Genomic DNA, 72,089 nt, shown 5'->3' with positions numbered 1-72,089 from the left:
CACTGTGCCAGGAGCTAAGAATAAAGTGGTGAATAAAAACAGATATAGTCCCTCCCCTGGTGATGCTTACATACAGTGGGGGAGAGCACCACCAATCCAATAATCATAAAACAAATGGAAAACATTAAGTATGAAAAATGTTGCAAGGTGAGGTACATGATGCTGTAAGAAGGCCAATTTGCCAAAAATCAATTTGCAGAAAGCCAATTTGCCAAAAGTCAATTTTCCAAATGACTGATTCACTGAATTCCCTAACAGACAAATCACTGAAAGCTAGTTCACCAAAAACCAATTTCTAGAAAATCAATTTGATGAAAAGTAGTCTGCCAAATTATCATTTCATCAAATGACTAATTTACTGAATTATTAAGGATTTTTCAAAGACTTCATTTCACAGATGTTGCAATGCAGTCCTTTCATGATGGCTCTTTAAATCCAAATTTGACTGTCTGTCTGGGCTGTATATCAGTTTCACATTTTAGATGCCAAGTCCTTCTCTAAAGCCCAATGATCCAGTACTCCAATGTAAGCAAATGGTGGGCTTCTCCTTAAATGCAGTTTACTGTCTTTAGACTTAAGCCTCTTCCAGAAAGATTGCTGCAGAGAACTACCTTAGACCACGGTGATGAACTGGTCTCCTGTAAGTTGGCATTTGCCAACTTTGTTTTTAGCAAATCTGTAATTCATGGAACTGGCTCTAAGTTTACTGTTTTTCAGTGAAATTACCTAAAGTCCATGCTTTAGAACTGGGGAGTTTGGCCTTGTCAAACAGGTGAGAGAAGACTTCACCGAGGAAAACAATAACTGAACTAAGGTCAGCAGGACAAATTTTAAGAACCACTAAGCAAAAGGGGGAGGAAACAAAGGGAAAAGCATATGCAAAAACTATTTGAAAGGATGAAGCACTGAAATTAGAAGAGTTTGCAAAATGGCCACTGTGGGTGGAATACAAAGAACATGGGGAAGCATAGTGTGAACAGAGGCTAGAAATATGGTTGAGAACTAGACTGTTGTGCCCCATAGACCATAATAAAAACTTCTGTTCTTATTTTAAGAATGGGGAGCTTTAATACATTTAAGTAGAGAAATGACATAATCAGGTTTGCATTTTCAAAGATTAGTTTGCAAGTGGTGTGGAGACAATATTTTAAGAGTGTGTTGGTATAGGCTAGTTTCTTACCTGGAAATTTATTATTGTGGTAGTTCAGAAGACAGAAGATAGTACTTAGACTATGGGAGGCAGAAAAAGTGGAGCAAAGTAAATTATTTATAGACTTATTTAGGAGGTCAAAACAACAGAATTTGTTATGGGGTATTGGATATGAAGGTGAAGAAGAGGAAAGGAGGAAAGTGTCTTGGACAACTCCTATATTTCTGGTTTGCATAGATAGATGGTGGTGCCATTCCTGAGAAAGGGAAAACTAGAAGACCAGGTCAATCATTTTATACCCATCAGTGTATATATGTAAATCCCAATCTCCCAATTCATCACACCACCACACACACACCCCCACCACAGCTTTCCCCCTTTGGTATCCATACGTTTGTTCTCTACATCTGTGTCTCTATTTCTGCCCTGCAAACTGGTTCATCTGTACCATTTTCTAAGTTCCACATATATGCGTTAATATGCGATATTTTTCTCTTTCTGACTTACTTCACTCTGTATGACAGTCTCTAGATCCTTCCACGTCTCCACAAATGACCCAATTTCGTTCCTTTTTATGGCTGAGTAATATTCCATTGTATATATGTACCACATCTTCTTCATCCATTTGTCTGTCGATGGGCATTTAGGCTGCTTCCATGACCTGGCTATTGTAAATAGTGCTGCAAGGAATATTGGAGTGCATGTGTCTTTTTGAATTATGGTTTTCTCTGGGTATATGCCCAGGAGTGGGATTGCTGGGTCATATGGTAATTCTGTTTTGAGTTTCTTAAGGAACCTCCATACTGTTCTCCATACTGGCTGTATCAATTTACATTCCCACCAACAGTGCAAGAGGGTTCCCTTTTCTCCACACCCTCTCTAGCATTTGTTGTTTGTAGATTTTCTGATGATGCCCATTCTAACTGGTGTGAGGTGATATCTCATTGTAATTTTGATTTGCATTTCTCTTATAGTTAGTGATGTTGAGCAGCTTTTCATGTGCTTCTTGGCCATCTGTATGTCTTCTTTGGAGAAATGTTTTGTTTGTTCTTCTTTCTCTAGTTCCTTTAGGTGTAAGGTTAGATTGTTTATTTGAGATGTTTGTTGTTTCTTGAGGTAGGATTGTATTGCTATAAACTTCCCTCGTAGAACTGCTTTTGCTGAATCCCATAGGTTTTGGATTGTCGTGTCTTCATTGTCATTTATCTCTAGGTATTTTTTGATTTCCTCTGATTTCTTCAGTGACTTCTTGGTTATATAGTAATGTATTGTTTAGCCTCCAAGTGTTTGTGTTTTTTAACGTTTTCTACCCTGTAATTGATTTCTATTCTCATAGCGTTGTGGTCATAAAATATGTTTGATATGATTTCAGTTTTCTTAAATTTATTGAGGCTTGATTTGTGACCCAAGATGTGATCCATCCTGGAGAATGTTCCATGCGCACTTGAGAAGAAAGTGTAATCTGCTGTTTTGGGATGGAATGTCCTATAAATATCAAGTAAATCTATCTGGTCTATTGTGTCATTTAAAGCTTGTGTTTCCTTATTAATTTTCTGTTTGGATGATCTGTCCATTGCTGTGAGGTGTTAAAGTCCCCTACTATTATTGTGTTACTGTCGATTTCCTCTTTTATAGCTGTTAGCAGTTGCCTTATGTATTGAGGTGCTCCTCTGTTGGGGGCATATATATTTATAATTGTTATATCTTCTTCTTGGATTGATCCCTTGATCATTATGTAGTGTCCTTCCTTGTCTCTTGTAACATTCTTTATTTTAGAGTCTATTTTATCTGATATGAGTATTGCTACTCCAGCTTTCTTTTGATTTCCATTTTCATGGAATATTTTTTTCCATTCCCTCATTTTCAGTCTGTATGTGTCCCTAGGTCTGAAGGGGGTCTCTTGTAGACAGCATATATATGGGTCTTGTTTTTTTTCAGCAAGCTTGTGTCTTTTGGTTGGAGCATTTAATCCATTCACGTTTAGGGTGATTATCGATATGTATGTTCCTATGACCATTTTCTTAATTGTTTTGGGTTTGTTTTTGTAGGTCCTTTTCTTCTCTTGTGTTTCCCACTTAAAGAAGTTCCTTTAGCATTTGTTATAGAGCTGGTTTGGTGGTGCTGAATTCTCTTAGCTTTTGATTGTCTATAAAGCTTTTGATTTCTGCATCGAATCTGAATGAGATCCTTGCTGGGTAGAGTAATCTTGGTTGTAGGTTCTTCCCTTTCATCACTTTAAGTATATCATGCCACTCCCTTCTGGTTTGTAGAGTTTCTGCTGAGAAATCAGCTGTTAACCTTATGGGAGTTCCCTTGTATGTTATTTGTCATTTTTCCCTTGCTGCTTTCAATAATTTTTCTTTGTCTTTAATTTTTGCCACTTTGATTACTATGTGTCTCAACGTATTTCTCCTTGGGTTTATCCTGTATGGAACTCTCTGCACTTCCTGGACTTTGGTAGCTATTTCTTTTCCCATGTTAGGGAAGTTTTCGACTATAATCTCTTCAAATATTTTCTCAGGTTCTTTCTCTCTCTCTTCTCCTTCTGGGACCCCTATAATGCAAATGTTGTTACGTTTAATGTTGTCCCAGAGGTCTCTTAGGCTGTCTTCATTACTTTTCATTCTTTTTTCTTTATTCTGTTCCACAGCAGTGAATTCCACCCTTCTGTCTTCCAGGTCACTTATCCGTTCTTCTGCCTCAGTTATTCTGCTATTGATTCCATCTAGTGTATTTTTCATTTCAGTTATTGTATTGTTCATCTTTGTTTCTTCTTTAATTCTTCTAGGTCTTTGTTAAACATTTCTTGCATCTTCTCGATCTTTGCCTCCATTTTTTTTCCGAGGTCCTGGATCATGTTCACTCTCATTATTCTGAATTCTTTTTCTGGAAGGTTGCCTATCTCCACTTCATTTGGTTGTTTTTCTGGGGTTTTATCTTGTTCCTTCATCTGGTACGTAGCCCTCTGCCTTTTCATCTTGTCTATCTTTCTGTGAATGTGGTTTTTGTTCCACAGGCTGCAGGATTGTAGTTCTTCTTGCTTCTGCTGTCTGCCCTCTAGTGGATGAGGCTATCTAAGAGGCTTGAGCAAGTTTCCTGATGCGAGGGACTGGTGGTGGGTACAGCTGGCTGTTGCTTTGGTGGGCAGAGCTCAGTAAAACTTTAATCCATTTGTCTGCTGATGGGTGGGGCTGTGTTCCCTCCCTGTTGGTTGTTTGGCCTGAGGCCACCCAAAACTGGAGCCTACCCAGGCTCTTAGGTGGGGCTAATGGTGGACTCTGGGAGGGCTCACGCCAAGGAGTACTTCCCAGAATTACTGCTGCCAGTGTCCTTCTCCTCACGATGAAACACAGCCACCCCCCGCGTCTGCAGGAGACCCTCCAACACTAGCAGGTAGGTCTGGTTCAGTCTCCCCTGGGGTCACTGCTCCTTCCTGTGTCCCGATGTGCACACTACTTTGTGTGTGCCCTCCAAAAGTGGAGTCTCTGTTTCCCCCAGTCCTGTTGAAGTCCTGCAATCAAATCCCACTAGCCTTCAAAGTCTGATTTTCTAGGAATTCCTCCTCCCATTGCCGGACCCCCAGGTTGGGAAGCCTGACGTGGGGCTCAGGACCTTCACTCCAGTGGGTGGACTTCTGTGGTATAAGTGTTCTCCAGCTTGTGAGTCACCCACCCAGCAGTTATGGGATTTGATTTTATTGTGATTGTACCTCTCCTACCGTCTCATTGTAGCTTCTCCTTTGTGTTTGGATGTGGGGTATCTTTTTTGTCGAGTTCCAGTGTCTTCCTGTCAATGATTGTTCAGCAGTTAGTTGTGATTCCAATGTTCTCGGAAGAGGGAGTGAGAGCATGTCCTTCTATTCTGCCATCTTGAACCCAATCTCTCATTTCTTTTTAATTTTAGCCCTTTGTGATCAGAGAAGATACTTGTATGATATCTGTTTTAAACTATTGAGACTTAATGTGTTGTGTAACATACAGTCTATCCTGGAAAATGTCGCATGTGACCTTGAGTAAAATGTGTGTGCTATTATTGGGTACAGTGTTATGTATGTGTGTGTGTATGTATATATATATATATATATATATATATATATTTGATCCAGTTAGTGTACTGTGTTAAGTCTCCTATTCCCTTACCTCTGTCTGTTTTATCCATTATTTTATTTATTCATTTATTTATTTATTTATTTATTTATTTATGGCTGCATTGGGTCTTCGTTGCTACGTGTGGGCTTTCTCTAGTTTCGGAGAGTCAGGGTACTCTTCGTTGTGGTATGAGGGGTTCCCATTATGGCAGCTTCTCTTGTTGCAGAGCACGGGCTCTAGGTGTGAAGGCTTCAGTAGTTGTGCCAAACGGGCTCAGTAGTTGTGGCTCACAGGCTCTAGAGCACAGGCTCAGTAGTTGTGGTGCATGGGCTTAGTTGCTCTGTGTCATGTGGGACCTTCCTGGACCAGGGCTTGAACCCATGTCCCCTGCATTGGCAGGTGGATTCTTTACCACTGTGCCACAAGGGAAGTCCTGTTCTATCCCTTATTGAGACTGTATTGAGGTCTTTCAATGATTATTATAGAACTGTTTCTCCCTTTTTTTTTCTGGTTTTATAATTGACATACAACATTGTATTAGTTTAAGGTGTACAACATAATGACATATGTATTGCTATATGATTATGACAGTATGTGTAGTTAATATCCATCACTTCATACAGTTACAATTTTTTCCTTATGATGAAAACTTAGCAACTTTCAAATATACAATATGGTATTGCTAATTGTATTCACCATGCTGTACATTACATCTCTAGAACTTGCCTTATACTGGAAGTTTGTACCTCTAAACTCCCTTCACCCATTTTCTCTACCCCTCATCCCGTCTCTGGCAACTACCAATCTGTTCTCTGTTTCTATGAGTCTGTTTTTTAGATTCCACATATAAATGAAACCATACAGCTTTTTCTTTCTCTTATTCCACTTAGCATTATGTATAGCTCACTTTAGTTCTGTCTGTTTTTGCTTCATATATTTTGATGATGTCATTAGGTGCATAAATGTTTGTTAGATCTCCTTGATGTATTTAAACTTTTATAAATGTTCTTCTTTGTCTCTTGTAATTTTTTTTTTTGGATTTAATGTCTATTTTGTCTGATAGAAGTATAACAACCCTTGCTCTCTTTTGGTTACTATTTTCATGGAATATCTATCCCCATTCCTTCACTTTCAATCTATTTGCACCTTTGGATCTAAAGTGAACCTCTTATAGTTGGATATGTTTTTAATCCATTCCTCTAACCTGTCTCACTTGTCATTCACATATAAGTACTAATAAGGAGGGACTTCTGTCACTTTTTTCCAGCTTTACTGAAATATAATTGACATAACATTGTGTAGGTTTAAAGTGTACAATGTGATTGTTTGATACACATATATATATTGTGAAATAACTGAAATAAGATTAAAACATTCCTCATCTCACATAATTAACTTTGTTGCTGTTGTTGCTGTTGTTGTTAGCATGAGAATGTTAAAACTCTACTCTCATAGCAACTTCCTAGTGTACAATACAATAATGTTAACTAGAGTCACCATGCAGCACCTTAGATCCCCAGAATTTGTTTATCTTCTAACTGAAAGCTTGTACTGTTTGACCAACATCTCCCCATTTTCCCCATCCCTCAGCCCCTGGCAACCACCATACTACTTTTTGTTTCTATGACTTTGATATTTTTAGATCCTACATGTGAGTTCATAAAGCATTTGTCTTTCTCTCTCTGGTTTATTTCATTTAGCAAAATGCCTTCAAGGTCCATCCATGTTGCCACAAATGGCAAGATTTCCTTCTTTTATATGGATAAATAATATTCCATTCTATAAATATACTTCATTTTCTTTATTCATTCATCTGTCAATGGACACTTAGGTTATTTCCATGTCTTGACTGTTGTGAAGAATGCTATAGTAAACATGGAGGTGCAGATATATCTTTGAGATAGTGATTTCATTTCCTTTCAATACACACCCATCAGTAGGATTGCTGAATCATATTATAGTTGTATTTTTAATTTTTTGAGAACTGTCTATACTTTTCCAATAGTGGTGATACAAATATACATTCCCACCAACAGTGCACCAGATTTCCTTTTCTACACATCCTTTTCAGCATTGTTTGTCTTTTTGAGAATACTCATGCTAACAGATGTGAAATAGTATCTCGTTGCGGTTTTGATTTGCATTTCCCTGATGATCAGTGATATAGAGCTCCTTTTCATGTACTTGTTGGCCATTTGTATTTCTTCTTTGGAAAAAATGTCTATTCACGTCTTTTGCCCATTTTAAATTGAATTGTTTGGGTATTTGCTGTTGAGTTCTGTATGTATTTTGGGTATTAACCCCTTATCAGATATAAGGTTTGCAAATATTTTTACCCATTCCATTCATTGCCTTATCATTTCACTGGTTGTTTCTTCTGCTGTGCAGAAGATTTTTAGTTTAATGTAGTAATGCTTGTTGATTTTTGCTTTTGTTGCTTGTGTTTTAGGGTTCATATCCAAAAAAATCATTGCCAACACCTATGTCAATGAGCTATTTCTCTATATATTTTTCTAAAAGTTTTGTAAGTTCAGGACTCATGTTGAAGTCCTTAATTCATTCTGAGTTACATTTTGTGAGTGATGTAAGATTCATTTTGCAAATGAATATCCAGTTCTCCCAACATCATTTACTGAAGAAACTATCATTTCCCCATTGGGTATTCTTGGCTCCCTAGTTGGTGGTATGCAAGAGTTTATTTCTGGGCTCTCAGTCCTGCTCCATTGGTCTATGTGTCTGTTTTATACGAGTACCATACTGTGTTTATTACTATAAATTTCTGATATAATTTGAAATCTGGAAGTGTGATGCCTCCAGCTTTCTAAGACTGCTTTGGCTATTTGAGGTCTTTGTGATTCCATATGAAATCTGGGAGAGTTCCTACTATTTCTCTGAAAAATGCCATCGGAATTTTGATAGAGATTGCACTGGATCTATAGATGGTTTAGGTACTGTAGTCATTTTGATAATATTAACTGTTTAGATCCATGAGCACAGGCTATCTTTCCGTTTACTTAAGTCTTCTTCCATTTCTTCTTTTTTTTTTTTTACATCTTTAATGGAGTATAATTACTTTACAATGGTGTGTTAGTTTCTGCTTTATAACAAAGTGGATCAGCTATACAAATACATATATCCCCATATCTCCTCCCTCTTGCATATCTCTCCCACCCTCCCTATCCAACCCCTCTAGGTGGTCACAAAGCATCAAGCTGATCTCCCTGTACTATGCGGCTGCTTCCCACTAGTTATCTATTTTACATTTGGTAGTGTATATATGCACATGCCACTCTCTCACTTTGTCCCAGCTGATCCTTCCCACACCCCAAGTCCTCAAGTCCATTTTCTACGTCTGTGTCTTTATTCCTGTCCTGCACCTAGGTTCTTCAGAACATTTTCTTTTTTTTGTAGATTCCATATATATGTGTTAGCATACAGTACTTGTGTTTCTCTTTCTGACTTACTTTACTCTGTTGTTGTTGTTGTTGTTGTTTTTTGGTACGCGGGCCTCTCACTGTTGTGACCTCTCCCATTGCGGAGCACAGGCTCCAGATGCGCAGGCTTCATGGCCACGGCTCACGGGCCTAGCCGCTCCGCAGCATGTGGGACCTTCCCAGACCGGGGCATGAACCCGTGTCACCTGCATCGGCAGGCGGACTCTCAACCACTGCGCCACCAGGGAAGCCCAGCTTTTAGTTTTATTGATCTTTGCTATAGTTTTCTTCATTTCTTTTTCATTTATTTCTGATCTGATCTTTATGATTTTTTTCCTTCTGCTAAATTTGGGGGGTTTTTTGTTCTTCTTTCTCTAATTGCTTTAGGTGTAAGGTTAGGTTGTTTATTTGGGACGTTTCTTGTTTCTTAAGGTAGGATTGTATTGCTATAAACTTCCCTCTTAGAACTGCTTTGTCTGCATCCCATAGGCTTTGGGTTCTCGTGTTTTCATTGTCATTTGTTTCTAAGTATTTTTTGATTTCCTCTTTGATTTCTTCAGTGATCTCTTGGTTATTTAGTAGTGCATTGTTTACCTTCCATGTGTTTGTATTTTTTACAGACTTTTTTCCTGTAATTCATATCTAGTCTCACAGCATTGTGGTTGGAAAAGATACTTGATAGGATTTCAATTTTCTTAAATTTACCAAGGCTTCATTTGTGACCCAAGATATGATCCATCCTGGAGAATGTTCTATGAGCACTTGAGAAGAAAGTGTATTCTGTTGTTTTTGGATGGAATGTCCTATAAATATCAATTAAGTCCATCTTGTTTAATGTATCATTTAAAGCTTGTGTTTCCTTATTTATTTTCATTTCTGTCCATTGGTGAAAGTGGGGTGTTAAAGTCCCCTACTATGGAAGTGGGGAGGGAAAGCTGTGACAAAGTGAGAAAGTGGCATGGATATATATACACTACCAAACATAAAATAGATAGCTAGTGGGAAGCAGCTGCATAGCACAGGGAGATCAGCTCGGTGGTTTGTGACCACCTAGAGGGGTGGGATAGGGAGGGTGGGAGGGAGGGAGATGCAAGAGGGAAGAGATATGGGAACAGATGTATATGTATAACAGATTCACTTTGTTATAAAGCAGAAACTAACACACCATTGTAAAGCAATTATACTCCAATAAAGCTGTTAAAAAAAAAAAAGTTTAAGTAAAGTCCCCTACTATGACTGTGTTACTGTCAACTTACCCTTTTATGGTTGTTAGCATTTGCCTTATGTATTGAGGTGTTCCTTTGTTGGGTGCATAAATATTTACAATTTTTATATCTTTTTTGTGGAGTGATCCCTTGATCATTATGTATGTCCTTCTTTGTCTCTTGTAATAGTCTTTATTTTAAAGTCTTCTGATATGAGAATTGCTATTCCAGCTCTCTTTTGAATTCCATTTGCATGGAATATCTTTTTCCACCCCTTCAGTTTCAGTCTGTATGTCCCTAGGCCTGAAGTGGGTCTCTTGTAGACAGCATATATATGGGTCTTGTTTTTGTATCCATTCCACCAGTCTATGTCTTTTGGTTGGAGCATTTAATACGTTTACATTTAAGGTAGTTATTGATATGTATGTTCTCGTTACCATTTTCTTAATTGTTTTGGGCTATTGTAGGTCTTTTCCTTCCCTTGTGTTTCCTGCCTAGAGAAGTTCCTTTAGCATTTGTTGTAAAGCTGGTTTGGTGGTACTGAATTCTCTTAGCTTTTGTTTGTCTATAAAGGTTTTAACTTCTCCATCAAATCTGAATGAGATCCTTGCTGGGTAGAGTAATCTTGGTTGTAGGTTTTTCCCTTTCATCACTTTAATTTTATTTATTTTTATTTATGGCTGTGTTGGCTCTTCGTTTCTGTGTGAGGGCTTTCTTTAGTTGCGGCAAGTGGGGGCCACTCCTCATCGCAGTGTGCGGGCCTCTCACTATCGCGGCCTCTCATTGCAGAGCACAGGCTCCAGACGCGCAGGCTCAGTAATTGTGGCTCACAGGGCTAGTCGCTCCGCGGCATGTGGGATCTTCCCAGACCAGGGCTCGAACCCGTGTCCCCTGCATCGGCGGCAGACTCTCAACCACTGCGCCACCAGGGAAGCCCCCTTTCATCACTTTAAATATATCCTGCCACTCCCTTCTGGTTTGCAGAGTTTCTCTGAAAGATCAGCTGTTAACCTTATGGGAATTCCTTTGTATGTTATTTGTTGCTTTTCCCTTGCTGCTTTTAATATTTTTTCTTTTTATTTAATTTTTTATAGTTTGAGTAATATGTGTTTTGGCATGTTTCTCCTTGGCTTTATCCTGTATGGGACTCTCTGTGCTTCCTGGACATGATTGACTATTTCCTTTCTATATTAGGGAAGTTTTCAACTACAATCTCTTCAAATATTTTCTCTGTCCCTTTCTCATCCTCTTCTTCTTTGGGACCCCTATAATTTGAATGTTCATGCATTTAATGTTGTCTCAGAGGTCTCTGAGACTGTCTTCAATTCTTTTCATTCTTTTCTTCTTTATTCTGCTCTGCAGTAGTTATTTCCACTATTTTATATTCCAGGTCAATTATCCGTTCTTCTGTCTCAGTTATTTTGCTATTGATTCCTTCTAGAGAATTTTCAATTTCATTTATTGTGTTGTTCATCATTGTTTGTTTGCTCTTTAGTTCTTCTTTTCCTTGTTAAACGTTTCTTGTATTTTCTCCATTGTTTCCAAGGCTTTGGATCATCTTTACTATCATTACTCTGAATTCTTTTTCAGGTAGACTATTTCCTCTTCATTTGTTTGGTCTGGTGGGTTTTTTACCTTGCTCCTTCATCTCTGTGTATTTCTCTGTCTTATCATTTTGCTTAACTTACTGTGTTGGGGTCTCTTTTTCACAGGCTGCAGGTTCGTAGTTTCTGTTGTTTTTGGTGTCTGCCCTCAGTGGCTAAGGTTGGTTCAGTGGGTTGCATAGGCTTCCTTGTGGAAGGGACTGGTGCCTGTGTTTTGGTGAATGAAGCTGGATCTTGTCTTTCTGGTGGGCAGGACTGCGTCCGGTGGTGTGTTTTGGGGTGTCTGTGATCTTATTATGATTTTAGGCAGCCTCTCTGCTATGGCTGGGGTTATTTTCCTGTCTTGCTAGTTGTTTGGCATAGGGTGTCCAGCACTGTAGCTTGCTGGTCATGCACGGAGCTGGCTGTTAGCATTGAGATGGAGATCTCTGAGAGCGCTTTTGCCATTTGATATTACGTGGAGCTGGGGGTCGCTGGTGGACCAATGTCCGGAACTCGGCTCTCCCACCTAAGAGGTACAGGCCTGACACCCGCCCAGAGCACCAAGACCCTGTCAGCCACACAGCTCAGAAAAAGGGAGAAAAAAATAAAGAAAGAAAAAATAATAAAATAAAGTTATTAAAATAAAAATACTTAAAAATTATTAATAATAAAAAAATTTAAAAGTTATTTTTAAAAAAAGTAAGAAAGAAAGAAGAGAGCAACCAAACCAAAAAAAAAAAATCCACCAATGATAACAAGCACCAAATACTATCCAAGAAAAAAAAAGACAGACAGAACCCTAGGCAAATGGTAAAAGCTACACAGACAAAATCACACAAAGAACCATACACATACACACTCACAAAAAGAGAAAAAGGAAACATATATATATGTATTAAAAGAAAAAGGAAGAGAGCAACCAAATCAATAAACAAATCTACCAATAATAATAAACTCTAAATACTAAAGTAAGATAAACATAAAACCAGAAATTAGATGCAGAAAGCAAACCCCAAGTCTACAGTTGCTCCCAAAGCCCACCACCTTGATTTTGGGATGATTCGCTGTCTATTCAGGTATTCCACAGATGCAGGGTACATCAAGTTGATTGTGGAGCTTTAATCCACTGCTCCTGAGGCTGCTGGGAGAGATTTCCCTTTCTCTTCTTTGTTCGCACAGCTCCTGGGGTTCAGCTTTGGATTTGGCCCCGCCTCTGCGTGTACGTCACCTGAGGGCATCTGTTCTTTGCTCAGACAGGATGCAGTTAAAGTAGCAGCTGATTAGCAGGCTCTGGCTTCACTCAGGTGGGGGGGGGGAGGTACGGATGCGGAATGCGGGGTGAGCCTGTGGCAGTAGAGGCTGGTGTGACATTGCACCAGCCTGAGGCACACCGTGCATTCTCCCGGGGAAGTTATCCCTGGACCATGGGACCCTGGCAATTGTGGGCTGCACAGGCTCCCAGGAGGGGAGGTTTGGATAGTGACCTGTGCTTGCACACAGGCTTCTTGGTGGCTGCAGCAGCAGCCTTAGCATTTCATGCCTGTCTCTGGTGTCTGTGCTGATAGCCACACCTCATGCCTGTCTCTGGAGTTCGTTTAGGTGGTGCTCTGAAGCCCCTCTCCTCACGCACCCTGAAACAATGGCCTTAGGCAGCTCCAGACTTTTCCCCGGACTCCCTCCTGGCTACCTGTGGTGCACTAGCCCCCTTCAGGCTGTCTTCATACAGCCAACCCCAGTCCTCTCCCTGGGGTCTGACCTCCGAAGCCGGAGCCTCAGCTCCCAGCCCCCACTCGCCCCGGCGGGTGAGCAGACAAACCTCTTGGGCTGGTGAATGCTGGTCAGCAATGATCCTCTGTGCGGGAATCTCTCCACTTTGCCCTCTGCACCCCTGTTGCTGCACTCTCCTCCGTGGCTCTGAAGTTTCCCCTCTCCCCAGCCCCGCCAGTGTAGGGCCTTCCTAGTGTGTGGAAACTTTTCCTCCTTCACAGCTCCCTCCCAGAGGTGCAGGTCCTGTCCCTATTCTTTTGTCTCTGTTTTTTCTTTTTTCTTTTGCCCTACCCAGGTACGTGGGGAGTTTCTTGCCTTTTGGGAGGTCTGAGGTCTTCTGCCAGCGTTCAGTAGGTGTTCTGTAGGAGTTGTTCCACATGTAGATGTATTTCTGATGTATTTGTGGGGAGAAAGGTGATCTCCACATCTTACTCCTCCACTATCTTGAAGGTCTCCCTGTGTCTTCTTCAATTTCTTTGATCAATGTCTTATAGTTTTTGGTGTATAGATCTTTCACTTCCCTGATTAAATTTATTCCTAAGTATGTTATTGTTTTTGATGCTGTTATAAATGGGATTGTTTTCTTTTTCAGATATTGCATTGTTAGAGTATAGAAGCACAACTAAGTTTTGTATTTTGATTTTGTATTCTGCAACTTTACTGAATTCATTTATTAGTTCTAAAAGTTTTTCAGTGGAGTCTTTAGGATTTTCTATATACAAGATGATGTCACCAGCAAACAGAGACAATTTTATTTCTTCCTTCCCAATATGAATACCTTTTAGTTCTTTTTTTGCCTAATTGCTCTGGCTAGTATTTCCAGTACTATATTGAATAGGAATGGTGACAGTGGTCATCCTTGTTCTGTTCCTCATCTTATAGGGAAATTTTTTTTATCTCTTACCATTGATTATGATGTTAGCTGTGGTTTGTCATGTACAGCCTGTACTGATATATGTTCCTTCTTTTTTTTTTTTTTTTTTTTTTTTTGACTGAGCTGCATGGCTTGTGGGATCTTAGCTCCCCAATGAGGGATTGAACCTGGGCCCTCAGCAGTGAAAGCACAGAGTCCTAATCACTGGACTACCAGGGAATTCCCCAGATACGTTCCTTCTATACTGTTTTTTTAGAGTTTTTATCATGAAAAAAATGAATTTTGTCAAATGCTCTTTCTGCATCTAATGAGGTGATCATATGACTTTTGTCTTTCATTCTATTAATGTGGTGTATTACATTTATTAATTTGTGCATATTGAGCCATACTTCCATCCCAGGGATAAAAACCACTTGATCACTGTGCATAATCCCTTTATGGTGCTGTTACACTTGATTTGTTCTGATTTTGTTGAGAATTTTTGCACCCACAGTCATCAGAGATATTGTCCTCTAGTTTTCTTCTCTTGGCTTTGGCATCAGGGTAATGATGGCCTCATAAAATGAATTTTGGGAGTGTTCACTCCTCTTAAATTTTTTGGAAGAGTTTGAGAAGGATTTGCATTAGTTCTTTTTTAAATGGTAGATTCCACCACTGAAGCCATCTTGTCCTGGGCTTTGACTGGGAAGTATTTGATTACTAATTCAATCTCCTTACTTGTCTGTTCAAATTTTCTACGTCTTCATATTTCAGACTTGGTAGGTTGTACTTCTGTCATATTGTTCCATTTTCTAGGTCTTACAGCTTTTTTGTCCTGCATTTCCTTTATTACTGTCTTCTTTTGTGATTTTTTTTTTGTAGTGAAGTGCTTAAATTCCTTTCTAATTTCCTTTTGTGTATATTCTCTACCTATTTTGTGGTTATCATAGGAATTACATTTAACATCCTAAAGTTACAACATTCTAATTTGATTTTGTATCAGCTTAACTTCAATAACATATAAAACTGTCCTCCTTTACACCTCCATCCTCGCCCCTTTTGGTTGTCACACAATTACTTCTTCATATATCATGTGCCCCAAAACATAAATTAATAATTCTTTTAAATACATTAGTCTTTGAAATTATGTAGAAAATATGTGGAATTACAAACCAAAGTTACAATACTCGTTCTTTTAATATATTAGTCTCTTAAATCATGTAGAAAACAACAAAAAAGGATTTACAAACTGTTGTTTCAATAATACTAAATTTTCTAATTGCCCATGTATTTACCTTTATTGCAATCACTATTTCTTCATATGGTTTTCAGTTACTGTCTTGCAACCTTTATTTGACCCTGCAGGACTCACTTGAGAATTTCTTGCAGGTAGGTCTGGTGGTGATGAACTCTCTCAGTGTTTCTTTTACTTATCTGAGAAAGTCTTAAATTATCCTCACTTTTGAGGAAGTTTTGCCAGATATAGGCTTCGTGGTTGAAAGGTTTTTTGTTTTTTTTTTCTTTTAGCACTCTGGATATATCAGCCCACTGCCTTCTGGTCCCCCAAGTTTCTGATGAAAAATAATCTTATTGTGGATCCTTGTGACATGTTGTTTCTCTCTCGTTGCTTTCAAGGTTCTCTCATTGTCTTTGGCTTTTGAAAGTTTGATTATAATGTGTCTCAGCATAGGTCTCTTGAGTTCATCTTAAGTTCATGAATTCAAGTAAGTTCATCTTACTTGGAGTTCACTGAGCTTCTTAGATGTTAATATTCATGGCTTTCATCAAATTTGGGAAGTTTTCAGCCATTATTTCTTCAAATGTTCTCTCTGTCCCTTTCTTCTCCATCTGGATTCCCACAATGCATATGTTGATCCACTTGATCATGTCACACATGTTCCTTAGGTTCTGCTCACTTTTAATGTTTTTCCTTCTATTCCTCAGTCTCAATAATTTCCATTGTCCTATCTTCAGGTTTGCTGATTCTTCTTCCTGCTCAAATCTGCCTTTGAATCCCTCTATTGAATTTTCATTTCAATAACTGCACTCTTCAGGTCCAAAATTTTTCTTTGGGTTTTCTATATTTTCATTGATTTTTCCATTTTGTTCGTATGTCATTTTCTTGAGTTAAGCATCTTTAGGGCAGTTTTTTGTTTGTTTGTTTTTGCTATCAGGTGTTTTTCAGGGACAGTTTCTGTTCATTTTTTTCCCCCATTGAATGGGCCATATTCTCCTGTTTCCTTGTATGCCTTGTGATTTTTTTTTTGTTATTGTTGAAAACTAAATATTTTAATCTAATAATGGGGCAATTCTAAAAATCCAATTCTCCCCATTCCCCAGGGTTTGCTGTTTTGTTTTTGTGATTTTTGTTTATTGTTTTTGTTTTCTTGATTGTTGTAGGTTGTCTCTATGCCAAGAATGAGTCTGAGGTGTAAACTTAAGGTCTTCCCAGGTCTTTTCTGAGCCTGCCCCTGAGCATGCATAGTCATTTTCTAACTTTCCCCGTATATACAGTTGTTTTTGAATGTCCTAGTTTTTAATGTCTGGCTTCCAAAAGGGTAAAAAGAGAGAAATGGATGGGAGAGAAAAGGGTCAGTCCTTTAAATCTTCTGGAAGTCACTTGAGGGGGAGGGGCTTACAACAATGGGAGGTGTAACAACAATGACCACCCACCTCTTTTTCTGCATTTCTGCAATCAGATCTCAACATTTGGAGAACAGAGTCTTTTTGTTAACCCACTTTGGCTCCTGCAAGCTGTGTGCAAGGTTCTCCAGGAGCATGTGCACATCTGCCTGCCATGTGGCTGGGGGTGGGGAATAGGTATTTGCTCCTGTGCTAAGAGCTGAAATTGACCAAATTAACTGCATTTACCATCCAATATTTCCCCTGGAAATTGCAAGACTTCAATAGACTCCAGAGTTCCAAAATAGTTACATCAGACAGATTCTGCCAGTGTAATTGTTGTCCAGATGGAGAGACAGGTTCCTGGCACTTCCTATTCCATCTTCCCAGAATTCTCTATAATGTGTTTTCAACATTTAGTAACTTTATAGATTTTTTTCCCACAAAATGCCTCAAACAATAATATAAATTGTATTACAAATCTAACATTCATGTTAGATTTCATGTACATCATTTGAATTTTATTACTGTGTATCTTTTGTACATTTATTTCTCTAACTCTTGAAAGTACACATTTAGGTACAAATATATTTACTATCTGGTTCTATATAATGATGCTGTTCCTATACATCAACAAATGGCCTTTGGTAATAATGCTTTGCTGATTGTATTAGTGATGTATTTTAATCATAACAGTTCTATTAAACAAACATAATCTCATGAGACAGATACTTCTGCCATGTAATGAAAAGATAGTTATTTGGCTATTTCATTATGACACCATGGTATTTAAAAGCGATGTGAGCAATTTGAGGGTTTTTAAAAAAACTGTTTTTCAAAAGGTTATATTGCTTTTCTTTCTAGATTTGGTAGGGTAGGGCTGGCCTTTATTAGTTCCTGGGATAGCAAAGTATTTCAGTAGATGTATAACTGAAAAATAGTCACTGAAATAATGAGAGTGATTTTTCAGGGTAGAATATTATAAACCCATAAAGATACAAAAGTACCCAAGAGGAGGTAGCTCTTCCAGCAAGAATAATGATATCCAATTTTTCCTGAACAATATCATCTTTGTACAATCTGATTAAAATGTGAATATAGGAAAATAATTTTGATTTCAATTACTAAAATTAGATCATACTTTTAATCATATAAGTAATCAATAAAACCTTTTTATGACAATTTAAAAGCATATATGCCAAAGTGAACCACATAGTTAAGGCTAGCTTAGCTAGTAATTCTCACTGACGCTAACTAAGGCAGGACTCCTGAGTTACGAGAGTCAAATGAACATTCTTTTACATACAGTTTAAATAGTGTAAGGCATCTATTTTATGAAGTGTTATTAAAATATTGTGAGTTACTAAAGGGCAAATAGATAAAATGATAAGACTGAGGAAAGGAACATGTCTGTCTTTTGAGGTAAAGCAATTGATTGATAATATAAGGATGTAATATATGAAGCAAAATATCACAAAAGGCGAGAAAGGATGAAACGTATGAGCATCAAAATTAAAAAGGAGGGCTTCTCTGGTGGCGCAGTGGTTGAGAGTCCACCTGCCGATGCAGGGGACGCGGGTTCGTGCCCCGGTCCGGGAAGATCCCACATGCCGCGGAGCGGCTGGGCCCGTGAGCCATGGCTGCTGGGCCTGCGCGTCCAGAGCCTGTGCTCTGCAAAGGAAGAGGCCACAACAGTGAGAGGCCCACGTACCACAAAAAAAAAAAAAAATTAAAAAGGAGAAGGACATTTTCTTCTCTGAGATTAGAAGGAAGATGGGAAATGTGTGTTAATATACAAAAACTTTTTTTTTTTCCAGTGAAGAGAGAATTAAGAGAGTTGATGTGATAGTCCTCAATCTTCCTAGTGGAGTTAGAATGAACAATGTTACCAAGGAGAGGCAGGGATAGGATGCTTGGGTTCTGGGAGGATATGAAATATTTAGAGATGAATATGAAACTCATTTAACAACAGTAATGGCACCACTGAGGGTGGATAACATGAATTAGCAGTAAAATCAATTAGTCTGGTTTCCTGACTTACTCTTAATAATATTTCAGCAACTGGGGAACTGGAGTAAGAGAATTGAATTATAGGGTTAACCCAGCACTAGAATCCAACTATAAAAATTTAATTGAATTAGGTAATGCCTGTGGCCTATGACTACTGATTAGTTGAAACTCTTTCCTTTCTGTAAGGAAGATCTTTTATTAATCTTACAAAAATCTACAGAGTTCAAGGTACTGTGGTATATATCATTGGTAAGGATCAAGAAACCTTAGGGTAGAACAAATGAATCATTTAAATAACTAGAATTTGCATATGCCATAAACTAAACTAGATAGATTGGTAATTTATCTTGGTCATCCATCACTCCCAGATGATTTGACCAGAATCATAATATGGGACCTAATTATGAGATACATTAAGACAGAAAAATTTGGAGTTAGACAAATACAGAAGCACTGACTTTACTCTATAAATGCCATTAAAAGGGAACAGGATTTCTTTAGCTTTGGGACAATAGACTTGTGGATTACGTTCAGTTACCATTAAAAGCTTAGAAAAAAATACCTCGTTATCCTTTCATTTCAAACAAGCCAATAAACAGCCAAAAAACAATTTCTAGCTTTCCTACCAATACCACACTTCTCTTTTCATGGGCCCCTTTGTAATACAGAAACTCTGTAAATAGTACTTACATCTATATTATGAAGTCAAGAATAATAAATATATTTAATAATCCTTCACCTGCTTTCTTCAATGCTTTTATTAGACATTTTCTTCCCAATAAACTTACACAACTCCCCAGTTTTCTGAGTTTTCTAACCCAATCCAAGATCCAGACATGGAGAGTTGAGAAAGTATATACCCTCCATTCTCCTCATCCCCTAAAGAACTTTATCATAATTACAAATGACAATCCAAACTACAACTTTTCCTTTTCTATTGAAAATAAATAAATAAATAAAGGAAAGAAGAAAAACAGGAAGGGAAGGAAGGAGGGGGCTGGTTTGAAGTGTCAGAGGATATGTTAAAAGATAAAAGTTTTTAGGCTGTTTTTTCTCCGCCTAAAAACTGTTAAAAAACAAAAATTCAACCAAATAAATTTGAAGATCTAATTGGCTTTATTAGGTAAGTCATGAATCAGGTAGCATCCCATCTAGCAACTAGAAGGGCCCTTCAAGGGGATGTATAAAATGGAAGGTTTTTACAGGAAGAAGGGTGGGGCAAAGGAGCTATTAGCAAAAGAAAGGAGGGGAGTATTTTAGGCTGGAGGACATCTTTTGGGGGAAAGGGAACTACAAGGGTTTTATCATGCAGATTGCCTCTCTTCCTCTGGGGGATGGAGAAAGCCCACAGTGCCAGGTCAGGTTGGTGCTGACCAGAAAACTCCAGACTGGTTGATTAACATTAAGGGCAAAACTGTAATGAGGTTAGATATTAAATCTAGGTTTGGTATCATAAGTGTTAGCACAAGTGACACCATTTTGGGCCTGTGATTTTTCTCTTTAACACCACCAATGAGGGGAAAGAAGTATTTACTGTGTGCCATTATTTGCGAGACATCTGATATACACTAGATTATTTAATCCATAGAACATCCCTGGCAATAAGGTGATATTCTCATTTTGCAGATGGGAAAGCTGAGGTCCAAGTATGTATCTCACCCAAGGCCACAACATAAAAGAGGGAGGTACAGTCAACCTACTTAGGTCTGTTTTGAAAAACAGTTAATATTTCTTCTTCACTAATCTGCAACTGAAAATAAAAAGCATACAACATATTAAAAACCAGAAAGATTATTTGGCCTGCTTTGTTACCAATTCTCTGGTTCTTTGTTTGCTACCACAACAGTCTACTTTTTAGAGCTACAAGGGCCACTTCAAATAAACATTCTAGATTGCTCTTCATGTGAAAATGCTTTATAACTAAAGCTGACTTAAGTACTATCTTCCTAAAATGCAAATAATTTCTTCTACATTGAAGCCTATCAAAGACTCACATCTTGTTTCATCTAAGAAATAAAATTCCCTGGTGATACATTTGAGAAAGAGTATGTACAAAGCCTCAGAAGTAAGGCAATAAAACATTACTTGAAACATTTAATAACCTACATGTTGGCAATGTCCACATCATCTTAAGAAAACTCTTCAACATATATAATAATATATATAACATTTTATATATATTTTTTCCAGTTACAGTAGAGGAAGCTAACATGCATAATCCCTAAAGATTTATGATACCACTAAAGAACTTATTTCCTGTCAAATTTCTCTTTAAAAATATTGATATATGCCAAATGAGCATATCCCCAAAAGTATTTTTACTAAAACCAAGATTCACTAATAATTATTAATAATTTATTAATAATTATTGAGTGCTGAGTACTGGGAGACACTGTGCTGGGTGCTGGGCAAGGAACAGGAAGAAAGATAAACATGATGCCTAGCCTCAAAGAACTTAATTCCTCAGGTAGAAGACAGACATTCAAAAATTACAGAAAAAATAATTATAATTGTGATAGGTGTTAGAGAGTAATACAGGATACTCTGAGGATATTTTATAGAATAGTTGATCTATTTTGTGAAGTTAGGTAAAACTTCACCTGAAGATAGGACATTTAAATTGAGATCTGAAAGAATGAGTTAGTGATACTTGAGGAAAGGGACCACAGCAGGGAAGATCTACTATGATTAAACACATACACACATACATATGTGTACAGCTAGCACAAGGTTAAAGAGCTTATCAAAATAACTACAGAGGTTTTTTGCAACCAGAAGTTGTTATTTTATTTCTGTAAAACATTCCAAAATGAATGAGATAATTTCCAGAAAACTTTTAAGAAAGGAGATGCAACTTAAGCCAAGCACTGGGCTCTGTACCTTGCATATTTCATTTAATTTACTCTTTCAACAAAATTATGAGGTAGCTATTTGTAGGCCCTGGTTTTATTCCTTCTACAATTTGCCAAGCCAAAGTGTGCCTTGCACACTGATTGTCACAGCAGAAACTTTAAAAAGAACCTAAAGAGTAAATGATAAAGTTCTCTGTCCTGCCTTTCATCTAAATCTTAAACCTGTACACAAACACTGCATAATTATCCATTCCAGCCCTCTCCCCTTCTTAGCAAACTTGAGTTTTCAGACTCTGTAAACACCCCAATCACATAACAAGTAAAACTGCAGCTATGCCATAGCCATCTACTTTCTTGCTCTCCACCTCATTCCTACTTACATCACCCTGTGATTACATGGCCCTCTCTGAGCCAGTCAAAGCCTTGGTTGTCCCTGACCAGAAAATTTTTCACCTCTCAACGTTCAAAAGTAGCGATGATAGTTGTGAGTTCTTGTTATAAATAAGTGAAGAAGAGACACACAGATCTAGGCTTAGGGAGAAGATAAGTGAGTTGACCAAAATAAGAATTAGATAAAAATTAATAATCCCACCCAGTGTTTTTTCCTGTAGCACATGTTGATTATTTTAGGCAGAATAGGAAAAACTGCTACAGTTTTTAATGTGCCTAGAAATATTTATGTCCATTTTCTAGGTTTGGAATCTTCCCACCATTTCTTTATTTTGAATTCATGTTCAGCCAGTGTATGCCTGTTTTGATCTTTTGGGATTTTTAAAACATCAAATTTCAAGTTTCAAATTTTGTTTGAATGTAACAACGGGTAAAATGTCTATAAATCAACAAGATGATACTGATATTCCAACTCCCCTCAGGCAAGAGGGCAGAAACTTACTGCCTAGATTTTGAGAAAGATCCTCTTATGATGACGAAAGTCTTTGAGATAGCAGCAATAATTGCTGTATGATGTAAACTGAAGGTAATGAATAGTAAACCTGATTATCTCCAAGGTCTTCAGATTCCTTCATAACCCCAAAAACCACCCTGCACCCTTTACAAGGCAGACATTTGGCCAACAGGCATTTCACTCATGACTAATCCAAGCCCAAGATTGTCCTTGAATAGGCACTGAGGTTGCACATTTGTTTAATTATAGTTTCCATTCTGAACTTAAAGCTTTTTTCAAAGACTTTCATCAAGATGAATCTCACTATGCACCTCATGCCTGTTGATTTTAGTTGCCACAAAAAGCCAAAGTTAACTCTCATCTTCAGGACTCTAATTCCTATAAGACTCTGAACGTCTCCTTTTCTGACCCATTTCTTATCCCTGTCGGACACCTGAAAACTTTCCACTGGGCCCTCTGAGACTCAGTCATCAGCAAAATCGCATTCTCTAAACATGTCCTTCACGTTTTGCTTTAAAACCTGATCAACCCTCTCCTCTGCAGCCCAAACTCCCAAACACCACCACTTCGAAGCCTGGAGGTGGAGAGGATGACATTCCTGCTCCCTGTAGTTCCTTCCAGACCACTCTTCTTCCCTCCTCCACAAAGCCACCCATTTAAATTTTATGACATCAAACGACAGCACTAACTCCCTTTCCCTGCTGCGGTTCTCAAACAATCCCCAGGCTGGTCTCCCTCCACCCCATTCCTTGGAGATTTTAGTTCTTAACTCCCTGACACTGTCTTAAACCGCATTCCTGCCATAATTCTCAGTGGACTTCAGTGTCCACATAGATGATCTACCCAATACAGTGCCACTCAGGGCCTTGACCTCCTCTCCTCCACTGATTTTTATTCTCCACCTTACCTCAGCTACTTACTCGCATGGCCATACCTCAATCCTCATCCTTCCCAATAACTACCATCAGCCCTCCATATCTGTGGGTTCCACATCCTCTAATTCAACCAATCGTGGGTTAAAAATATTCAGGAAAAAAAAATCCAGAAAGTTTCAAAAGGCAAAACTTGAATTTGCTGCACGCTGGCAACTATTTACACAGCATTTACATTGTATTTATATAGCATTTATGGTTGACCCTTGAACAACATGGACAGTGCAGGTCCTTACACGTGGATTTTTTTCACTAAATACGACAGTACCGCATGATCCACGGTTGGTTGAATCTGTGAATGTGGAACCGAGGCTACAGAGGGCCGACTGTAAAGTTAAACATGGATGTTTCCACTGCACAGAGGGTCAGCGCCCCTAACTCCCACACTGCTCAAGGGTCAGCTGTACATTGTATTAGATATTATAAGCAATCTAGAGATGACTTAAAGTATATGGGAGGATGTGCATAGGATAGATGCAAATCCAATGCCATTTTATATAAGGGATTGAGCATCCACAGATCTTGGTATCCATGAGGGCACCGGGAAGCAACCTCCTCAGATACCAAAGGATGACTGTATTGCCTCTTGATCATCTCAGTTTGAGGTTATCTCACTTTGACTATCATCTCCTATTTTTCCAGCTCACCACCTCTACTTGGAATCTGGAAAATTCCAACAATCCTCTGACCCCACCAGAACCTACAGTTCATTGATTCTAACGTCTTTTTCTCGTCTCCCACCCCTCATATCTTAACTTCTGTCCTTGTCCAGCTTAAATGGCACAGTCAATCATAATCTCTCCTTTGCATACACTCTTCACTCTCCTGCCCTTTTCTTGTCTCCCTGTACATGGCTAAACCACAACCCTGGTAATGTCCAACTCTCTGCCTATTCCATGGTTGCACTTGTGCATGTACACATGGCTGGAGGAAACAAATAAACAAACTGACTGGTTTCACTTATATTTATGACCTCTAACTTCAATGGGCCCTTAATGCTGCCTGGAATCATACTGTATTTCCATTCTCCTCAACACTAAACAACTATTACATGGCTTCACCCCTCTCCTAAAATCTCCAACTCTTCTTTCAGTCTCACTCTCAACTGATGACCTTGCTTTCTATTTTACTGATAAAATAGAAACAATCAGATGAGAATTTCTGCAGACTCCCACAACCACATTCACCCACCTACCTGCAGCTGCTATCTCTCCCGTTACCGAGTGAACTCGTTCATGCTCCTAGCAAAGGGAAACCCTTCCATTTGTGCACTAGATCCTTTCCCATCTACTCAAAGTCATTGTCTCAGTGATTCTTCCTTCTCTCTCCAGTATCAATAATTTCCTCTCCTTTCCTATATTTTTTTGACATTAATGAACAAACATGCTTTTTCTCTTTTCTTAAAATTTTGCTTTACCCTGCTCTGTGTTATAGCTACCACCCCATTTTTTCCCTTCTTGTTAGCAAACCTCCTTGAAAGAGTTGTTTATTCTTGCTGTCATCAATTTCTTTCCCATTTCCTCTTCAGTCTCCTACAGGCTTTAACACTCACCACACCAGTCCATCCAACTGCTTATCTTTACATTGTTAATTCCAGTAGCAATCCTCATCTTACTATAATACTTAGCAATATATAGTGTAGCTAATTGTTTTCTTCATGCAGGATACCAGGATACTTGGTTTTCTTTCCACCACGCTAGTAGCTTCTTCATAGCCCCTTCTGTTGTTTCTTCATAGTCTTCCAAATATCTTAATATTATAGAGCCCAACTTAGAGCTACTTCTCTTCTCCCACCTACACTAATTCCCTTAGTGATCTCAATCATCCACCAGTGGGCAACTTAGAAATGCTAGACCTGCCTTGGTTTAATATGGAGGAAGGGATTCAAAGGCTTAAGGAGATTGGAATGTTAGAGTGGATTTGTCATTTAAGACCTATGTATTCATATTGGAAGGGTACAGAAAACATATCTTTCACCACTACTGTGAGAAATAAACTTGTGAGAGGAGCCCCAACATCTCTGAAGAACTCTGTTATTGCTCTTCTTTATAGGCCAGGCCTTATAGCAGGGACTGCAGTCACTGAATTGGAAAACCTAAATGCAATGGGAGTGATTGAATCTCAGAGAGCAGGGATCAAGTGGCAGCCCTTAACTGCCAAAGGCAAGGTGCTCTGGTTACCATAATGGACAGCAGAGATGTAGCAATCAGAAAAGTGTGACTTGCATAGACCTAAGGCATTGGCTAGTGGATCATGGTGTTCCTAGAAATGAAATAGATAGGAAGCCTACTAAATTCTTACTTGATCTGTATAAGCAGGAAAGTTCTAGGCCAAATGAAGACAAGTCTAACCTGAATCATGAAAAGAAAGAGTCATGGTCCTTCAATTAGTTCCCAGACTTGAGCCAGTTTGTAGACCCAGAACCCCTTGGATGAACTGCCAAAAATTTATACTGTTAATCTTTCTCCCAGCCTTCCCCAAAGTAACCTACAGCTTTTTGCCAGGGTAGCTGTGATTGGGCAAAAGGAAATACTCAGAGATTTGGGGGACTACTGGACTCTGACTCAGAACTGACACTAATTCCAGGAGATCAAAAACATCATTATGATCTACCAGTTAGAGTAGGAACGTGTGGAGGTCAAGTGATCAATGGAATTTTAGCTCAAGTCTGTCTCACAGTGAGTGAGCCCAGTGGGTCCCCTAACCCATTCTGTGGTTATTTCCCCAATACCAGAATTAATTATTGGAAAAGATATACTCAGCAACTAGCAGAATCCCCACAAAGGTTCTTTGACCTGTGTAGTGAGGGCTATTCAAGTGGAAAAGGCCAAGTGGAATCCATTAGAACTGCCTCTACCTAGGAAAATAGTAAACCAAAAGCACTACCATATTCCTGGAAAGACTGCAGAGATTAGTGTCACAATCAAGGACTTGAAAGATGCAGGAGTGGTGATTCTCACCACGTCCCCATTCAACTCACCTGTTTAACCTGTTCAGAAGACAGATGGATCTTGGAGAATGACCGTGGACTATCATAAGCTTAACCAGGTGGAGACTCCAACTACAGTTACTCTACCAGAGGTGGTTTCATTGCTTGAGCAAATTAACACATTCCCTGGTACCTGGTATGCAGCTACTGATCTGACAAATGTTTTTTCTCTATACCTATTGGTAGGACAACCAGAAGCAGTTTGTTTCCAGCTAGCAAGGCCAGCAGCAATACACCTTCCCTTTCCTGTCTCAGGGGACTAAACTCTCCAGTCCTAACTTAGGGGATCATAATGTAATTCACAAGTATCTTGATTGCCTTTCTCTTCCACAAGACATCACACTGCTCCATTACATTGATGACAGTATACGGATTGGACCTGGTGAGCAAAAGATGGACCTGGAATAGGAACTACTCTAGACTTAATGGTAAGACATTTGCATGCCACAGTGAGAAATAAATCTGCATCTGTGGCCTCATGGGGAGTTCCCTAAATCAGTTGACAGAGGAAGAGAAGACTCTGGCCTGGTTTACAGATGATTTTGGACAATATGCAAGCATCACCCAAAAGTGGATGGCTATAGCACTACAGTCCCTTGTTCTGGAACATCCCTGAAGGACAGTAGTGAAGGAACTCCTCCCAGCGGGTGAATTTCAGTCAGTGAACCTGGTTATTCACTTTAACTGGAAGGAGAAATGGCCAGACATATGATTACATACTGAATCACTTTTTCCCCAGCCACCCCTGTATTCACCCAATGTTCTCATGGACAAAGTGGTCATGGTGACAGGGATGGAGGTTATGCATGGGCTCAGCAACACGGACTTCCACTTACCAAGGCCTGGCTATGGCCACTGCTGAGTGCCCAACCTGTCAACAGCAGAGACCAACACCATGGCACCAGTTCCTTGGGTGGTAGCCAGCTACCTGGCAGCAGGTTGATTACACTGGACTCCTTCCATCATGGAAGGGGGAATATTTTGTTCTTACTGGAATAAACATTTACTCTGGATATAAATTTGTCTCCCCTGCACACAATGCTTTCGCCAAAACTACCATCCACGAACTTACAGAATACTTTATCCACCATCATAGTATTCTATACAGCATTGCTTCTGATCAAGGAACTCACTTCACAGCAAATGAAGTGAGGTAATGGACCCATGCTCATGAAATTCACTGATCTTCCCATGTATCCCACTATCCTGAAGCAGATGCCTTGACAGAATGGTGGAATAGCCTTTTGAAGACTCAGTTACGGTGCCACTAGGTGACTAGAACTTGCAGGACTGTAGCAAAGTTCTCCAGAATGTTGTATATGCTCTGAATCAGCATCCAATACATGGTGCTATTTCTCTCATAGCCAGGATTCGCAGGTCCAGAAATCAAGGGATAGAAATGGGAGGGGTACCATTCACTATTTCTCCTAGTGACCTTTTTTGCAAAATATTTGCTCCCTGTTCCTGTGATCTTATGCTCTGCTGCTTTAGAAGTCTTAGTTTCAAAGAGAAGAATGCTTCCACCAGGAAACGTAACAATGATTCCATCCCACTCATTAAAAAAAAAAAAAAAAAGAGACGGCAAAAAAATGTCACAGATGAAGGAGCAAGGTAAAAACCTACAAGACCAAATAAATGAAGAGGAAATAGGCAATCTACCTGAAAAGGAATTCAGATAATGACAGTAAAGATGATCCAGAATCTTGGAAATAGAAAGGAGGTATGGATTAAGAAAATACAAGAAATGTTTAACAAAGATCCAGAAGAACTAAAGAACAAACAGAGATGAACAACACAAGAACTGAAATGAAACATACACTAGAAGGAATCAATAACAGGATAACTGAGGCAGAAGGACAGATAAGTGAGCTGGAAGACAAAATGGTGGAAATAACTGCTGAGGAGCAGAATAAAGAAAAAGGAATGAAAAGAATTGAAGACCACCTCAGAGTCCTCTGGGACAACACTAAACGCACCAACAATCAAACTATAGGGGTTCCAGAAGAAGAAGAGAAAAAGAAAGGGTCTGAGAAAATATCTGAAGAGATTATAGTTGAAAACTTCCCTAACATGGGAAAGGAAATAGTCACCCAAGTCCAGGAAGCACAGAGTCCCAAACAGGATAAACCCTAGGAAAAACACACCAAGACACATATTAATCAAACTAAAAAAACTAAATTCAAAGAAAAAATATTAAAAGCAGCAAGGGAAAAACAAAAAGTAACATACAAAGAAATCTCCATAAGGTTATCAGCTGATTTTTCAACGGAAACTCTGAAGGCCAGAAGGGAGTGGCAGGATACACTTAAAGTGATAAAAGAGAAAAACCTACAACCAAGATTACTCTACCCAGCAAGGATCTCATTCAGATTCAGTGGAGAAGTTAAAAGCTTTTCAGACAAGCAAAAGCTAAGAGAATTCAGCACCACCAAACCAGCTTCACAACAAATGCTAAAGAAACTTCTCTAAGCAGGAAACACAAGAGAAGAAAAAGATCCACAAAAACAAACCAAAAACAATTAAGAAAACGGTAATAAGAACATACATATTGAATTTAATAACCTTGAATGTAAATGGATTAAATGCCCAAACCAAAAGACACAGACTGGCTGAATGGATACAAAAACAAGATCCATATATATGCTGTTTACAAGAAACCCACTTCAGACCTAGGGACACATAAGGACTGAAAGTGAAGGGATGGAAAAGATATGCCATGCAAATGGAAATCAAAAGAAAGCTGGAGTAGCAATACTCATATCACATAAAATAGACTTTAAAATAAAGACTGTTATAAGAGATAAGGCGGGACATTACATAGTGATCAAAGGATCAATCCAAGAAGAAGATATAACAATTATAAATGTTTATGCACCCAACACAGGAGCACCTCAATACATATGGCAAATGCTAACAACCATGAAAGGAGAAATTGACAGTAACACAATAATAGTAGGGGACTTTAACACCCCACTTACACCAATGGACAGATCATCCAAACAGAAAATTAATAAGGAAACACTAGCTTTAAATGACACAATAGACCAGGTAGACCAGGTAGATCTAATTGATATTTATAAAACTTCCACCCAAAAGTGGCAGAATACACTTTCTTCTCAAGTGCACATGGAACATTCTCCAGGACAGATCACATCTTGGGTCACAAATCAAGCCTAAATAAATTTAAGAAAATTGAAATCATATCAAGCATCTTTCCTGACCACAATGTTATGTGATTGGAAATCAATTACAGGAAAAATACTGTAAAAATCACAAATACATGGAGGCTGAACAGGGCACTACTAAATAACCAAGAGATTACTGAAGAAATCAAAGAAGAAACAAAAAATACACTGAAACAAATGACAACAAAAACAGGACAACCCAAAACCTATGGGACACAGCAAAAGCAATTCTAAGATGGAAGTTCATAGCAATTCAATCTCATCTCAAGAAACAAGAAAAATCTCAAATAAACAATCTAACCCTACACTTAAAACAACTAGAGAAAGAAGAAAAATGAAAACCCAAAGTCAGTAGAAGAAAAGAAAGCCTAAAGATCAGAGCAGAAATAAATAAAATAGAAATGAAGAAAACAATAGCAAACATCAATAAAACTAAAAGCTGGTTCTTTGAAAAGATAAACAAAATTGATAAACCCTGAGCCAGACTCATCAAGAAAAAAAAGGAGAGGACACAAATCAATAAAATTAGAAATGAAAAAGGGAAAATCACAACTGACACTGCAGAAATACAAAGGATTATAAGAGATTACTACAAACAACTATATGCCAATAAAATGGACAGCCATGAAGAAATGGACAAATTCTTGGAAAGGTACAACTTTCCAAGACTGAACCAGGAAGAATTAGAAAATATAAACAGAATTATCACAAGTAATGAAATTGAAACTGTGATTAAAAATCTTCCAACAAACAAAACTCCAGGACCAGATGGCTTCACTGGTGAATTCTATCAAACATTTAGAGAAGAGCTAACACTGATCCTTCTCAAATTCTTCCAGGAAATTGCAGAAGGAGAAACACTCTCAAATTCATTCTACAAAGCCACCATCACCCTGATAACAAAAACAGAAAAAGATATCACAAAAAAAGAAAATTATAGGCCAATATCACTACGAACATAGATACAAAAATCCTGAAGAAAATGGTAGTAAACAGAATCCAACAGCACATTAAAAGGATCATACACCATGATCAAGTGGGATTTATCCCAGGGATGCAAGGGGTTTTCAATATACACAAATCAATAGATATGATACATCACATTAACAAATTAAGGAATAAAAACCATATGATCCTCTCAGTAGACACAGAAAAAGCTTTTGACAAAATTCAACACTGATTTATGATAAAAACTCTCCAGATAATGGGCATAGAGGGAACCTACCTCAACATAATAAAGGCCATATATGACAAACCCACAGCAAGCATCATACTCAATGGTGAAAAACTGAAAGCATTTCCACAAATATCAGGAACTAAACAAGGATATCCACTCTCACCACTCTTATTCAACATAGTTTTGGAAGTCCTAGCCACAGCAATCAGAGAAGAAAAGGAAATTAAAGGAATAAATATTGGAAAAGAAGAAGTAAAATTGTCACCTTCTGCCAACTACCTGATAATATACATAGAAAATCCTAAAGATGCCACCAGAAAACTACTAGAACTAATCATTGAATTTGGTAAGGTTGCAGGATACAAAATTAACGCACAGAAATCTCTGGCATTCATATACACCAACAACAAAAAATCAGAAGAGAAATTAAGGAAATACTCTCATTTACCATTGCAACAAAAAGAATAAAATACCTAGGAATAAACCTGCCTAAGGAGGTGAAAGACCTGTACTCAGAAAACTATAAAATACTGATGAAAGCAATCAACGATGACCTAAACAGATAGAGAAATATATCATGTTCTTGGATTGGAAGAATCTATATTGTGAAAATGACTATATTACCCAAAGCAATCTACAGATTCAATGCAATCCCTATCAAACTACCAATGGCATTCTTCATAGAATTAGAACAAAAAATTTTACAATTTGTATGGAAACACAGAAGACCCCAAATAGCCACAGCAATCTTCAAAAAGAAAAACAGAGTTGGAGGAATCAGGCTTCCTGACTTCAAACTATACCACAAAGCTACAATAATCAAGACAATATGGTACTGGCACAAAACCAGAAATATAGATCAATGGTACAAGATAGAATGCCCAGAGATAAACCCACACACATATGGGCACTTAATTTACAACAAAGAAGGCAAGAACATACAATGGAGAAAAGACAGCCTCTTCAATAAGTGGTGCTGGGAAAACTGGACAGCTACATGTAACAGAATGAAATTAGGACACTACCTAACACCATACACAAAAATAAATTCCAAATCATTAAAGACTTAAATGTAAGACCAGACACTATTAAACTCTTAGAGGAAAACATAGGACAAACACTCTTTGACACAAATCACAGCAAGATCTTTTTTGACCCACCTCCTAGAGTAATGGAAATAGAAATAAAACTAAACAAATGGGACCTAATGAAACTTAAAACCTTTGCACAACAAAGGAAACCATAAATAAGACAAAAAGACAACCCTCAGAATGGGAGAAAATATTTGAAAATGAAACAACAGACAAAGGATTAATCTCCAAAATATACAAACAGCTCATGGAGCTCAATATCAAAAAAACAAACAATCCAGTTAAAAAATGGGTGGAAGACCTAAATAGACATTTCACCAAGGAAGACATACAGATGGTCAAGAGGCACATGAAAACATGCTCAATATCACTAATCATTAGAGAAATGCAAATCAAAACTACAATGAGGTATCACCTCACTCCCGTCAGAATGGCTATCATCAAAAAATCTACAAACAATAAATGCTGGAGAGGGTGTGAAGAAAAAGGAACCCTCCTGCACTGTTGGTGGGAATGTAAATTGATACAGCCACTATGGAGAACAGTATGGAGGTTCCTTAAAAAACTAAAAATAGAACTACCATATGACCCAGCAATCCCACTACTGGGCATATACCCTGAGAAAACCATAATTCAAAAAGAGACATGTACCACAGTGTTCATTGCTGCACTATTTACAATAGCCAGGAGATGGAACCAACCTAAATGTCCATCAACAGATGAATGGATAAAGAAGATGTGGCACATATATACAATGGAATATTACTCAACCATAAAAAGAAATGAAATTGAGTTATTTGTAGTGAGTTGAATGGACCTAGAGTCTATCATACAGAGTGAAGTAAGTCAAAAAGAGAAAAACAAATACCGTATGCTAATGCATATATATATGGAATCTAAAAAAAAAAACAACAACAACGGTACTGATGAACCTAGTTGCAGGGCAGGAATAAAGAGGTAGACATAGAAAATGAACTTGAGGACATGGGGTGGGAGGGTGAAGCTGGGGCAAGTGAGAGTAGCATCAACATACATACACTACAGAATGGGAGGCAGCAGCATAGCACAGGGAAATCGGCTGGGTGCTTTGCGATGACTTAGAGGGGTGGGATAGGGAGGATGGGAGGGAGGCTCAAGAGGGAGGGGATATGGGGACATGTGTGTGCATATGGCTGATTCGCTTTGTTGTGCAACAGAAACTAACACAGTATTGTGAAGCAATTATACTCCAATAAAGATCTATTTTTAAAAAAAAACATGCAAAGAAGGGAATTAGTGTGCTGGCTGGGGTGATTAATCCTCACTATCAAGAGGAAATTGGACAGCAACTCTACTATTAATACAATGGAGATAAGGAATGCATTGTCTGGAATACAAGAGATCCCTTAGGGCATCTCTTAGTATTACCATGTTCTGTGATTAAAATCAATGGAAATCTACAACAATCCAATCCAGGTAGGACTAGTAGTAATGGCCCAGATTCTTCAGGAATGAAGGTTTGGGTCACTCCACCAAGCAAAGAACTACAACCAGCTGAGGTACTTGCTGAAGGCAAAGGAAATACAAAATAGTAGTGGGAAAAGGCTGTTATAAATATCAACTAAAACCACATGACCATTTACAGACTTGTCATAAGTATTTCCTCCTTTTTTCGTTATGAATCTGTAATATATTTGCTTAGTATATATAACAAAAATATTTGCTTAGACTATTATTAATATATATAACAAATGTAACAAACATTGTTTTCTTTCCTCTGTTATTCCCTTGTCACATAACATAGGATGTAACAGATAGTCATTAAGTATTGTTAATTTTACATCTCAGCATTTAAGTTACAGGATATCAGCAAATCCACAATCCTACCACTCAGTCATCTTAATGCTTTACTTTCTACCTTATTTTTGTCTTCCAGTGTGGCACCATTCCCAGTAAAGTTGAACTTTTCTCTATAGTTTTACTTCCATCTATTGGAAAAGGAAAAGTTCCAAAGCTATTCCTGTGTTCTAGCATGACTGTCTTAGATCCATCAATTACTTCATTTCTCTTTTATCTTCAATCTCTTCCTGCAAACTAACTCGGTCTCAAGTTTCCTCTACCCAGCTCCTATCTTGTCTAATCTGCCATTCTTTTCAAGATTATCCTTACTGATGTGTTAAATATATTGGTGTAACCATTTTGTAAATTGGTAAAAACCAAAACACTATTAAGCAAAGTAAACAACTTACAATTTTGTTCCTTTTTCTACTGGACATTTCAACTGAACCGTTTTAAAGTTTCGTCTGTATTACAGGCCGTTAACGTCTGATTTCACAATCATATTAGTCAAGTCTTAACGGAGCTATAATTAGGCAATATTTTCCAATTTAAAGGCCTCCAATTAAAGCCTAAATTCTTATGGTGAATCTTTGAAATTTAACTTGAAAGAGTACAAGCATGATGACTCCATCTATTTTTCTTTATTGTAAACCATCTTCAGTGTCAGCCTACACGTAAATACTGTGAAAATTTCACCTTTTTTTCCCCAAAGTGCTCTTTCATTCTTTCTCACCTGTCATTTTCCTTACTCTCCTCCCATTTTTCGGACAACATAAATTTTCGACATGCCACAAAAGCTCATCAAAAAGATATTTGTGGGCTTCCCTGGTGGCGCAATGGTTGGGAGTCCGCCTGCCAATGCAGGGGACACGGGTTCGTGCCCCGGTCCGGGAGGATCCCGCATGCCGCGGAGCGGCTGGGCCCGCGAGCCATGGCCGCTGAGCCTGCGCGTCCGGAGCCTGTGCTCCGCAGCGGGAGAGGCCACAATAGTGAGAGGCCCGCGTACCACAAAAAAAAAAAAAAAAAAAAAAAGATATTTGCTAAAGATAACGGATCGTCTCTAAATGCATACGACCCCCCAGTACAGCCCTTACTTTAATAACCACACGCAAGAGAAAGGCAATCTCATTTAGGAACCCTAGCTCATTTCTTGATGAATAAGCCACGACCTCAAACGATTTCCCTTCAATCCGGATTTTGAGTTATTTTCCTTACTTTTTCCCCAAATGCTTTTCTACTCGTGTTTCCAAAACTTTCCCATTCACAAGATTTTACCTAAATAAAACTTTCTCGGCCTGTCACAAGTAACCTGACTGGGACAGAACGGATAGAGATAGGAAGGTGGAACTCGTTAGAGTCGTAGTCACCTCCAACGCGTCCGCTCCCGGCCGCTTCTCCCGGGAAGCCTCCTGTGACTTACACACGATCCCCATTGACGCTACGGTAGGCGCCCCACGCAGCCAGAGGCAGCCGCGCCTGCGCATCAGCTAAGCTGCGGATCAGCGAAGGGGTTCCAGCGCGGCCCGGGAGGGAGGGAGGAGGCGATTGTGGGCGGAGGACGCTGAGAGGGGAGGGAGGAAAGGAGTGGGGCGGGGCGAAGGGGCGGAGGGGCGGGCCTTTCCGGAGGTTCCGACGTCCTCCACTTCCTGTTTGCCGGATCTTCTGAATCCGGGTCAAGGGTGTCAACTTCATCTTCTCCCCGGCTGATCCGGCAACGTCCGTGACAGCGGCTCCTGATTCAACCCGGGGCGGTTTTCATCCCATGACCTGCCGGAGCCCGGACGCCCACAACTGCCGCAGAACGCGGAGGCGCGCTTCCTCACCCACCGGCTCGCAGCCCCGGCCCCTGAGCACCCGTAGCCGCCGGGGGACCCCGCTGGCCCCTCAGAGCTGATGCTGAGGCCCCGCGAGCCCGGGGCGGCGGCGGAGTGCGGGCCTCTGGCTTCTTAGGCCCATCGCGGGCGGTGCCGGTTCTTACGCGCCCCAGGCTTGCCAGCTCCCGCCCGGGCTTGGATGGGCCCCCCTGCCCGATAAATGTGGCTACTGAGGCGGCGGTGGCGGTGGTCGGTCCCGGTGCTGCTGCTGCGCTCCAAGTTCACCTCCGCCCCGGGGCTCTCCTGGCCCACCTCGGGGCCGTGGCCGTCCGCTCCTTCCCCACTGGGCCGGGCCTTGCAGCGTGGCGACAATGGACAAGATCCTGGAGGGCCTGGTGAGTTCTTCGCACCCGCTGCCCCTCAAGCGGGTGATCGTGCGGAAGGTGGTGGAGTCGGCGGAGCATTGGCTGGACGAGGCGCAGTGCGAGGCCATGTTTGACCTGACGACGCGCCTCATCCTGGAGGGCCAGGACCCCTTTCAGCGGCAGGTGGGCCACCAAGTGCTGGAGGCCTACGCGCGCTACCACCGGCCAGAGTTCGAGTCCTTCTTCAATAAGACGTTCGTGCTGGGCCTCCTCCAGCAGGGCTACCACTCGCTGGACAGGAAGGACGTAGCCATCCTGGACTACATTCACAACGGCCTGAAGCTGATCATGAGCTGCCCCTCGGTGCTGGACCTCTTCAGCCTGCTGCAGGTGGAGGTGCTGCGGATGGTATGTGAGAGGCCGGAGCCGCAGCTTTGCGCCCGACTGAGCGACCTCCTGACCGACTTCGTGCAGTGCATCCCCAAGGGGAAATTGTCCATCACCTTCTGCCAACAGCTGGTTCGAACGATAGGCCACTTCCAGTGCGTGTCCACCCAGGAGAAAGAGCTGCGGGAATATGTCTCGCAGGTGACAAAAGTGAGTAACTTGCTCCAGAACATCTGGAAGGCCGAGCCCTCCACCTTGCTGCCTTCCCTGCAAGAAGTTTTTGCAAGCATTTCTTCCACAGGTAAGGGTCATTACATTCCGAGAAACTCTGTCTTGGAAATTTAGTGTGTGTCGCTTACGTACACACCGTGTTTGTTTCCCTGCTCTGAAAACATCTTAATGGGAGAGGAGATCTTAACACCTTCATCCAAATTCTTATCCACTGCCCTATTCAGGCAGTCACTTTGGACATTAAAAACCGGGCAGTGTTTCCAGTTTAGAGGTTGAGAACGTCGAGGTCTAAGACCTTTGGCAGCAAACAAGTTGCTTAACTACCCAGCTTCTGCTCAAGTTATGGAATGCTTTGAAGATGACAGCTACTATGTAAAAGCTTCTATTCATTAGTGATTAATGGCCGCATAATAATGTTTACCGTGTCATTATTGTACTGAGTCTGTCATCTTGCCGACATGAGTTTTTCCTTAGTTTCTGAATTTTTCCATTTTTTTAATTCATGGACTGTGTGCCATTTATTATTAGATTATCCTAGTTAACTGTGTCGTTGTTGAATATTGACATTTTATGTCTTCAGTAGTTTGTGAGAGTAGATACAGGTGGACGAGTGGAGGGAAAGAGTATGAAGACTTAAATAGGTGTTTTTGCGCTCCAGGTGTCAATAGCCCACAGATCGTGTCCTTAGAAATCCGGGAGGGATCAGGTGATACTTAGCAGGAAAATGCTTTCTCACCCGGGAATTTTACCTGTATGTTTGCATTCCTTGTTCGGACATGGAGCTTCCAGCTCTGTAAGTTGTGAAACAAAAGATCCAAAACTGTGTTCACTCCCTCTCTGCTTGGTACAATCGTTCTCTGGCTGTTGTTCGAAATTGCACTTGTGAAGGAGCTATCCTCCTTTTATGTTGAGAATAAGAAATAAGAGTAGAGTTTTAACAGGCTCCATGCCTTCCTGATGAATTAAGTACATTTATGAAAGAATTACCAACTATATATTTGCATTATCTGAGTTTTGGTTTATTTTTTAATTGTAATTTTTCATGTATTGCCTGTGTGGCTCTAACAGTTCGATTTCCCCAGAACTTTTTCAACTGTAGCAGTAAAGCTGCTCATCTTGGATTTGCTTAATTTTCATGTAGTTTAAGCAAAGTCCCCCCCCAAATTCATCTCAGTTTCTACTTCTTTAAGTGATTTAAAATTTTTTCCTTAGAACAATGTGATGACTACTATAATTAATAGGGGCAAGTTACTTTGGAGGATCTAAAGTGGGAATTTAAATGATACCTTGCATTTCTTTTCTGACTACTGCTTTACAAATGAATATTTTAGCACGACAATCACAGTATTAAAGAATGCAAGAAAATAAAGTAATTTACGGACTAAATATGGCCATAGTGAAGAATAGTTTTTATGTTGCAGTGCTGTCGAACTACGACTCTTAATCTCTCGTTTTTGCAGTTTAACAGTCCTTGTATGTTAGAGTCCACCCGTGAGATGGAGTGTAACAACTGCTTGGTGGAGGGTTGGTAAATTGTTGTTCTCTCTAAATACTTCCCTCGAACCTTCTTGCCATGTTCCTTTTTCTTTTCAATTAAAAAATAGATGCATCATTTGAACCTTCCGTGGCATTGGCAAGCCTTGTGCAGCACATTCCTCTTCAGATGATAACAGTTCTCATCAGGAGCCTTACTACAGATCCAAATGTGAAAGATGCAAGTATGACCCAAGCTCTTTGCAGGTACTTCTTCATAACACCGTAGATGGTGATTGTAGATTTGGGAGGAGGAGATATTTTGCTGTATTTTGTGGATAATGAAAAACTTAGGGAAATGTTTAAAACTGAAATTGTGGAATCAAATATATAAAGACTCTCCAAATTAATTGAAATGAATTGTTCACTATAGGCTTGACAGGCATCCAGTAACTCACAAATCTGTTTTCAATTCAGCTTTTTTAAATTCCAAAAATATAGCACACATACACTTACTGTACAGTCAGGAATTGGTTGGATTATCAATATATTTTACTAATTTCTTTGCTCAGTATTGTTGCCTGCAACCTATTTCCTCCCTCTGGGATCTTTTTTTTTCTGGCTAAGTATATACTTTTCCTCAGTACATACTTTTACTTTCTCTTTCAACCAGGACTTCTGGGTAATACTTTCTTAGCCTTTTTTTGAAATGTGTTTTTTTTCTTGCTTATTCCCAAGTAGATGATTTGGCAAGATACAGAATTCTAATTTGATAGTCATTATCTCTTAGCATTTTGAAAATAATACTGCATTGTCTTCTGGCATCTATTGTTGCTGATGTGGAGTCTGCAGTCAATTTGATTATCGTTCCTTTGTGAGTAGTTAGGGTCTTCTGGTAATGTTTATGCTTTTCTCTTTATCCTTGATGTTTTGCAGTTTTATTCTTATATTTCTAGGTGTAAACTTAATGTTATTTTTACTTCTCAGAACTCTTGTGCTTTTATTAATTCAATCATTCGTTCTTTCAACTATTCAAATCACATTTATTGGTCACTTACCATGAGTGCCAAGCAGTGTTTAAAAACCTCATTGAACAAATGAGTAGAAATATCTATCCTAACGGGCTTCTAGCTGAGGAGGCAGGCAGGCAATATCAGTAACATATTTGAAGAGATGCATCCTGATCTCAGAGATGCTAAAATGTGGAAAGGTACAGTAATTGGTGTTCTAGTTTAGATTGCAGGACTTTTCTTGCCTTAGTGGTACATAAACTAAGTTTTACATCCTAAAACTGATTTTGTTTTAGATTTCATTAAGTATGGTAAGTAAAATAATTTCGTATGTTGGATAGTGATGAGCATTTTTGGAAAAAAGTAGATAGGAAAGCAAGAAAGCGTGGGGAATGGTTTGCAATTTTAAATAAGATAGATGAGGAAGCCCTCACTGAGAAGGTGACCATGAAGTAAAGATATGAAGGAAATGATGGTGCAGACCTTGTGGGGATCTAAGGGTAGGAGCATCAATACTGTCTTATAATTTACTGGTTTTTCCTTCAAAGGTACCATTTCTAGAGATTATTCCAGTTATTGAATTTCTTTATTTCAATGACTGTATTTTTCTAACTGAGCTTTTTCTATCTTCCTGTTCTTGTTTCATATCTGTCTGGCTTTGTTTTATAATTTTTTTCTATTTTTTTCCTGTGTGCACATATATGTGTGTGTGCATAGCACATTTAAATAAAATGTAAGGATTTATTTATTTATTTTGGCTGTGTCAGGTCTTAGTTGTGGTGCGTGGGCTTCTCTCTAGTTGTGGTATGTGGGGTTCCTCTTCTCTAGTTGTGGCACGTGGGCTCTGTAGTTGTGGCACACGGGCTTTCTAGTTGAGGCGCATGAGCTCAGTAGTTGTGGTGTGCGGGCTTAGTTGCCCTGCGGCATGTGGGATCTTAGTTCAAGAAGAAGACAGGAACCCGCGTCCCCTGCATTGTAAGGCAGATTCTTTACCACTGGACCACCAGGGAAGTCCCCTAAAATGTAAGGATTTAGAACAGTGGTTTCTGTGTACCTGTTATAAATTACACTCATAAGGTAACCTATAAACTTAAGTATTTATTTTGGGTTCTCAGAAAGCTACATGTGTACAATTCTCGCTCTCTAGCATTTAGTCTTTTTTTTTTTTCTCTCTTTTTTTTTCTTATAGTTGATTTATAATGTTCTGTATGGCACTCTTAATTTTTTAACCTCTTCAAAACAACCATAGTGTCCAATTTATGAATTTATTTTTAAGATATATTTGGAAATTAATTTTTACCTATGTTTCTGTGGAAAGTTGTGATTCAGTTTCTGTTGCATTTCCAATTTATCTGACATGATCCTGTTTAACTTATAATATACCTGGAGTAATTATTCTTTATTGCAAATGTAATTGAAAAGAATAGTAATGTTTACTTTTATCACACTCCCACCTTCTACTCCCCCATACTCTACGCTTCCCCACACATAGCACTTGTCATGCTTTACTGTCATTTTCTGTAATCCAAAGAAATGCAAATGGAGATACTGTACAAGAACCAGATAGTAACATTAAAGTGTGAAATAGGCTGGGTTAACTGAAATAATAGGGAATGGGGTACACAAGCATTTTCTAAAAGAGAAAGCTGATCCTCAACTCCAGCTGTCTTATTACCACAGGGAAATTTGAGTTCAGTGTTGCTAATCTGATTTTTCAAAAGGAGACTGAAATTCAGTTTTTATGTGGAGTTTTCTAATTTTTAAAACATTGGAACAAATAAAACTGAAGGCTGGATCTAGCCCTTAAGCTGCTACCTTTAATAAAGTGAAAATTGGCTTTATTCTCTACAAATTGATTAAATCTATTTTGTGGCCTTTCATAATATTGCCAATTTTAAGATTTTCAAGTTGCACGTACATTTTTTTGGCTATAGAGAGAAATGGTTTCATTTATTCAACAAATTTGAGCTCCATTTTAATGCAGATCAAAGATTAAAGATTAAAAAACAAAACAACAAGATCGCTGTTCTTAAGCCCACAATCTAATGGAGGAAACAAGATTTATTACAACTACAGCTAACTGTTCTTTAAATAGTAAGATATTAAACCAGCCTATCAGAGGTAAGTGTCCTTAAAATTCAAATTGTAACCAATACATGGTGGATAAGATTACTGTAGTTAACCATAAAAATAACTGATTCTATAGTGCCTTTGTCTGAGAGGATTTGAGCATATGTAAGTCCAATCAAATTGAAGCAAGACTAGAATATAATTAAAGTGTAGCCAAAGGTGTTGCATTATACGCCAGCAGAGCTTAGTTCAGATACCAGTACAACTACTTATTAATTGTGTGACTGTTGAAAATTTCCTAACTTTCGTTACCAGTTTGAGGGGAGAAACCATATTTTACCATTATATTCTTAGCACTTAACACAGTGCCTATTATATAATAGATACTCAAATATTTTTTGAATGAGTGGCTTCTAATTTGTGTTACTTCTGACTTGAAGTATCTTTAGGGTGGTTAGGAGATTGGGTACACATGGGATGAGATAAAGACTAGAGGCTTATGAGATGGGAAGCTAGACATGGAGAGGATGGAGGAAGAGGCTGATTGGGTGATTAGAGATAATGGAAAGCCGTGGCCAAGTGGAGTTTTCTACTCTGCCCCTCACTCTTTACTAGTACTCCCCTTAGGCCTGAGCTAAAGGGAGTTCTGGCCTTGGGCCCTGTGTGCTAGGGAGCCCAAGCTGGTTCTACTCTGGGACTTTGCTCCCCACTATATGGAAGAGTCCATACAGCCAAAGAGATGTGTTCACATATACTCCTTCTCTAAACCACATGTTTTTTTGTGTACGTATTTACGCTAAAAAAATATATACAATGTATACTCATATGTTTTCTTTTAAACAAACAAAAAACAGTTTTAAAAAGATTTACCGGCATTTTTTTCTGTTTTAATTCAACAATATCTCAGATCTTTCTGTGTTAGATCCCTGTGGATAGATTCGTATTGATCTATCTCATCTTTTAAAACTCAACATAATGTTTCATACTATCAATACCATAGTATATTTAGCCATTTCCTTATGATGGACATTTAGATAATTTGCATTTTTCCTGTATCATAAGCAGTGCTGCAGTGAATATACTCTTTGTACACAAATGCAGGTGTCTCTGCTTTCTACTTCATGTACTTAGAGTGGCCACAGACTTGTGAAAACCAGGCTAACAATAGTTGAGAGACGTGGAACAGCTGTTAGGGACTACATTAATGACTTACAACCATCATTGTTGGCCAGAAAAACAAGAAGGGAGACAAAATGTGTGCAGGGAGCAGAGGGAACATACAGATAACTTGTAATAAAATGAGTTTGAACTTTGGAACCACTCTTAATGTCTGATGGAACATTTTAATCTTAAGAGCAAAAACCTTAATAAAGATAACACTCCAATGTTAATGTATTGATAGATAGTTTATAACATATCAATATGAAAGTCAGTCCTTTTGACATGTTAGTTGCTCTTTTGGTCACGTGTTTATGTACTTAGTATTTATATTTTACATTTTGTACAATCAAAGTATTTATTTATTGCCACATGTGTAAATAGTTGGAAGAAAGACATTCACAGTATTTCCAGTGTATTAACTCATTTAACCTTCACATCGGTCCTGTAAAATTTATCCGTAATCTACAGATAAGGACCTGAGACACAAAGAAGTTAAATAACTTACATAAGTATTTAGGGTTCCCCAGCTAATAAATGGTGAATTGAGATTTTTAAACCATATCATTCTGACTTTAAAAACCTGGTTTGTTTTACTATTTTTTTTATTATATAGTCCTCCCAATTGGATTACTGGATCAAATAATATGAACATTTGGCCCAGTTGCTTTCCGAAAGAGTCATAGCAGTCTTTTTCATTGTGGTTGATGTTTAACATTAAGGATAGTCTCCATCATACCCCATATTACTTTATCTTTATTTCCATTAAACGGGATTGGTACTCAAAAAGAAAAACACTCATTATTACAAAATGAGGCCATTCCAGTATTTACACATTTGGTGCCCTTTTGTCTATTTGAAATTTCTTTTTGTTGTCTTTGTATGGTAAGATTTTGAAAGGGATGACGAGACCTGTTTTACAATTCAAAATATAGTCTTTTTTAACACTGCATTTCATATTTAGACTGTAATCACCAGAAAGGACATATTTTGGTTCATATCCATATGTCTCAGTTCAGATAGCCATATTTTTGGGTTTTTAATATTTATTTATTTATTTATTGGCTGCATCTGGTCTTAGTTGCGGCACGCGGGCTCTTCATTGCAGCGCACGGGCTTCTCTCTAGTTGTGGTGCAGGCTCGGTAGCTGTGGCGTGTGGGCTCAGTAGTTGCAGCACTCAGGCTTAGTTGCCCCACGGCATGTGGGATCTTAGCTCCCTAACCAGGGATTGAACCAGTGTCCCCTGCATTGAAAGATGGATTCTTAACCACTGTACCACCAGGAAAGTCCCAGATAGCCGTATTTTAACTGTTCTCCTTAGAGTAAATTTGCCTAATAAATTATTGATACCACTCACTATATAGCATGTTTAAAACTTTGCATTTATGCAAAATGATTGTTGATCAGAAATTCTTTTTATGCAAATACGTTATATAAGAAACTGTCAGCTTACAAGATTGGAAACTCCTTGAGTTCTAGCACCCATTGTAGTCATTTCTACATCTTGAATAGTACTTTTCACAAGCAAGCTCAGTTTACTTGAGTCACAAAGTGAGTGATTATCTAGTATAACTCCTGTTATTCCTAAATAAATAATGTTAAAGATATTTTCAATGCTGATAGTTTTGTTTTCCTTCAATTTTCAGAATGATTGACTGGCTGTCCTGGCCATTGGCTCAGCATGTAGACACATGGGTGATTGCACTCCTGAAAGGACTAGCAGCTGTCCAGAAGTTTACTATTTTGATAGATGTTACTTTACTGAAGATAGAACTGGTAAGTGGGAGTGTATAAATCTATTGGAATATATGGACCCATATAATAAGGCTTTTTATCTTTGGGTTGTCCCCTTTAAAGTGTCTAATTTTGAATATGGTCTTGTTTTTGGTTTTCATTTTAATGGGCTTTAGAAATTTAAAATGCTACTTAAGATTAGGTAATTAAAACAATTTTGCTGTTTTCAGATATTTATTATGAAAACACATTCCTCCCGTTATCTCTTGAATCCCAACTAATCAAACTTTTACCACCATTATTCTGCCAAAGCTATCTTTGACACCAGTGCTTTCCAGTGTTGCTTAACTCAGGAGTTATTTCTCAAGCCTTCTCTCATTGACCTGTTAGTCATTTGACATAGTTGATCACTCCCTCTTGAAACACTTTCCTGCCTTAGTTTCCAGGACATTATACTCTCCTGATTTTTGTCCTAGTTCACTGGCTTCTCAGTCTCCTGTAGTGGATCTTTCTAACTTTGGAGTGCCTTAGAATCACATCTCTGGTTCACTTTCTTCTCAGTCCATACTTAGAGCGACCCATGGCTTTAAATAATGTCTCTAAGTTAATGACTGCCAGGTTTATATTTCTAGTCCATTATTCTCCCATGAACTCCATATTCACTTATCCAACTTAGACAGTTGGATCTCAAGTTCAACTGGTCCACAATCTAACCCCTGATTTTTCTCTCCCAGACCTGTTCTTCCCCATCTTAAGTGACTGCTTCATCCTTCTACATGCTCAGGCCTAAAACCTTGAAGCTATTCTTGTCTCTTTTCATTCTCTCTCAGCCCATATCTTACAAATCCTGTTGACTCCACCTTTAAAATATATCCCAAATTCTACCACTTTTAACCAGCTACATCACTACCACCCTGGTCCAAAGTAATCATCACCCCTTGCTATATATATATATATATATATATATATATATATATATGTTTTTTTTTTTTTTTTTTTTTTTTTTTTTTGCAGTACGCGGGCCTCTCACTGTTGTGGCCTCTCCCGTTGCGGAGCACAGGCTCCGGACGCTCAGGCTCAGCGGCCATGGCTCACGGGCTCAGCCGCTCTGCGGCATGTGGGATCTTCCCGGACCGGGGCACGAACCCGTGTCCCCTGCATCGGCAGGTGGACTCTCAACCACTGAGCCACCAGGGAAGCCCACCCCTTGCTATATTGATTGCAGTAGCCTTGCAGCTCCTGCCCTTGGTCCTCTTCAGGTGTCACACAAGGTCCTACCTGATCTGGCCCACTGCTACTTCTCTCATCCGGTCTCCCACTATTATCGCCTCAGTCTCTGTGCTTTACTTACACTGCCCTCGTTGTTATAACTCTAGTCCACCAGGGTGGAGGCCTCAGGGCCTTTGCTCTGCTTATTACGCTCTTCTCCCAGTTATCTGTCAGACTTATTCTCATTCCTTTCAGTTTTTTGAAGTCAGGTATCACTTTCATCACGATGCATTTTTTAAATTCCATATATAAAATAGCAGATCTTTTTGCCACTCAGCACTCCCTGTTCAACATACCCTGCTTTCATAGCATTTCTCTCCCATGTTACTTTTTATTATCTCTACTCACCCTCTAGACAGTAAGCCCTGTAAGATCAGAGATTTCTTTTTTTAAAATCTACCATTGTATCTCCAGTACTTAGAATAGTGCCAAGCAGCAGTAGGTGGTCAATAAGTATTTGCTGAATGAATAAAGGACCAGGGAGCTATCACCTTGTAAACATGGTTTGACAGATTTTTATTTGATCAGGGAGTTTTCAGAGTTGGTTAGGTCATTTTATTCTCTTGATCTCTGTCATATTATTTCCCAACTTTCTCCCTTTCCCAGAATTTAATAACATATGTTATGACAGAACTTCTCAGGAAAGGGGATGTTCACACAAATAATTTTTGGCCCTAGGAAAATAATCACTGATTGGATTAATTATTTCCCTACCAACTCTTAAAGTGGATGTCTTTTCTTTTCTGCAGGTTTTTAATCGGCTTTGGTTTCCTCTTGTGAGACCCGGTGCTCTCACAGTTCTTTCTCACATGCTGCTTAGTTTTCAGCATTCTCCAGAGGCGTTCCATTTGGTAAGTTATGACACAAGCTTTCTACACCGAAAAGACTTGTTTTAAAATTTCAATTTAATATTGAGTCACATTTGTATTTGTGAAAAGATTGTAGGTTGGTCCTAAATCTAACTATTTTCATGTAGCTTTATGATTCCTTTAAAATTGAGATTGTGAGATTTCCTTCCAAAGAATATGTTTTTAGAATGTTTTGGGTCTCACCAAAATTGCTCCACTTGCAATCACAACCAGCAATTGAAAGTTAAAAGTTACTCTTGTACATGAGAGATGTCACATGTCAGTGTCACTGTTGGTTGTGTGTTGCACAAGAAGCATGAAACCATAAGTCTTTTTTATTTGCCCCAGAATTAGGGCTTTTCATTCTCTTTCAGCCCATATCCTACAAATTCTATTGATTCCACCTTTAAAATATATCCAGAATCCTACCACTTTTAACCAGCTACATCACTGCTTTTGCTTTGATTTGATTTTGATTATTTGATTATCAGTTATTGCAGGTGAAAAATGACAAAATGTTATTTGGGGAACCTGTCCATTTTTCTATCTAGGGGATCACAGGAAAGCAGTGGTGTATGTGGTTACTTGCTTCCTCCAAGGTCTGATCGTCAGTTTTACAGTACTAGAAACTCATTATCAACACACCCACAATGTTAAAAATCTTAGGAATACTGACCCACCACAAACGAATTCAAAGGAGACTGATAAAGTGCAGAATTTCTGTTGTTGATTGTCAGCTAGAAATGTAACTAGCCTCAGAGAATTATATACTCACATAGGCTACTTGGTGCCTCATTTCCAAAATCTTCAGGCTTAATAGAAGTAAACCTTACTAACAAGTAATTACATTATACATTATCTCTTAGGGTGAGTGATTTCTGCAGTTCATTGCCCTAATTGGTGAGCTTGATCATCAGTTAATAACCTTGTATCCATTACACAAACAAAACTCACACTTGAGCTAATACAGCAGCTATACTAGCAAAATCTTCCAAGGGAAAAAAAAACAACAATTTTTCCCTGTCTTCAGGCATGATCATGTATAGGCCATTTGAGAAAAGGTTTATTTTCAGAATTTCTGGGAAGGAACTCATCCATTCTAATATTTATTGCTCTCCATACATTCCGTAATCTCTCTGAAAAGTCACTTTTGCTGTACTCTAAACCTGTTTCTTTGCTCAATTTTTTAAAAGATAGAAGATATCTCCTTACCTTGTATTGCTTATTTTTTCCCTGAAAAAAGTAATTGAAATGGCAAATGGTTGACTTTGAAATATTTGGCTACTGAAATAAGTAAATATTAAATCATTTATTTAAAGAACAGTTAGATCTAAAGTAGAAAATTGTGATCTGGCCTAGTAAAGTCTAAAAACAAAGACCTACTAACTCTCTACATTCTGTGTGTAGCCTGACCTGCTACTCAACTAAAATTAACTTGGGCATCTAGTAGTGGGTCATATGGTAGTTAAATCACCTATAACTCTAAATAACTAAGCGAAGGACTCAGGTTTAGGAGTTGCTAAGAATAAACAGTAATCTGGAATCACCAGCATCATTATTCATTGTATTATACACTTAGAATATTTTAGAGCAAACTGAGATTGAAATTATAGTGTGTGTTATTATGGAGCAAGTTGCTTTTTGTATGCTTTTTATAAGTGGAAAAAAATTTTTAAACAAAAGAGAAAATATTAAAGCTTCTAATTAAATAAGTTATACACATTTTCTCAAATAGTAACTTAAGTTTAATGAGTATCACAATAATGTCTGCAAATATTTAGATTTGCTCATTCAGAAAAAAAATCAACTTTCAGATATTTAGAAGGTAATAACCTGCTTGGATGTTTATCTATATGCTGGTGAAGAACTTAGTCTTATTTTTACGTCAGTGATCATCTTGACCACATAGGATGTAGTAGTATACAATTATGTGTATTATCTGACTGCAGAGATCCAATCTACACTAGGAAGATTGTACGCTAGCTTTTAGAAGATTTGGTATTTGTAAATTAAACAATCATTTAAAAAATTCTTTCCTCTTCTCTTCCATCTTTGTCTCTCCTGTCACCTCTGAGGAAACAAAAATTTGGATTTCTGACTATTTTAGCAAGAGAGTATCTGATAGATATGGCTTTATGGAGCAAAATTGTAATTCAGATTTGCTTTGAAATGTAGAGATGATAGCAGTAGAGTGAACCATTAGGAACTGATAGTTTTATGGTCATATTAATACCTTTGTTGGAGGTAAGATTAAAGAAAGTGGTGCAAAAGCTAAAGTGTGATTTAAGTCCTCAAAGCATAAGAGTAAAACCAGAGACAGCAGAATGAGAATAGCAGTGTTAATTTAAGAATATGATTTTCTTCCTACAGGAAGGAAGGGAGTTGATTGGGATATAACTATAATTGTCACTGCTGTTTGATGATAAGTCCATAGAGCTATAGCTTCACTTTTATCACGAGTTAGCAACCAAAAAAATGTTCTACACTGCTTTTTATTTGGTTCGTTTGGCTACTTTGAAAATAGTCTGAAGAAGGGCAAAGGTGGAAACAGGGAGACCAGTTGGGAGGTTTTGCATGAATTGAGGCAAGAGGCGATTGTCAGTTGAAATAAGAAAAGTTCTAGATGGTATATATGGTATATGCCATGACATGTTATATGTTATATGAAGTGATATACAGCATGCAGTGTCTTTCTCTGGACAGTGGGACAGAGACTTTTTCTTTTACTTCATACAAGTTTGTATTGTTAGATTTTTTTTTTTTTACAATAAGTGTATAATTCATTTACAACAAAATTAAACTTTTACAGAAAGATAATATAACAATATAGGAAGTTAGTGAAATTACCCGCAATCTCACTACACTACAATTTTTATGTTTTCCATCATGATGTTTTTTTCCCTATATATTTTAACAAGGTTGTATTTATATTTGTAATCTATATGCAGTTTTTGTATCCTTCTTTTAAAATTTAACATTACATAATAAATATTTTCCCATGTTGCTACACAGAAAAGTTCTACAAGTAGAAAATAAGAAGATGCTTTTTGCATGTGAACTGTAAATATGTAGTATCAGATTATAATTAATAATTAGTTGAGACACGTATAGCACCGTACTAATGGAAAGAGCCATTACTGCAAAATAGAATTTATTTTATTCTGTTAATAACCTCTTAAATATGTGATTGGCTCTGTATTGACTTTTTTTTTTAATGAAATCCTTTATTTATTTATTTTTGCTGTGTTGCGTCTTCGTTTCTGTGCGAGGGCTTTCTCTAGTTGTGGCAAGCGGGGGCCACTCTTCATTGCGGTGCGCGGGCCTCTCACTATTGCGGCCTCTCGTTGCGGAGCACAGGCTCCAGACGCGCAGGCTCAGTAAGCTGTGGCTCACGGGCCTAGTTGCTGCGCGGCATGTGGGATCCTCCCAGACCAGGGCTCGAACCCGTGTCCCCTGCGTTAGCAGGCAAATTCTCAACCACTGCGCCACCAGGGAAGCCCCAAATAAAACTAGAGCTTTTTTTTTTTTTTTTTTTTTTTTTGCGGTACGCAGGCCTCTCACTGTTGTGGCCTCTCCCGTTGTGGAGCACAGGCTCCGGACGCGCAGGCTCAGCGGCCATGGCTCACGGGCCCAGCCGCTCCGCGGCATGAGGGATCTTCCCGGACCGGGACGTGAACCCGTGTCCCCTGCATCGGCAGGCAGACTCTCAACCACTGCGCCACCAGGGAAGCCCCTGTATTGACTTTTTATTCTAATTTTATAATGAAAGGACATTGTTGTGCTTATTATCAGTATTAATAGTTTTCTACATATTTATGAGCAATGAGCATTTTAGATTTCGCTTTCATTTTTAACCCCAATTCTTTAAAAATACGAGAAATTTCTAATTCACTTTAGTTTTAGAACTGTCTCTTCTTTTTGGAGGTGGGGCATGTGGATTGTTAACAAGGATAACCATGCTTACATAACACACCATCCCTAAAATAGAGGTAGTCCCTTATGTTAAAGAGAGGTACTGCTGTAGCCTGAGCTGTAATTTTATTTTTATTTATTTATTTATTTATTTTTTATGGCTGTGTTGGGTCTTTGCGCGCAGGCTTTCTCTAGTTGCGGCGAGTGGGGACTGCTCCTCGTTGCGGTGCAGAGGCTTCTCATTGCGGTGGCTTCTCTTGTTGCAGAGCACGGGCTCTAGGCACGCGGGCTTCAGTAGTTGTGGCTCATGGGCTCTAGAGAGCAGGCTCAGTAGTTGTGGCACACGGGCTTAGTTGCTCTGCAGCATGTGGGATCTTCCTGGACCAGGGCTTGAACCTGTGTCCCCTGCATTGGCAAGAGGATTCTTATCCACTGCACCACCGGGGAAGTCTGATCTGTAATTTTAGTTACATGCATAAATTATCTTGAAGGTTTTTTGATGTAGACTTTAACGTGCACACTCCTGTATAATTCTTTCAAGTGAAAAATCTAAAATTCACACTAGATGGAGCTCCTAAGCTAATTCCGGGTTTATCTTTTAAAACTTTCTCCCTACTGAACAATCTGGTAAATATAATAGCCCTAACATTTTTCAACTTAAGCCATTTTTTAGAATGGCGGCAGTGACTAAGGCTCCTATTTTGTACCTTAATTTGTTTGTACCTTAGTTTTAGATGGAGTATAAGAATGAGGAGAGGGGTCTTATATGGAATTACAATTATATGTGATTTAAACCTAGATTTACCTTGATATTCAAGAAATGTTTAGCTTCATAACTTTTTTAGAAAAAGGCAGTGACTAAACATACAGAAAAGCATTTGCTGATCGTGTAACATTTGCATTTCATTTGTAGGCTAGAGGATTTGTTGACAATTTGTATAAATAGAGGAATGTTTGTCTTCTTTTCTGTTCAGATTGTTCCTCATGTAGTCAATTTGGTTCACTCCTTCAAAAGTGATGGTCTGCCTTCCAGTACAACCTTCCTAGTGCAATTAACAGAACTGATACACTGTATGATGTATCATTATTCTGGATTTCCAGATCTCTACGAACCTATCCTGGAAGCAATAAAGGTATGATAATAGTTGCACCAGTATTTGCGGAGCTGCAGCCCATGATGTGATAGATGAATGCGGTGAAACATTCCTATAAGCAGCTATTCATTTTACTATTTTATGGAAATATACCTTTTATATGTAATAAAATATGCAATTGGAATCAAGGTTCATTCATTTTTAGGGAGTAATCTCTTATTTACTATAACTAATCTAAATTAATAACCATATTTCTTCAGTTCTACAATGCCAACAATGATAAGGTGTCCCTGTAAATTTGTAATACCTTTGGGGGAGATTTGATTTTAAAAATGCTACATTAAGTTAATACATACATCAGAGTTGCATCCCAATATCAGAAATGTTAAAATATGTAAGATACGTCTTAGTATCAAGGAAAGACAGTTTAATAAAATATTTGACTTATGTTTCTTCTGTTTTTTATTTCATTTTTGCTATGGATTGTTCATGAATGTCCATATTTCATAGAATCTTCACTTGAATTATTTGTGAACTTACTGGTTTTCAACTTTGTATAGATAACTGGATCTAAAAAGCATTGATTCTGTTTGTCTTGAAAAATGGGTCACAGTAAGCACACTTTCCTCTTAGTAGATTTATTGCATGATCAGGGTAGAGCAAAAGAATTGAAGAACTTGCCTCAGCTAGGTGTATTCAGAAGTTATTGAAATCATTTCTATTAACAGTCTTCCTTTTTGAGATATGAAATAAAATATAAGGTCTCATTATCTTTACTTTTTATGTATCTGAATTGAATTCAGAGCATGCTCTTTTTACTGTAGAGTTAGCTAAATCACACTGAGCCCAGAACACAAGACTGTTCAGCAATTATTGTGTACTACTGGTATGACAGTTTGACACTTCAGAAGTAAATGTCTTTATGTATAAAAGGGTTTCTTTGTTTTCTTTTTTCACTTTTTTTTTTGAACTTTAGAATTTTATTTTTTTACACAGCAAGTTCTTATTAGTTATCCATTTCATACATATTAGTGTATACATGTCAATCCCAATCTCCCAGTTCATCCCACCACCACCACCCCCTGCCACTTTCCCCTCTTGGTGTCCATACGTTTGTTCTCTACATCTGTGTCTCTATTTCTGCCCTGCAAACTGGTTTTTGTCATGGATTTGATAGTAATGTTAATCTCTTTCTGCAGTGTCGCTGTGTCCATAGATGAAAGCTATTGCTGTTGTTAAATGTCATTCTTCACTGCTGAATGTTGAAAATTCTGATAACTGAAATAGGCTCAGAAGAATCTATATGGTTAAACATGAGATTGAGTTTTATTTCTTAAAGTCAGAGGTCATTGTGCTTAGATGCTTTCATTTTTCATTCCCTGATTACTTTGAGCTTTTATTTCTAAGGGTTAATACTGGGTAAATATTAGTATTGAATGAAAAGGAGATATTATTTTCACTACAAAATTTGAAAGCAAATTATTTGTTAAGCTTATTCAATTGTGTACTAATTTAAGTCCTCATTCTACTGCCTTTGAATAGCACTGCAATATACTCTCTGATGTCAGAGGTTTATTTTGAAAACATTTTGCTGGCAAATAGGAAATATAAATAGTTCAAATGTGACTTGAATTCCTGGTTCTTGAGTATTCCTCAGCTTGATAAACTCTACCTTAGGAGATACTTATTCATTTTAGGAGACAATTATTTTTGCCATGTAGTGTAATTTGATTTTTTGATGACTGCTCAAGTATTATCAGTGATTTCCAAACTAAGTGGGAGAAAACAAAGGTTAAATGTCAGTGGAAGAATCTTCTTTATGGTGTTAACTTAATAACAAAAAATAGTTTATATTTTTACACTACTTTTCCTCTTTATGATCTACAGGATTTTCCTAAGCCCAGTGAAGAGAAGATTAAACTGATTCTCAGTCAAAGTGCCTGGACTTCTCAATCCAATTCTTTGGCATCTTGCTTGTCTAGACTTTCTGGAAAATCTGAAACTGGGAAAACTGGTCTTATTAATCTAGGGAATACATGTTATATGAACAGTGTTATACAAGCATTGTTTATGGCCACAGAGTAAGTTTAAATTTGAGCTTTTTGTTTGTTTGTTTTCATTTTAACTGTAGAAATTGGTGCATGTTGATGAAATGTAAATGGTGGGATTATCTTCACATTATTTCCTATATATGGCAGAAATATTCATATTTTCATATAATTACCTTATTCAGAAATGAATTGCTTTTACTGCTCAGGAACTTTTAAAATGTTAACTTATATAAATTCTACTTCATGTTTATATTATATATTGCATTTAGAGTCTTTTGAATTACTCCGAGTTGATATTTATTAATGTAACAGAGGGATTGATTGAGCTTATTTCAGAATTTAAGGGTCCTCAAGTACTAATTTGTTATTATCCTGTTTTTTTTAACCTGTATATCTTTTAAGGTGGTCATGTTTTTTTCTGCTTATAGATATTTTGCTGTTTTATCAGATCAATAACTCCTTTGTTGCTGTTAAGGAAATTCAAGCTCTGCTTCCCACCCCAAGTTGATAGATACTGAACAACTGTATAAACAGACATGTTTCTTTGCCGTCTTACAGATTTACTTTCAAATTCATTTTCTTTTGCAGCCAAGCAAATAGGAAATCAGAGGTTGTTAGCTATGTGAATACAATCTGTAAAGGTACAAAATAACGATAAACTTTTCCTGAAGGCCAAAGCATGGTTGAATTTTTCTCTTCTGTACCAATAGAGTATTCATGGGACTTGACCAAAGATGTTTACAAATTGAGTTCTAAGCCTGTGTGAGTTTTTATGCCTACCTAGAGGAATCATAAACTGAAAGATAAAGAGTTCAGCTTTATTTTCTTTCCTGGCCTCAGAATATACTGTCAACACTAAGGTGTTTTTCACTTGGTCTAGTGTTTTCTTTTGTCTTTCGGTTTGTTTGTATTAGGGATTTTTTTGTTTTTTTTTTTAAGAAAATGTATACTCTTAGACACAAGTGATACTAGGCATAAAGCTAAAGTAATCCATGTATCACCACCAGAGGTCACCTAATCCAGCTGCCTCATTTTTTTTTTTTTTTTTTTTTTTTTTTTTTTTTTTTTTTTGCGGTACGCGGGCCTCTCACTGTTGTGGCCTCTCCAGTTGCGGAGCACAGGCTCCGTACGCGCAGGCTCAGCGGCCATGGCTCACGGGCCCAGCGCTCCGCGGCATGTGGGATCTTCCCAGACCGGGGCAGGAACCCGTGTCCCCTGCATCGGCAGGCGGACTCTCAACCACTGCGCCACCAGGGAAGCCCCAGCTGCCTCATTTTACACATGATAGAGAAAGCAGAGAACCAAAGCAGTTATAACTGGCAACCACAATTCAAAGAGCACATCTTACTGTACAGTGGCCAATACTATCTCAGAATAAGCAGACAGGATATTTTATTTCTTTGGTAATATGTAAATTCCTTGTGGTTTAAAAAAAATAAATCTAGAAGTACATAAAATAAAAATCAGACATTCCCATCCCCAAGGGTAATTTGTTAACAGTTTTGCTTGTATTGTTCCAAACCTATTTTTTGTACAGAGATAAGATTTATCTAGTACAAGAACAAATGAATTTTTTTTTAAATATGTTTATAAAGGATCCTGTTTATATATTCTTTTCCAGCCACTTGTTTTTTTTCTTTTAATGATTTGTGTTGGAAAGAGTCCCACGTTAGTGCAAATGACAGAACTGTGTCATTCTGAGTAAATGATTTATTTAATCATATTCCTACTGATGAATATTAGATTGTTTTGCTTATAATTTGCTTATAATTAATATCTTTCTGCCCATATGCAGTTATAGAGGATATTCTTGGAATAGGGTGTGCCAAATTGCTTCCAGAAAGGCTATAGCATTTGAACTTGCATACTAATACATGATTGTACCTATGACCCCATGGCTTTAGCAGTACTTGATATAATCAGTCTTTAAAAATTTTCCAATCTGGAGGAAAATGTGTATTGCTGACCATTACAGAGTTTTTCCCTCTCTAGTTTTCTTTGTTCATTTGTGTTTCTTTTTTGAATAACCTATTCTTTCCATTGTGCACCTTTCTGTTGGGTCCTTTTCTTTTTCATACTGATTTATATATACTATGGGTGATAATCCTTTGTTTCATGCTTTCTTCCAGTCAGTATGATTCAAATTTGTGGAGTGTTTTGTTTGCAATTTTTTTAATTTTATGTAGTCAAATCTGCTATTTATCATTTATAGTGTCTGAATTTTAGGAAGCCTTCCCCTCTAAACTCCTTCCCCACCTGTTTTGTTCTTTTAAATACTTCAGTAATTTTGTATTTTACATTTAGCTCATTACTCCTCTGTGGCATCTGTGATGATGTGAAATCTTAATCTAATTCCATTTTTTTCCAAATGGATACCCATTTGTTCCTATACTGTTTTTTGTATAGCTTCTTCTTTTCCTATCTGGCACTAGTACCACACTCTTTAAATCACTCTAACTTCATAGTAGTTTTGATTACGGCATATTTTTTTATTTCATGCAGATGTGAAAGAATTCAAAAGTTGTTTACTTAAGTTATTAGTTAATAGCTTAATCTATTTCTATATGCTAATCCAGAAGATAGGAATAATATGTGACTGCACGTGGCCATTGCCAGGCCACGTAGTAAGAGTTCAATTACCGTCATTCTCTTCCTTCTTCACTACATTGTAGGCAGTGACTTTGCCAGGTAAAGGGCCTTCAGGTAAGTGAAATTTTACTTTGAGGATAATAAGTTCTTGAACTTACTTCCCTTTAGCTTTTAAAAAAATGCATCATGTGTATACATGTATACAAAAATCATTATATTTTATTATCTTTCAGTTTCAGGAGACAAGTATTATCTTTAAATCTAAATGGGTGCAATTCATTAATGAAAAAATTACAGCATCTTTTTGCCTTTTTGGCTCATACACAGGTGAGTGTGTGTGTAGTGTGTATATGTTAATTGCATTGAAAATCTTCTTTAAACTTCACATTATACCAAACTTGGTGAAACTTTTTAACGGATGAAATAATATATATCCTCCCAGCACAACAAATCCGCATAGAAATCTAAAAAGATACTGCCTAAAATCAGGATATGCTCTTAAGTTTTTTTTTTTTTTTTTTTTTGCGGTACACGGGCCTCTCACTCTTGTGGCCTCTCCTGTTGCGGAGCACAGGCTCTGGATGCGCCGGCTCAGTGGCCATGGCTCACGGGCCCAGCCGCTCCGCGGCATGTGGGATCTTCCCGGACTGGGGCACGAACCCGTGTCCCCTGCATCGGCAAGTGGACTCTCAACCACTGCGCCACCAGGGAAGCCCATGCTCTAAGTTTTTATTTCTCCCTTCTGCTTTACATTCTTGTAGATGAATATTTTACTGACTCATTATGCTGATTATTATAGATCTGATTTTTTATCCAAAAATTAAGCTCCTTCATGAAGAAATCGTTAAAAATGAATCTTTAATATTAAGTTTATATATACTAATCAGTAGATCTTCACAGTAATGAACAATTAAAAATGAACAATTAAAATAATTTTGTGGCATCTTGGCTTCTTTTTTATCCCATTTCTAACATATGTACCCTTTAATTATGACTAAACTTCTAAGCTCTAGAACTTAATGGATAAACTGTTTACCTATTAAGTTCTAGAGTTTAAAATTTTGTGATGATCATTTATGTCCACAGATTAATCCAAGGAAATGAGCTTATGCTAATGGAAAGAATATCACATAGTAAACAGACATTTATTGAGAGACACAATGTGCAGTCTGATAAGCATTCAAAAAGGAATCCTTATGCTCGAGGAACTTATACTTTAAGGTTTGAGTAATACATATGAATAATATATATCATTTATAAATAATACATATTATTTTCTGGTTATACTCTGATTGTCTTAGTTTCACAGAGGTCTAAAGGAGTAGGTAGTTACAGCCAGAAGAGAAGATAGATTCAGAATCGGTGGAATTGAGTTGATAGGAATGGTTTGTTTCCTGTATACAAGCTGAGAAATATCTCAAGTATAACTTCTTAAATAGAAAGAATCAAGACAAGATTGACATATGTGATGATTAGTGATGGCCTATGAGATACTCAAAGGATCATTTATACTATTCTCTATCTGGGGGAAATATATTCATAAATTAAATTTAACATCTCAGGACCAAGGGAGATGAAATCTACCCCCTGCAACTCCCAAACATTGTTTTCTAGTAAATGGATTTATGCACTTGCTTTATCACTAGTCTGTATTTACTGTATACTGTATAGAATTGGCCCTTGAACATCATAGGTCTGAACTGCAGGGGTCCACTTACACATGGATTTTTTTCAGTAAATATGTACTATAGTACTACATAATCCATGGTGGTTTGAGTCAGCAGATGCGGAACCACAGATACGTGAACAGGTACACAGTATATCTTTACAGTATAACTTTTCAGTATACTGTAAAGTTTTTGACTAAGCAGAGGATTGGCACCCCAACCCCTATGTTGTTCAGTGGTCAGCTGTATGATATATATGTATGTGTGTATCTCTATGTATACATGTAGATATAAATACATTATATATACTATATTAACTTATTAAGTCAGAGCTATTGGCAAAAAATTTTAGGAGGCTTCCAAACTCCCAACAAAAGATGAAAGGAATTAACAAGAGAACCTAATTAAAGTTCTGTCATAGTTGAGACCCTATCTGATAGCAGCCTGACAAGACTGTTTTAGGTAGATTTTCCCTATATAATTTAAAAGGCTTTTCTTCTTATAGTTAATAAAACTAACATTATTGAGCATTTAAATTTGTCTAGCTCCTGTGCTAAGTGGTTTACATACATTATCTCTTAATCCTCAAAATCTATGAGGTAATAAGGTAGCATACCCATTTTACAGGTGAAGAAATGGGGCTTACATTACTTGCTTTCATGGTCATGCAAACAAACAGCAAGATTGGAATGTAAACCAAATGATTCTGGAACCCATGTTCAACCAGTCCACCAAATTCCTTTCCTTCAATGCCATAAACACTCCTATTTTGATAAAAAATTTCCTTAACTGAGAACTCTGTCATATACCACAAATAAATTATAAATTTTCAAGTTATAATCACAACTCTTCAGATGCCTTTTTCAGTTCTTTTTTTTTGTCATGGCAAAATCTAGGATTTCAACCTAGCTTGCTCTAAAGTCCACTAGCAGCCACTTCACTAAACTGCCTCTGTACTAAAATAAAGAAAGTCAGCAACCAGTGAAAAGTCCCTAACCAGTGTGTTCATATTCTGTACACTTATGACATGTGTACCCAGTCAAGGAAATTTTCACCTAAAATAAGTACACATGGCTCTGTAGAGTATGCCCCTTATTACTTTAGCCAGGATATATATTCACTAACATTTTTTTCAGATTTGATTTTTTTTTTAATTGTGGACTCGAGCACATAGAGGGTAATGCCAGGAGCATTATATTAATTTAAAGAGACTTGGGTTCTGATATAATCCCCTCTGCCATTAATTTAGCTGTATGACCTTGGGCAAGTCACAAAGTTTCTCTAGATCTTAATTTTCATCTGCAGAATAAGAAGTTATGACTGAAAGTTACCTAAATTTATTTCTAACTAATTTTATGTGCCCCCATGTTTGGCACTTTGTGGTAAAGGTTAAGCCAGTATAATTTTAGTAATCTTTATTAAGCATCATATATTAAGATTTCAGTTATTTGGCTCAAATAACTTTGTTATATATTAAGTTATATATGTAACTTTCAGCATCATATATTAAGATTTCAGTTATTTGTGAGAATCACTCCCTTGTGTTTCTCTATCAAAAGAGAGAAGCATATGCACCTCGGATATTCTTTGAGGCTTCCAGACCTCCATGGTTTACCCCCAGATCACAACAAGACTGTTCTGAATACCTCAGGTTTCTACTAGACAGGTAAAAAGTATTTCTAAAGCTATGATTCGAATTATGTTCTTTCATAACATTATTTCTACAAAACATTGTTTTTACCTTTAAAGACATATTTTGACTGGTAATCCCTAAAATACCTTGCATTTATTGTATTTTTTAAAGTGTTCTTTTGTTTTCAATTTGGTTTCTTTTTTAAATTTTCTTACTTTAGACCAGCTGTTCTCAAAGTGTGGTAGAAGGACCCCTAGGGGTTCCCAAAACACTTTCAGGGCTCTTCCCGTTTCGAACTGCATATCTGTGTATATGTAGTTGAGGCCAGATTTTCTTCATATACTTCATCCAGAACAACATATCACGATAGATTGAATGCAGGGCAGATATGAGGATCCAGCCTGTCTTCTATTAAGCCAGATACTTGAAGTATTGGCAAAATGTAAAACAGCGCCATTCTTCTAAGTTTTTTGGGGTTTAGAAAATAAAACTATTTTTTATTTTAAAAATGTTATTTATATTAACATGTAATGAGTTTATTATTGTTTTTAGATGTATTATTTTATTCTCAAATTTTGAATACAGTAAATATTAATAGGTATAACCACATAAATGAAAGCTCTTGGGTTCCTCAATTTTTTTAAGAGTATAAAGGCATCCTGAGACAAAAAAATTTAATAACTGCTCTCTAAACCAGTTCATAATTCAGTGGGTTTGGTAAATTTTATTGTCTTCTTACCACTTAGTTAATAAAACCTATATCTTCCTGTATTTCCCTGTCTTTGCCTCCCTTCTGTTATGTGAATGACTAGTAAAGTTAGTTGAACTCAACCTTCCTTCCATTCACCAAGGATGTGTTGAGTGATTTCTTTGTGCCAGGCTTTCTGTGAGGTGTCAGGCAAACAAAGATGTATAAGACAGTTAGTGGACATATATAATTAACTATAATAAGTGCTATAAAATAGCAGTATGAAGAAAGTGTAATGAGAATATAGGGTAGGAACAGTTCCTAACTTCTCTTCTGATCTACCTTCTCAAACTGTTCAATATTCCTCTTGATTAAAGGAGGAGAAACTTGATTTTTTTTTAGTTAAGCATTATATTTGATAAGAATAATTTGGCTATTTATATAGGCAACCAATATTTTAAAGTAGAAATGACATTTAAATTTAAGCAAAGTAGCTATATAATGATATACTCTTCTACAGGCTCCATGAAGAAGAAAAGATCTTGAAAGTTCAGTCCTCACACAAGCTTTCTGAAAGTCTGGGGTGCAGTGAAACTTCTTTACAAGAAGTAGCCAATAAGGCAGCTGTACCAACAGAGACCCCTTGCACAAGTGATAGTGAGAAGACATTAATCGAAAAGATGTTTGGAGGAAAACTACAAACTCACATATGTTGTTTGAACTGCAGGAGTACCTCACAAAAAGTGGAAGCCTTTACAGATCTTTCACTTGCCTTTTGTCCTTCCTCTTCTATGGAAAACTTGTCTTTTCAAGATCCGGCATCATCACCCAGTACACAGGATGGTGGTCTAATGCAGGCCAGTGTACCTGGTCCTTCAAAAGAACCAGGAGTCTGTAATCCATCAACAGCTGCCTTTGCCAGTTGCTCAGCTGTGAATGAAAGAATGGTGGACAGTCCTGATGAGTTGCGCTGTAGTGAAGACACTTCTGTCCCTAATGACTCTAGCAAGATGCTTGTTAATAAAGATGTACCTCAGAAACCAGGAGGTGAAACCACATCTTCAGTAACTGACTTACTAAATTATTTTTTGGCTCCAGAGATTCTTACTGGTGACAACCAATATTATTGTGAAAACTGTGCCTCTCTGCAGAATGCCGAGAAAACTATGCAAATCACAGAGGAACCTGAATACCTTATTCTTACTCTCCTAAGATTTTCATATGATCAGAAGTATCATGTGAGAAGAAAAATCCTAGACAATGTGTCACTGCCACTGGTTTTGGAGTTGCCAGTTAAAAGAACTACTTCTTTCTCTTCGTTGTCAGAAAGTTGGTCTCTAGATGTTGACTTCACTGATATTAGTGAGAATCTAGCTAAAAAATTAAAGCCTTCTGGGACTGAAGAAGCTTTCTCCCCAAAATTGGTGCCCTATATATTGAGTTCTGTTGTCGTTCACTCTGGTGTATCCTCTGAAAGCGGGCATTACTATTCTTATGCCAGAAACATCACAGGTACAGAGTCCTCATACCGGATGTGCCACCAGCCCGAAACTCTGGCCTTAGCCTCCTCCCAGAGTCATTTGCTAGGGAGAGATAGTCCCAGTGCAGTTATTGAACAGGATTTGGAAAATAAGGAAATGTCAAAAGAATGGTTTTTATTTAATGACAGCAGAGTGACGTTTACTTCATTTCAGTCAGTCCAGAAAATTACGAGTAGGTTTCCCAAGGACACAGCTTATGTGCTGTTGTATAAAAAACAGAACAGCACTAATGGTTTAAGTGGGAATAATTCAACCACTGGACTCTGGGTAAATGGAGACCCACCTCTACAGAAAGAACTAATGGATGCTATAACAAAAGACAATAAACTATATTTACAGGTAAGTTGGAAATACAAGCTTCATCATTTGTGGAAAATATTTAAACAATTGACAGGTGGTTAAATGAGTGCCTTAATTTTGAAATCCAACTTCTGCATTTTTAAGGAATTTACAAAGTGGTGATTTTGAAATTTGAATCTGGGTTTATATGAAATGGGTTCAACCTATATAGCTAAATTTTCTTTCTAATGTTACAAATTAGTTATGAAAAGTCACAAGTAGATGCAGTATAGAAGCCCTTGTTTGTTTTTTGGGGTTTTTTTTTAACATCTTTATTGCAGTATAATTGCTTTACAATGGTGTGTTAGTTTCTGCTTTATAACAAAGTGAATCAGTTATACGTATACATATGTTCCCATATCTCTTCCCTCTTGCGTCTCCCTCCCTCCCACCCTCTCTATCCCATCCCTCTAGGTGGTCTCAAAGCACCGAGCTGATCTCCCTGTGCTATGCGGCTGCTTCCCACTAGCTATGTATTTTACGTTTGGTAGTGTATATATGTCCATGCCACTCTCTCACTTTGTCACAGCTTACCCTTCCCCCTCCCCATATCCTCAAGTCCATTCTCTAGTAGGTCTGTGTCTTTATTCCCATCTTGCCCCTAGGTTCTTCATGACCTTTTTTTTTTTTCTTAGATTCCATATATATGTGTTAGCATACAGTATTTGTTTTTCTCTTTCTTTTTTTTTCTTTTTTTTTTTTGCAGTACGCGGGCCTCTCACTGTTGTGGCCTCTCCTGTTGCGGAGCACAGGCTCCGGACGCGCAGGCTCAGTGGCCATGGCTCACGGGCACAGCCGCTCCAAGGCATGTGGGATCTTCCCGGACCAGGGCACGAACCCATGTCCCCCGCACCGGCAGGCGGACTGTTTTTCTCTTTCTGACTTACTTCACTCTGTATGACAGACTCTAGGTCCATCCACCTCACTACCAATAACTCAATTTTGTTTCTTTTTATGGCTGAGTAATTTCCATTGTATATATGTGCCACATCTTCTTTATCCATTCATCTGTTGATGGACACTTAGGTTGGTTCCATGTCCTGGCTATTGTAAATAGTGCTGCAATGAATATTTTGGTATGTGACTCTTTTTGAATTATGGTTTTCTCAGGGTATAGCCCAGTAGTGGGATTGCTGGGTAGTATGGTAGTTCTATTTGTAGTTTTTTAAGGAACCTCCATACTGTTCTCCATAGTGGCTGTATCAATTTACATTCCCACCAATAGTGCAAGAGGGTTCCCTTTTCTCCACACCCTCTCCAGCATTTATTGTTTCTAGATTTTTTGATGATGGCCATTCTGATGGGTGTGAGATGATATCTCATTGTAGTTTTGATTGCATTTCTTGAATGATTAATGATGTTGAGCATTCCTTCATGTGTTTGTTGGCAATCTGTATATCTTCTTTGGAGAAATGTCTATTTAGGTCTTCTGCCCATTTTTGGATTGGGTTGTTTGTTTTTTTGATATTGAGCTGCATGAGCTGTTTATAAATTTTGGAGGTTAATCCTTTGTCAGTTGCTTTATTTGCAAATATTTTCTCTCATTCTGAGAGTTGTCTTTTGGTCTTGTTTATGGTTTCCTTTGCTGTGCAAAAGCTTTTAAGTTTCATTAGGTCCCATTTGTTTATTTTTGTTTTTATTTCCATTTCTCTAGGAGGTGGGTCAAAAAGGAACTTGCTGTGATTTATGTCATAGTGTTCTGCCTATGTTTTCCTCTAAGAGTTTGATAGTGTCTGGCCTTACATTTAGGTCTTTAATCCATTTTGAGTTTATTTTTGTGTATGGTGTTAGGGAGTGTTCTAATTTCATACTTTTACATGTAGCTGTCCAGTTTTCCCAGCACCACTTATTGAAGAGGCTGTCTTTTCTCCACTGTATATTCTCACCTCCTTTATCAAAGATAAGGTGACCATATGTGCGTGGGTTTATCTCTGGGCTTTCTATCCTGTTCCATTGATCTATATTTCTGTTTTTATTCCAGTACCATACTGTCTTGATTACTGTAGCTTTGTAGTATAGTCTGAAGTCAGGGAGCCTGATTCCTCCAGCTCCATTTTTCGTTCTCAAGATTGCTTTGGCTATTCGGGGTCTTTTGTGTTTCCATACAAATTGTGAAATTTTTTGTTCTAGTTCTGTGAAAAATGCCAGTGGTAGTTTGATAGGGATTGCATTAAATCTGTAGATTGCTTTGGGTAGTGGAGTCATTTTCACAATATTGATTCTTCCAATCCAAGAACATGGTACATCTCTCCATCTATTTGTATCATCTTTAATTTCTTTCATCAGTGTCTTATAATTTTCTGCATACAGGTCTTTTGTCTCCTTAGGTAGGTTTATTCCTAGATATTTTATTCTTTTTGTTGCAGTGGTAAATGGGAGTGTTTCCTTGATTTCACTTTCAGATTTTTCATCATTAGTATATAGGAATGCCAGAGATTTCTGTGCATTAATTTTGTATCCTGCTACTTTACCAAATTCATTGATTAGCTCTAGTAGTTTTGTGGTAGCATCTTTAGGATTCTCTATGTAAAGTATCATGTCATCTGCAAACAGTGACAGCTTTACTTCTTCTTTACCAATTTGGATTCCTTTTATTTCTTTTTCTTCTCTGATTGCTGTGGCTAAAACTTGCAAATCTATGTTGAGTAACCTCGTTTGTTTTTAATTAGAAAAGTTGTGATCATTATAAAATCATGCCATACAGAAATATAGGAAGTTTAATAAAATGGAAGTATTTTCCTCTTCCCTTCAGTCCCACCTGCCAGGGGAAACAACTGCTAAATTTGTAATTATTCCTTCTAGACCTTTGTATAAATATTTTAAGGACTGTTTATTGACAGTCAGGTGGATAAAATAAAGGACACTAAAAGGTAGAATACGTAAAGAAAGGATATTTGTATTCTTTAAGGACCTGATCAGTAGAATCATGGCAATAATAGAACAATTAGTAAATAAAAACTATGGAATAAAGGTTTCATATGAGCTGAATTTACTTATACTTTTCGCAAATAGTTAGTGCTTTTTCTTACTTTAAAGTTAATAAAGACCTTGCTGAAAGCATTTTTCTTTGAAACCTGCCAACTTGCTATCAACATAAAGGACCAGCAGTAAATTGTAGTTAAAATTGTAGGTGTATTAATTGGGTAGTCCAAATGATTGTATGAGTTTAAATAAGTAAGTTTCTAAAAATTTTGTGTTACAGACTCCTAAAGGATACAGAATAAGAGAAAAAAATAGTACTGATTTTCAGAGGGAAGTTTACTCAAAAGTTTTCAAATTTACTGTATTAAACAATACTCAAATAATAATACATGATACATTTTTAAAGGAGTATGGTAATGTTCCAGAGTCACACAAAAACAGTACATTTTACAGAAAAAAAATTAGAAACTCAGAATATTCATTATTCACTACCAAAGACTCTAACATCCAGTCAGAAGGCTTATGTTCAAGGTAATAGAGTATATTCAACCATGTCCTCCTTGCTACATATCAAATAAGCACTTAGGTAGGACTCATCATGATTCTTGAAGATTGGAGAGGTGGAGTGAGGGTAAGAAGGTTAGGTTAAAATAGAAATTTTCTACAGTATAAAATATGGAAATAAGGCCCAGTGCAATCTTGACTTTTGGAAATATGCAGAAACTACTCTAATTTATGTAATTGTAATGCCAAAAGCTCTTTTAACCATAACAACTACTTGTATTGCAACCCGGCTCTACATGATTTTCTCTATCTTGCCATTTACCCCATTACATCCTGATTTTACAATGTTTGTATGTGATGAGCCATTCTTTTCATTATTATTTTAATACCCTTATGTCATTATAAAGGAAAACCATTATGTACTTTGTTAATTGTTTCTCAGTGTTGTGCAGTTCTGAATTCCATTTTAAGTCTCAGATAGGCCAGTTGTTTAATGCAAAAAAGATATCACTAAATTTTACATTAAGGGTATTTATTTACTTATTTACCTGTATTAAGACTCTTAGGCTGTTAAAGCTTCATTATCAAAGTGCTTTTTTAAAGCAAATTACAAAAACATACTCAACTCTTAATTGGAAACTTAAATATATTTAGACTTTAAATTTACCTTTAAATACAGTAATGTAATTGATAAGGTTTGAATTGTGATATTTCTCATACTGTGTAACTGAATCATCTGGCATCTTAAGTTTGTATTAGGAGACTATAGTGTTTCTTTTGTTCTACTCATGAACATGTTCTCATAATTGCCAGGCAGTGAGAAGGTGTGATGTTGAGATTTTTGTATACAGCCGTTTTCAGCTATCATTTTTTAGTTTTGAACACGTGGAACCTGTATGTGTATGTTTTTGCTCTTATTCTCAGTTTTGTTTTTACATTCATTCCTGGGGTATAGTTAAAAGTTTGTGCCCATTTCATAGCAATAATGCTGTGTGATAGATTGCTATGTCTAGGATACAACTTTGGCTTTAAGAAACAGCATTATACCTATTTATAAAACAGTTGTAAAAAACTTAATCAGATCTTAGTAAAAATAAGGGTGTGGAGTTGAGTAAAGTCACAACTAGATTTACAAGTGTTAGAAAGACTCTTGCTGTTTCTATAGTATTGGCAGGATTAGTGGTTGTGAAAAGCCTAGGCAAAAAAATTCTATCTGACAAAGTATTTTCTACTCTGTATCATAGCCTGACACATAGGAGAGCAATGCGAATTGTGGATCTTAAAGTAAATTTTGGAAAGGGCTTATCTCTTCATATATATTTCTCTCCCCAACTTCCGTTAGGAGTATCTCCATTATTTTAGTGTCTGGACTACCAAAACCATGCTTTCAGTTAGGATCCAGTGAGAGAAAAGCTGTGTGAGTCGCACCACCTATCCCCATGTGTCCCACACCAGCTGCAGACAGCTCTCTCCTTTCGTATTCAATTTCTTTCCTTTGTTTCTTTGGAGAAGGTGGGAGTTTGTCTTAATTTTTTTCTTCATCATACATACAGAAGAGTATACATTATACCTGTGTAAAGGAAAAAAAAGATGGATTAATTTAATGTTTACAGATTTATTTAAATGAGAGATCTAAGTATACTGAAAGGTTTTTGTCCCAAAGCAACAGGAACTCCTTTTTGTCACTAGACCTACAGTCCACTGCTGAAATAAGAATTAATTTTAATACTTGATATAAATTTGGGATATAAATTACATATGCACTGAGATTCATAGTTTGTGACATTTACGTAATATTGTCATCTGTATTAAAAGAAATAAAATGAAAAGCAGTTTCCCCTACTTTTATCCATAGTTTAAGCTTATCTTCTGAAAACAGAATGTCATACATTTTTCTCCCTCGGCAATGTATGTATGTATGTATGTATGTATTTAACATCTTTATCGGAGTATAATTGCTTTACAATAGTGTGTTAGTTTCTGCTTTATAACGAAGTGAATCGGCTATACATATACATATATCCCCATATCTCCTCCCTCTTGCGTCTCCCTCCCACCCTCCCTATCCCACCCCTCTAGGTTGTCACAAAGCACCTAGCTGATCTTCCTGTGCTCTGCGGCTGCTTCCCACTAGCTATCTGTTTTACATTTCGTAGTGTATATATGTCCATGCCACTTTCTCACTTCGTCCCATCTTATCCTTTCCCCTCCCCGTGTCCTCAAGTCCATTCTCTAAGTCTGTGTCTTTATTCCTATCCTGCCCCTAGGTTCTTCAGCACCTTTTTTTTTTTTTTTTTTTTTAGATTCAAGCCATGTATTTATATAAATAGCTAAGAAAGTAAAAAAGGAATATTTCTTTCTTGGGAAGCTCTCTATCTTAAAATATAATATAGGTTTCAGGTGTCTCAGAAGCAGTGGAGTTACTAAGTTTTGTATTTTGTAGGTCCTTCAACATAGTTTCTGGTGAGAAGTCACTTTTTAACAAAGTCCAGGCAAAATTTGCTGTATCTTTTGGGAGCAGAACTTCTTGAACTCTGCCTTGCATATTTACTCAGTGTTATTTATTTCATTGGGGAACATGATCTGTATCCTAAACCAGATATTGTTTCTTAGATCCAGAGTCATATTTTCATTGCTTGTTTAGATAGCTTAATAGATTATAGAGCCAGAATAGAGGATTTTTGTTTCTTATTTTTGTGTCTATTTCTGATATATCCATTGCAGCTTTTATTTTCTATCTGTAAAATGTATGTAATTCTTACTTTAATTTTACAAATTGAAGAATAAATTACTGTAGCTCCTGAAAAATATTGTGTGGTTGGACATGATACAGAGGAGCCAGCAGTTTTAAATGTTGTAAATGATAGAGTTAATGAAAGAAATGTTTTTGAGAAATATCCTGCAAATTAAGTTTTAAAAGCCTCTCTAAGGCCTGTCAGAGACTGGTTAATTAGGCCATTCTGCTATAAGGATTTCTTATCTTAGGTCACATTCAGCCCTAAAAATATGTGGTTCTTGATAATTTTGTGTATTGAGAATCACACAGCAGTCGCTGTATGCTTACTGAGAAACAGGGTTTCCGTAATATGAGGGATAGATGTCAGGTTAAGCCTGGGGTTTTTTTCTCCATAATAAAAATTGGGCATCTCATGAAGGGGGTAGAATAGTCAACCAAGAAAATTTAGCTAGAAATTGTAAAATAAAATTACCTTGCCAGGAGGAGCAAAGTAATTGGGCTTTTAGTTGAAAAATTGAAAGTAGTACAGTTTTTGTTATTAATGTTGACTGTACTATGAAAGTTCTTCAGGATGCTTATACCTAACCATTTAAGGGTTGTGCTGTTGCCAGTGGCTTTTAGACCTTGTTGACACCGATGACCTCACTTGAAAGTTACAGACTCTTTCCCAGGAACAGGGACATATATCAGAATATTTTCTTCCTAGGAGTTTGTGCCAGTTTTAGAATCCAGTTCTACACCTTGCCAAATGAATTTGCAGTTTCTTTATAAATAAATAAATAAGTGCTTATTCACATTTGTTCCTTTCGTGGCCAAGTGCCTAACAGTGTTCTAGTCTGAAATCATTAATATTTAATGATTAATATGAGCACTTAATATGTGTCAGGCACATAGATGAATATGGTTCCTTATAAAAGTTCTAATAATCTAGTAGGGGAAAGTTTTAAGTAATACTGTAAGGAGACAGGCTCCATTCTCCTTAGCAGTGTTTTTTGTGGGGTTTTTTTTGCGGTACTTAGGCCTCTCACTGTTGTGGCCTCTCCCGTTGCGGAGCACAGGCTCCGGACGCGCAGGCCCAGCGGCCATGGCTCACGGGCCCAGCTGCTCCGCGGCATGTGGGATCCTCCCGGACCGGGGTACGGACTCGTGTTCCCTGCATCGGCAGGCAGACTCTCAACCACTCTGCCACCAGGGAAGACCCCTTAGCAGTGTTTTTGAGCTCTGTTATTTACTGAGAAATATTCTGAGGAAAGGGTAGGAAAAAAATTCAGCCTTCTTTCATTATTTATACCTTTTACTGTAATCACCCACTTCCAAAATAGCTCCACTTGACAGAAAGTGTAACCTTTGAATTCTATGTTCTGTGTATTAGAAAGGAAATCCATTCTTGTATATGGTGATGAGTGTTGCAAGAACTGTGATATTTCTGTAGAGAAATTTTAAGTCTGTGGAGCTTCAGTTTCATCTTCTGTAAAGGTGGGTACTGAAAGAGAATGGCCTTTAGGATCTGTCATTCTGTAGAGTTATACTAGGATTTTGCTCTCTACCTTGTTCGCTCCATCTGTGATTAGGTACTCGACTTTAGTAAGATTTGGTAAAGATTAGTGTAATCAGTATTTTTAAAGTTACTGAGATTTGAAGGATGCTTATTAAGGATTAAGGCAGTTTAAAAATATTTGTGTAGGTGATACTCATCCACTGTATTTAGAATTTTAATTTCATAAAAACTATTTTTAATTTTAGGAACAAGAGCTGAATGCTCGAGCCCGGGCCCTACAAGCTGCATCTGCATCCTGTTCATTTCGGCCCAATGGATTTGACGACAATGATCCACCAGGAAGCTGTGGACCAACTGGTGGTGGGGGTGGAGGAGGGTTTAATACAGTTGGCAGACTCGTATTTTGATGCTGAGAGAGTCCAAAATGCACTGTTCACAAAACATCCAATACTATGACTGTTTAAATGTCAGACTGTAACAAATATCATATCTATCTTTTATTTTTCTTTTCATTAGACCGTTATACAAGAAAACACACTCAGTGCTTGTTTTTATTTTCTTGACAATACGTTTATTAACAAAATGCATCATTGGGAAAAAATCTACCTCTTAAAATTCCATTTTCTTTTATGGTTAGACATGCTTGACCAAAAATTTTCAGAGGCAAATATGTACCTGGTCCCTAATTAAGCTGCATTAAATTTAGTAGAGGCAATTAAATGGTCCTGTCCTCAGTTTTACTGAACAAAAAATAGATTTCACTTAGCATCCTTTATAAAAGAATTGGTGTTAGAGGTGAAGGAAATATTGTTAGTAAGGAAAGAAAGAAAATCTTTTATTTTCTGTGTAGTCACCCCATTATTAAATTCAAGTCTTTGAGAATACTAGAGATGATATAGTCTCTCATGAAGGCAATAACATAAACTTTATCGAGCTGTAGTACTTTTCAGGTTTGTTCAGTGCTGTCTTCAGCATCACTGTATCTACATTTCAAGTACAAATGTTTTAAAAAAGGATTATTTATACATATGTGCTGAGTTGATTTTAAGAAAGGTGCATGATCCTGTAGGAGCCACATTTTTACCTAAAAATTGCTAACTTTGTAGTGTTTCTAATTGAGGATTTTAAAAATTCTATTTCAGGGAGTATATCTTCTGTGTGTTTTGAAGGAGGTGAGTTCTGTATGTGCCTTGCAGTACTGTAATTCAAAAATAGGTATCTTTGGCTGCGGAAAAGTTTTTTACAAATGAAACGTTAGGAAGTAATTTTTTGTGCTAACATTAAAATTATAACTTTTTGAAAGGTATTAGATTTTCCTGAAGTAAAATCTGATGGTTCTAAATCAATAAGTGTAATAGTTTGTTTTTAACTCTTAGAAGAATTCAGAGGAAATCAATCTAGTCAAGTAAAAAACATTTTTTGATTTTGTTACCTAATCCTCAGAATATTAAACATTGATCACATATTTTTAGAGTTACACATTTGTGGGGTTTTTTTGTTTTTTCTCGTTTGAGTCGTGTTCTGCACAGTTGTTTCTGTTTCACAGTTTCAGATAAAATGTTGAAATGTCAGCCCCTATGGTCCCACATTTTCTTTTGCCAGGAAACTGGAAACAAGTCACTTCTCCTGGGTCTTGATTATACCGTATTTAGGAGTTATCCCAATTGTCCCCATTCCTAAAAGTTTTAACTTATCCATGGTGTACATTGTTCTGAAGATTGGTCACATATTTATTTTGAAAACATTTTAAGGAAAGAATGTTCTTTGGTGATTTGGGGTTTATCTTTTTCCCAAGCTTTTAATGGCAGTGGTTAAAAACAGAGCTCCTCATCCTCATTCTACTACTTTCCACTCCTAACCTGTTTCTAGTCACCAGGAAGATTAGGAAAACTGATTGGATTAGTTAAGACCTGGAAAATCTTTTGCAGAATTGATTGAGATTTCTCTTCCCTACAAATCACTGAACCAGAAAGTTTTTTTTATCAACTTTCTTTCCTCTGGACTTCCTATTGTTCTAATAATGAATGTCTAAGCTATGCGTTCAGTTATCCACTGGCTAGATAACGATTTATAGTCAGATTGTATCAGTCTTAACATCTATTGAAATTGGTAAAGTCATTTAATACTTGGTGGGTTGATGGTGGGCTCAGCTGCTTCTACTAGGAACTTCCATAAAGACAATTTGACCTATGCAAACTTTTATCTATGAAAATAGCAAGTCATTCAAAGATTTTTATGTGTCAAGGTAATACATATTGAATTTTCAAAATGATAAGAGAAAGATGAAACTCTAGTTATATAATAATACTGAGCATATTTAGATAACTTCATACCACTACCAAAGACTGGAAATTAAAGATTTCCTTTTAAGATTAAAAATATAGTAACATTAATTATTTGCTGAACTTTATTTATTTTAGAGAAAATTGTTAATTTTTTTCCTCTTCTTTTGACATCTTTATTGGAGTATAACTGCTTTACAATGGTATGTTAGTTTCTGCTGTATAGCAGAGTGAATCAACTATACATATACATATATCCCCATATCTCCTCCTTCTTGGTCTTCCTCCCACCCCTCTAGGTGGACACAAAGCATGGAGCTGATCTCCCTGTGCTATGTGGCTGCTTCCCACTAGCTAGCTGTTTTACATTTGGTAGTGTATATATAAGTCCATGCCACTCTCTCACTTTGTCCCAGCTTACCCTTCCCCTTCCCCATGTCCTCAAGTCCATTCTCTACGTCTGTGTCTTTATTCCTGTCCTGCCCCTAGGTTCATCAGAACCAATTTTTTTTTAGATTCCAAATATATGTGTTAGCATACGGTATTAGTTTTTCTCTTACGTCACTCTGTATGTGAATTTTTTTAATTGAAGTGTAGTTGATTTACAGT

At 37.6% G+C, this 72,089-nt stretch overlaps 1 protein-coding gene across 2 annotated transcripts; it reads left to right on the top strand.

The window, feature by feature from the left end:
* Nucleotides 1-35,848: 35,848 nt before the first annotated feature.
* USP38 (ubiquitin specific peptidase 38) lies at nt 35,849-69,922 on the top strand (the record flags this gene model as incomplete). Of its 2 annotated transcripts, XM_079709412.1 has the most annotated exons (10): nt 35,849-36,530; nt 38,065-38,200; nt 43,819-43,948; nt 45,925-46,026; nt 50,910-51,068; nt 52,917-53,110; nt 55,903-55,996; nt 58,896-59,002; nt 60,178-61,537; nt 69,444-69,922. In XM_079709412.1, 10 exons carry the CDS (start codon nt 35,849-35,851, stop codon nt 69,603-69,605), a joined length of 3,126 nt encoding a protein of 1,041 aa, XP_079565538.1. In that variant the 3' UTR covers nt 69,606-69,922. The 2 variants fall into 2 exon arrangements, with proteins under 2 accessions (XP_079565538.1, XP_079565539.1); XM_079709413.1 differs by lacking the exon at nt 45,925-46,026.
* Between the last annotated feature and the right edge of the window lie 2,167 nt (nt 69,923-72,089).

This window comes from Hyperoodon ampullatus (assembly GCF_949752795.1).
Source record: "Hyperoodon ampullatus genome assembly, chromosome: 1".
Lineage (NCBI taxonomy): Eukaryota > Metazoa > Chordata > Mammalia > Artiodactyla > Ziphiidae > Hyperoodon > Hyperoodon ampullatus.
The sequence above is the reverse complement of the archived record's forward strand: the minus strand, read 5'-3'. Positions and strand labels throughout refer to the sequence as shown.